We start from the raw sequence: 72,089 nt of genomic DNA, 5'->3' as shown, positions 1-72,089 counted from the left end.
CAACAATACAGCGCCTAACGCTCTCTCGGGTGTGTCAAAACCCCCAGAAACAACAACATATAAACATTTGAATCTTTTGTTCTACAAAGACTTAACATTAAAACAAAATAACAGACATATTTAATTTGCGTCACTACTGTGATATGCTGGCCAGTTCTCAAAGTTCGTGTCGACAATCTACACCAATACATAGCGTGCCTAGCCATAACTGTGGAAGCCAATCTCTATTCCCGAAGTAGACACATTGTCATTGTCGGAAATACTTTTACATGCTAAAATGGCAATGATAGACTCATGGCACTGTTCTGCCTCACTCCAAGCTTGTACCTAAGCCTTATAAATAAAATACTAAACGGTTTCTCCGAGAAATCGTATACACGTTGGTATTCAAACGTGATATTGCAGTACAGTATGTACTAATGGGTGACTGAAAAAATAGCGTTTTCAAATATAAATAATATAAATTAACAAGACATTTAGCACATTTGTACACTCACTGCGAATGGTAGTTACTGTACAAGATTACATAGTTGATAACAAGGAAACTTACTAATAGACTGCTCCTTACACTGGAATGGATCAAGTAAGATATAAATACAGATGCTGGCTGCACTGATAACAAGAAAATCATAGGAATAAAATAAAATACAACTATCAATGAGTATACATACATGTAGATTCATGACAGATGAGTATACATACATGTAGATTTATGACAGGTGAGTATACATACATGTAGATTTATGACAGATGAGTATACATACATGTAGATTTATGACAGGTGAGTATACATACATGTAGATTTATGACAGATGAGTATACATACATGTAGATTTATGACAGATGAGTATACATACATGTAGATTTATGACAGATGAGTATACATACATGTAGATTTATGACAGGTGAGTATACATACATGTAGATTTATGACAGATGAGTATACATACATGTAGATTCATGACAGGTGAGTATACATACATGTAGATTTATGACAGGTGAGTATACATACATGTAGATTTATGACAGATGAGTATACATACATGTAGATTTATGACAGATGAGTATACATACATGTAGATTTATGACAGGTGAGTATACATACATGTAGATTTATGACAGGTGAGTATACATACATGTAGATTTATGACAGGTGAGTATACATACATGTAGATTCATGACAGGTGAGTATACATACATGTAGATTCATGACAGGTGAGTATACATACATGTAGATTCATGACAGATGGACAAGTCATACAAACCCTTTTTGACCTGAGTTTAATTGTTGATTCAATGTTTATATGTGTTCTTTTTTGAAATTTGTGTCCTCATGCCTTTTGTGCAAGATTTGGATGTCTACACCTTGTTCGTCGCCTTGCCCACAAGTTACTAGTTTACAAATACATGTTCATAGTATCTACATCTACCTGAAATCAATGTTCGCCTATCCGATGGATTTTTCACCTATATCATTTAGGGAACGGGCAGAATTCATGGGGGGGGGGGGTGAGTGAGGAGAAATTATTTTGATCTTTGCACTCTCATGGATTAATAGACGAGTGAATTAACATTCCAAAGATGGATATCCATATACGTAGCTACAAGACCACGCCAAAAACAGCGAAATGGTGGTACATATTGCAAAAATAAAAGCAAGGATGGTTAGGCAGTGAGTAAACAAGAAAAAGTCAAAGTGAAAGCCCATAGCAAAAGTGACATGGTGATATGTGTGTTTGCAAAAATAGCAACATAAATGGTAGGCAAGAGGATACACTTTCAACAAGTTGGTTGACCAAACAACGAAGATTTCCCATACCAACAATACAATTGTGGTGTATATAAACATTATAAAGAAATTAGTCAGAACTTTTGGAAACCATTTGAGTGTTGTTGAGTCCATCCAGCTCGCATTTGCATTTAAAACCCCCACATAAAGTATAGAGATTATTGCATACAAATATACATTCTCGTGGCAGTCACCTGCTTCATTATCAAATAGGCGAAGGATCGTATTGCAGCGAAGCCGAACGAAAGTTTTCAAATATACTAAGTAAACCCAGGGTTTAATTTCGTACATATCATGAGCAAAATACTTTAAGCCCCCTCCAATTTCAATCACAATGTTCATGCTACCCATCTCATCCCACTAAAGTTCCAGCCCCCCTTCAATTTCTCCTCAGCCCCTCTGCCACAAATTATGATTGTTCCCTCAGTAAGAATAATTGTGTGTATGTGTGGGGTGGATGTACCACCTTAAGGTTGAAAATTACTATAGTATTATTATATAAGTTGACAAATATTCTTTACATCTACAGCTGAGAATTTGCTTGATGCCGAAGTACGCGTTGGTGACAGTGAAATTATAGCTGAAAATACAATATGTGGTGTCAAGATTGATGGGTCCAAAGTTATGCAGGAAACTATAGAGATTGTCTGTGCTTGTGGCCAACCAATCAGCGGGCGATATGTCAGTGTCCAACTTGCAGGTGTTGACAGAACCCTAACCTTATGTGAAGTTGAGGTTCTTACTCTTAGCGAAGCTCCTGTGACTAAACTTCGTAAGTATACAATCACTGGAGTGGTTGCTATTGTTATTGTGTGTTTTGTAACTTGTTTGTTAATTAACCAATCTTTTAATTTCCTACCTGAAAATAAAATGTTAAACTCGATCGCGAAAATAATCCAATTCTGAAGTGAAAGTTTACATTTTGTGGATTATCTTATTTCTGGGAAAAGAACATATTTGAGTAGAGGTACGGTGTGCACGAGTATTTTCTTCACTGGAGTAAATTTAGAATACACATCCACAAACAGAAATTAGACATTAGTTTTAGAACTGATTATATTAAATACTTCTGTAAATTTACTAATACCTCATGGTTAGTTTAGTTTAACATTAAAGCTCCAACTGGAAAGGTTTTTAAATTGTTTTGTAATGTACAGGAACTTATGCATAGTGTTTTTACACCTTGTACAACACCTGTGATAACGTAGTTTTGTAACTGTATACACGGCATATCATAACAAATTGATTTTTGGGTGCAGAGCCCTCAACGGCGATCACGATTTCAAACTCTTTCTGTACAGTTGATGGAGAGTATCGATTACTCGTTAACATGTACACTGTCAGGCTAATTATTGGTAGTTTAACAATATTCAGTGAATACATTATGGCTTTCTCATCGAAAAATGATATTTCAGTTACACCAGTGCAGTTTTAACATGGAGACAGATTAAAAACCAAGCTTTTGCTCAAGATTTAAACTTACCATTACACTACCTACGGATGATACTGAGCACTAATTAACAGACACAATGTCTTTTGTTATAATTCACCAATTTTTAGTGAATATGTCTTTGGTCATTTGATTTAAAAATATCCTAGTTGCAGTTAGTGCAGGTTTAAATCTCACCAGTTAAATACAACAATTCTTTAAGTGGTAGATGAGCGTTAGTCAGGCCACATTTGCTGTTTAGTTGTTAAACAAATATATATATATATATATATATATATATATATATATATATATATATATATATATATATATATATATATATATATATATATAACATCAACTGTATGTGCTTATCTCATATATTCTTCTACTTCCAATGTTCTCTCAAGAGATTAATATTCAGCATTTATAATCTTTCACAGCCTGTATTCTACCAGATAATGTCGTCCAAATAATTACACCTCAGACTGTGGTATCACAGAGTTCCACGAAGAAGAGTTTCAGTGCTGATTTAGCTGTAGATGGAAATAAGGATAGTGATTTTGGTTCAAAGTCATGCACCATGACCAAGAAAGAACATCACCCATGGTTTTTAATTGACCTAGGAGAATCTCACGATGTCTATCAAGTAACCATAATTAATAGAGCCGATGCCGGTGGTGAGTATCACGATATATTCCCTCTATTAAATTTATGGAAAATTTCTCAGCCTTCTTTCAACGACAAATATATATTTTATATATATATATATATATATATATATATATATATATATATATATATATATATATATATATATATATATATATATATATATATATATCACCCTATGTATTTACTTTTTGTTTCATTCTGTCATTCGCTCTCTCTCTCTCTCTCTCTCTCTCTCTCTCGTAAACTTGTTATTGTATTGTGGGGGCTGATGGACATATATAAAGTGATCTATTATAACTAGTATCACAGAAAAATGCAGAGAATGAAAGTTAGAGATGTGAAAGTACATCACTTGTGAACAGTTAGGACTAAGCACAAAATCATCTCAAAATGTCCTTTTTGGTCAAAATAGCTTCCTTTTAAAGAAAGGCACAAATAAGGTAAATGTGCGTATAAATGTGTAGGATATTGTAATTGTGTGTTGACGTAATCACATGTATCGCACTAAAGGTTGGTTTTACTATCAATACATAGCTAATAAAGATTTCGAAATGAATGTATAATTTACTACTCTTTGCAGTTAAACGACTGGAGAACGCTGTTGTGCGAATAGGTGATAGTCTTGATTTTGGCTCCAACCCTATGTGTGGTGATGTCCTAGGCATTGTTGACATTGAAAGTGTACCGATTGACGTTGTGTGTGACTGTGAAACCCCAATGGCCGGTCGTTACATCAGTGTTCAAATACCCATCGACGATGACCAAATTCTAACTATCTGTGAGATTGAGGCGTTTGCTGCACCAAAGTAATGCCGCCCACGCGACCAATGATATTGACCCAAAACAAAATCGTAATATGAGACTTTTTTGGTGTTGGTGTATTCACATTTGTTCAGTTATTTGCATGATTATACAGAAAAGTAGTAAGATTGAAAGGACATATTATTCTGCAATATGAACAAGAAAATGTTGCTATGCTTAATACAGAAAGGGTAGAATGTCGTAAAAAATATACAAATAATTCCATACACTACATACGTGTTTAGAAATCAATGCTTTAGTGAACCAACGGTTGTAGCATTAATTTGGTTAGACCACGAAATTGATCATTTTGATGTCCGGAAAAATTGTACAATGCAACAATGCATAAATATTGTAATTACAACTTTAATATGTAACACCTAGACAACCAATTGCTTGAAACAATAGTGACATAACAGATGTTTGTTCTGATTACTATTTAATCACATGTATTACTGGGTGATGGGAAATATATAGATCTACTATTTAATAAAATGTATTACTAGGTGGTGGAAAATTTATTGATCTTATTAAACATTAATCTCAGCATGATAAAATTAAAATTGCTGTTTGACTGTTTCTTCAACGTCGTTCGAAAGATGGCTTATTCAGTACAGAATTGACATGCTATCGACAGTTTAGTTTCTTTGGTCACTCACATTACCATCTGTCAAAGTCATTTATCTCTACGATTTGTAACGAATGTGCAGTTTGGTTGTCGATCAGCATTAGATATATACAACCAGTGATGGTTTGAAATTATATCACTCTTAATGAGAAGGTCGTTTATTGGTTTGATCGCCACTCATGAATAATTAATACCCATATCCTACATACGCAAAACAGACACAAAGAAGCCAGTATTAATTTCGTTGTGTCAGCAGAATAATTAGAATCTGGATTATTTGAATGGTTTAAGACATAATATCTACAAAGAAAAGTAACACTCACTTAGCAGATGCCAGACGAATTTCCCTCGTACAGTGCCGATATTTTGGTTATTATGCCCTCACATGGTCAATCATACAAAAATCAACTCGAACTACCTGATTTTAGTAAACGATGACCGGTTTCAATATCTAACTCCAATATTTTACTACACTCTGTAGTAAAACAGTGCTCAGAAGTGCTTTGTAATCAGCTCATCTTCAATGATCTTGTAACCAATACCACTATGTGTGGTCTCTCTCATTTATATAAATGTTGTCTAGGCCCTGCATTCGTTGACTAACGTCTACAAAGCAATAAGTCATTTCTGGTCATCTCAATCGCAACATATGTTCATAATGGTTCGGAATAAGACTGAGACACACTATTGTAAGTGATGGTGGCTAGGGGATAGATAACGTCCTATTTCTGCTCCTGTTGACTTGGTAACATTAATAAGTATCACATTAAGTTGTGGTTGTCCTGTGTATATTGACAGCACCACTACGAATGAAGACTGTTGACTTGATAACACTAATAAAGTATCATATTGAGTTGTGGTTGTCCGGTGTGTATTGACAGCACCAGTACGAATGAAGACTGTTGACTTGATAACACTAATAAGTATCACATTAAGTTGTGGTTGTCCTGTGTGTATTGACAGCATCAGTAGGAATGAAGACTATTGCCTTGGTAACGCTAATAAGTATCACATTAAGTTGTGGTTGTCCTGTGTGCATTGACAGCACCAGTACGAGTGAAGACTATTGACTTGGTAACACTAATAAGTATCACATTAAGTTGTGGTTGTCCGGTGTGTATTGACAGCACCAGTACGAATGAAGACTGTTGCCTTGGTAACACTAATAAGTATCATATTAAGTTGTGGTTGTCCTGTGTGTATTGACAGCACCAGTACGAATGGAGACTGTTGACTTGGTAGCACTAATAAGTATCACATTAAGTTGTGGTTGTCCTGTGTGTATTGACAGCACCACTACGAATGAAGACTATTGACTTGGTAACACTAATAAGTATCATATTGAGTTGTGGTTGTCCGGTGTGTATTGACAGCACCAGTACGAATGAAGACTGTTGACTTGGTAACACTAATAAGTATCACATTAAGTTGTGGTTGTCCGGTGTGTATTGACAGCACCACTACGAATGAAGACTATTGACTTGGTAACACTAATAAGTATCATATTAAGTTGTGGTTGTTCTGTGTGTATTGACAGCACCAGTACGAATGAAGACTGTTGACTTGGTAACACTAATAAGTATCACATTAAGTTGTGGTTGTCCGGTGTGTATTGACAGCACCAGTACGAATGAAGACTGTTGACTTGGTAACACTAATAAGTATCACATTAAGTTACATGTTTGTCCTGTGTGTATTGACAGCACCACTACGAATGAAGACTATTGACTTGGTAACACTAATAAGTATCATATTGAGTTGTGGTTGTCCTGTGTGTATTGACAGCACCAGTACGAATGAAGACTGTTGACTTGGTAACACTAATAAGTATCATATTAAGTTGTGGTTGTTCTGTGTGTATTGACAGCACCAGTACGAATGAAGACTGTTGACTTGGTAACACTAATAAGTATCACATTAAGTTGTGGTTGTCCTGTGTGTATTGACAGCACCAGTACGATTGAAGACTGTTGACTTGGTAACACTAATAAGTATCACATTAAGTTGTGGTTGTCCTGTGTGTATTGACAGCACCAGTACGATTGAAGACTGTTGACTTGGTAACACTAATAAGTATCACATTAAGTTGTGGTTGTCCGGTGTGTATTGACAGCACCACTACGAATGAAGACTATTGACTTGGTAACACTAATAAGTATCATATTAAGTTGTGGTTGTCCTGTGTATATTGACAACATCAGTACGAATGAAGACTGTTGACTTGGTAACACTAATAAGTATCATATTAAGTTGTGGTTGTCCTGTGTGTATTGACAACATCAGTACGAATGAAGACTGTTGACTTGGTAACACTAATAAGTATCATATTAAGTTGTGGTTGTCCTGTGTATATTGACAGCACCAGTACGAATGAAGACTGTTGACTTGGTAACACTAATAAGTATCATATTAAGTTGTGGTTGTCCTGTGTGTATTGACAACATCAGTACGAATGAAGACTGTTGACTTGGTAACACTAATAAGTATCATATTAAGTTGTGGTTGTCCTGTGTGTATTGACAGCACCAGTACGAATGAAGACTGTTGACATGGTAACACTAATAAGTATCACATTAAGTTGTGGTTGTCCGGTGTGTATTGACAGCACCAGTACGAATGAAGACTGTTGACGTGGTAACACTAATAAGTATCATATTAAGTTGTGGTTGTCCGGTGTGTATTGACAGCACCAGTACGAATGAAGACTGTTGACGTGGTAACACTAATAAGTATCATATTAAGTTGTGGTTGTCCGGTGTGTATTGACAGCACCAGTACGAATGAAGACTGTTGACTTGGTAACACTAATAAGTATCATATTAAGTTGTGGTTGTCCTGTGTGTATTGACAACATCAGTACGAATGAAGACTGTTGACTTGGTAACACTAATAAGTATCATATTGAGTTGTGGTTGTCCTGTGTATATTGACAACATCAGTACGAATGAAGACTGTTGACTTGGTAACACTAATAAGTATCATATTAAGTTGTGGTTGTCCGGTGTGTATTGACAGCACCAGTACGAATGAAGACTGTTGACGTGGTAACACTAATAAGTATCATATTAAGTTGTGGTTGTTCTGTGTGTATTGACAGCACCAGTACGAATGAATACTGTTAACGTGGTAACACTAATAAGTATCATATTAAGTTGTGGTTGTTCTGTGTGTATTGACAGCACCAGTACGAATGAAGACTGTTGACTTGGTAACACTAATAAGTATCATATTAAGTTGTGGTTGTCCTGTGTATATTGACAACATCAGTACGAATGAAGACTGTTGACTTGGTAACACTAATAAGTATCATATTAAGTTGTGGTTGTCCTGTGTGTATTGACAACACCACTACGAATGAAGACTATTGACTTGGTAACACTAATAAGTATCATATTAAGTTGTGGTTGTCCTGTGTATATTGACAACATCAGTACGAATGAAGACTGTTGACTTGGTAACACTAATAAGTATCATATTAAGTTGTGGTTGTCCTGTGTGTATTGACAACATCAGTACGAATGAAGACTGTTGACTTGGTAACACTAATAAGTATCATATTAAGTTGTGGTTGTCCTGTGTATATTGACAGCACCAGTACGAATGAAGACTGTTGACTTGGTAACACTAATAAGTATCATATTAAGTTGTGGTTGTCCTGTGTGTATTGACAACATCAGTACGAATGAAGACTGTTGACTTGGTAACACTAATAAGTATCATATTAAGTTGTGGTTGTCCTGTGTGTATTGACAGCACCAGTACGAATGAAGACTGTTGACATGGTAACACTAATAAGTATCACATTAAGTTGTGGTTGTCCGGTGTGTATTGACAGCACCAGTACGAATGAAGACTGTTGACGTGGTAACACTAATAAGTATCATATTAAGTTGTGGTTGTCCGGTGTGTATTGACAGCACCAGTACGAATGAAGACTGTTGACGTGGTAACACTAATAAGTATCATATTAAGTTGTGGTTGTCCGGTGTGTATTGACAGCACCAGTACGAATGAAGACTGTTGACTTGGTAACACTAATAAGTATCATATTAAGTTGTGGTTGTCCTGTGTGTATTGACAACATCAGTACGAATGAAGACTGTTGACTTGGTAACACTAATAAGTATCATATTGAGTTGTGGTTGTCCTGTGTATATTGACAACATCAGTACGAATGAAGACTGTTGACTTGGTAACACTAATAAGTATCATATTAAGTTGTGGTTGTCCGGTGTGTATTGACAGCACCAGTACGAATGAAGACTGTTGACGTGGTAACACTAATAAGTATCATATTAAGTTGTGGTTGTTCTGTGTGTATTGACAGCACCAGTACGAATGAATACTGTTGACGTGGTAACACTAATAAGTATCATATTAAGTTGTGGTTGTTCTGTGTGTATTGACAGCACCAGTACGAATGAAGACTGTTGACTTGGTAACACTAATAAGTATCACATTAAGTTGTGGTTGTCCGGTGTGTATTGACAGCACCAGTACGAATGAAGACTATTGACTTGGTAACACTAATAAGTATCACATTGAGTTACATGGTTGTCCTGTGTGTATTGACAACATCAGTACGAATGAATACTGTTTATTTGTTTCGAAACATCTTCTTTGAATATTATCATACGTGGAGGGCAGAGAGTATGCATATGTTTTTGTTATGGCTGGTATAGTGTTGACATCAGCAATGTAAATAAGATCGTTTGGTTGAGTTGGTTATATGTTTGAAGTGTTCTTTGGTCAGGAGGTCAACCTTTCCATTGCGTGGTTTACATACTATGGTTTAGGCGGGAACACTTTCGCCTGTTTTCCAGGCTTCCGGTGTAGCTCCCGCAACGCTAGTACAGCGGAACACTCTGTTTTGATATACAGCGTAGGAAAATAAAATGTGCTGCTTGTATGTCAAACATTTCGATCATGTGGGCCTATGTTTTAGGAAAACAATCCTTGAAGGGGGGGGGGTGTCATTTCAGAAAATATCACTTGAAAGGGGAGGTTACTTTGGAAAACATCACTACACGTGTTCGTAATTTGCATCACAAGTACATCAACAGGATCAACTTATTTGTCATTTTCCTTCAGTTAAATGACACTTGAATAACTTATTTTGTTAAATTTTATACTGCGGGAGGGGATATTCACCTTCTGTACCCTCCCCTATCTGTAATGACATGCAAGGCCATCATTTCTCAACTTACCATATGGTCTTTAGTATATAGCTTTCAATGAATGGTCAGCTATACACCACAACAAATATAACAACTTTCATTCTGTGAACCATTACCTGCACATGATTGGGAGACTAATGTAAATACCAAACAATCAAAAGTATTTTTTGTTTTGTATTCTGTTCTAACGTTATCTCGACGTATTGGCATGGTGTCAACATATTCTCTTAACGGTTTATCCTACAAAACGAATGAGCCATGAGGTCATGATATATGCTGGTCATGAAGTCATGATATATGCTGGTCACGAGGTCATGCATGATAAATGTTGGTCTCGAAGTCATGATATATGCCGGTCATGAAGTCATGATATATACCGGTCATGAAGTCATGATAGATGCTGGTCACGAGGTCATGCATGATAGATGTTGGTCTCGAAGTCATGATATATGCTGGTCTCCTATGAAGTCATGATAGATGCTGGTCACGAGGTCATGCCGGCACAAGTCAGTGTATTGCAAACTATTCAAAATAGAAACCGTTCATTTGCAATGCTGATTTACGTAGACTAATGAGCCTTTCGTCCTTTTCCAGATAAATATCTCTTTACAGTAAGAATGAACACCAGTGGACCGACTCAACAGAACATACACATTTGTATTAACGTTAGGGATTTGGTGCATTAGACTCCCTAGCATATAAATGATTTGCATCACCTTCAACGGGTAGCTACACGAGTCTCCTCTTGTCTGGTTTATTATTATCTATTAGGATATACCGCGTGTGCTGAAAGTTACAAGATTTCAATAGTGTCGTGAAATATGACAGACCTGCTAGAAAGCAAAACCAAAACGTGAGCAATATAGTTTTGAATTAAAATTTAGGAGCGACAAGCATTTATCTGGCATAGATAGCTATAGCGAAGGTGGGGCCAGAACAAAAGAATGAGCCTGTATATTCCACATGGTTCCACCAACAGTCCAAAAGGTTGGATAACGCAAAGGAATATCTGTGAAATATAAACTCGCAAACAGCATCGCAATATGAGATTCTGTGATTGCATGTACATTACTTTGATCCGAATGTCAAATTTAAATTTAACTGGAAATGTATTATGACATGGCAAATGCCCGACAAATTGACTGACTGACTGACTGACTGACTGACTGACTGACTGACTGACTGACTGACTGACTGACTGACTGACTGACTGACTGACTGACTGACTGACTGACTGACTGACTGACTGACTGACTGACTGACTGACTGACAATGGCAATATTGTCCATCAGCTATGCCAATTAGATCCAGACAATTCTCCCACGAATATTAAATGAGCAATTTGCATAATTAAGGGTTTTCGGTAATTAGGCTATATCTTAAGAATGGACCCTTCAAATTCAATATAATATGGTACATACACTAATGATAACAAAGTGCATGTGTCATGTAAAGTTTGATGATATCGCTTGTAGTTTTAATGAATCAGTTGCATAATTAACGATTTTCAGTAATCAGGTATCTTAAGAATGCATGCTTCAAATTGAATATAATTTGGTACATACTTCAAAGAAAACAAAGCACACGTTATGAAAAACTTGTTGATGTAGTTTTCAGTTTTAATTATAATAATTTGCTTAATTAATGATTTTCAGTAATTAGGCAATATATGAAGACTGCAAGCTTCAAGTTCTATTTAGTACATATATTCATAATATCAGGTGCACATGTCTAATAAACCTTAGTGATGTAACTCTTAGTTTTGATGAGTAATTTGCATAATTGATGATTTTCAGTAATTAGGCTATATCTTAAGAATGCATACTTCAAAATCAATATAATTTGGTACATACTTCAAACATCTAATCGCATACGTTCTGTTGCATCCCAACAATTATTGTATGTAGGAACGAAAATCTAATGACTGTCTTATTACTGAAGGCATTCAGTTTAAATCTGGTATCATCAATATATTTTTGAAATATTTCAATAGAGAATGATTTTTTGGAAACAGAATCGGAGGATTGTCACATTTAAAGAAATCGGCCGTGGTTTACACCTTGTAATTAGTAAAGGCTTCCTAAGCTAGTATAAATTTTGTTGAAATACCATCACGTGGAGAGTTGTGTAGGAATATTAAAGTACACTTAGATGAGTTGATATTTTCTACATCACTCCTCACTTACAATGAAGACCACTATTTTACATTTAACTTTCAGGGTGACTGTGAAAACAAGAAATGAATCCAAACAGGTGATTAATTCACAACATCCTTGGGGCAAGCAGTGACCTAGCTTTGTACAAAACTAAATCGTAAAACTAATGTAAACACGCGTTAACACAACGGGTGAAACGTGTCCTAAGCTTATATTTAGATACTGCTAGCATAGATACTGGTACCCAAGTTGCTTATAATGTTCAGCGTGGAAAACAGGACATAGTGGAAAAGCAGATATATTCGGGAGGTGAGTACGAACTCGTGTACCATTTTGTTTGCATGCTTAACGCTTTTTCTTTCTCTCTGTGAGCGGGACTTCTTTCGATCATTACACTCGTTAGAAAATGGGTTTATTAGTAATGGCAGATATGACGGCAGATTTAGAACACCGAGGAAATGCTCTAGCGACTCATTTGGGTTTAATGAACGAATACAAATGTCATTGTCATTACATCTTTCGTCTCTGATTCTGAAGGCAGGGTTTTCTTGATCAATATTAATGTCCGTAATAAAACATTTATTTGTGTCGATTATATACGAACGCACTAAACAAAATTTAAGGGGAGAAACAAATTTCTCAATTGGTTCATCATCACCAGTTTTTTTTTCAATTGATTTGACTAAATATAGTTGTCAATTCTAAGGATAAAACGTACAGCAGTGTCAATTTTGTGAAAAACCCTACTACCGCTCTGAAAGCAATTTCTTAGATGTAAACTCGTGTGACACTCTAAAGCAAAGATAGTCGTGACGTCATGTTCCGACAGAAAACGCCAATGTTCAAAGTTAGATTATGTTGGTATTTTACTTTTACAGTAGAATTTCAGTACGCCGCTGAATTATCAGCAATCTACGTTTTACGGTGACACTGCTAAGGAACATATTTATCTGCATGCCAAGTATCTAAATGTATTATTGATCTTTTAAAATATTGCATTTTAGTAAATCAAAGTGTTTATTCCTTCAAGGAGTCTGGAAATGGCAGAAGTGCTTAAATTCAGACGTTTTATTATTTAAAAAATAATTTGTCATTTTTATGGCTAAATAGGAAAGAAAAAGGTCATATATTCTATTTCGATTCATACATGACATTCTCTTCTAACCAGCTTGTACAACTGGAAGATAAAAGAAAAGTAAACGCTGCATATCGCTGCATAATGGCGTTTCCCACATGTCTGTTGTAAAGGATTATATCCTTTTAGGAAACGAAGTGAAACCTTTATGCGTTATCAGTCACACCATCTCCTATGGCAATAATTATGCCCAGACTATAACATGATCTAGCGAACTATCGATGGTTATATAGATATGAAGTAATCTGTGAAAGATAATTCAGTGATAATGCTATTAATTCCCATCCAAATTGTATTTCTATAATGCTGCAATTGACCATTATAACAGCGTAGGGTGGTCTGGACCCCCACTCTTTGTACATTTGTACCTGTTGACCTCATAATATTGCTTAGTCTCCATAAATTACTTAATTGGCAGTAGTCATGTGACAAGTGCTGTAAACAAAGGAAAATGAGCGTCAGAGAATGTGATAGGATATCATCTATGGTTAGCACTGCTAAAAAACGTTATGTATTAGAAATGTATCCACTAAGATGTGTTATTTGTCCTTCATTTGTAATGGGTTAATCCCTCCATATGGTTCATGGAAAATATCAATGGCTCTTAAATTTAGACGCTTCTTATGACTGGTGTATGTTCATATCAACTATTAAAGAAATTGTGAAAACCCACTGTAATATTTACAATTGATAGACTTCTACTGTCTGTACATTACCATTCATAATTGTTCTCTGTAATGACCCTCTGTTAACCATTCCAATGGCTATATCGAACTCTGAGAACTGTTGTTGTTCTATTAAGTCATTTGACATTGATGTAGTATATTACCACCTATACAAATATTTGTATGAACATATTAAATAAGGCCTATAGGCCTAGTGTTTCTATTTTAAGCAACGGTATCTTGTTTACCTCACAATAGCAGGCATCGTACAAAATAGGTGCACACGATAGCATCTGTCCAATTTTAAGAAATCGCTATCGAGCAATATCATTTCGCCATTAGACATCGACAATTATTAACAAGAGTGGTTTTGTACTCACGGACTGATCTTAATAGCGATAATTGCGACAATTAAAGAAATAAAATATCTGAGAAATTAGACACCCATCGTGTATCATTTTTTAAGCATTTATAGTATCGTCAATGTGCATCAAGTCATGTGAAATTTGAAACAGGAATAAAGATGTTGGCTAGTTTCCACAAATCATAATTAAAGGAAATAACTCATTCAAATGAAAAACTACATCACCAAGCGATATTCGAACACGTACAGTATGTAGGAAGGTGGTGAACAACTCGTACAGTGTGTAGGAAGGTGGTGAACAACTCCTAAATCCAGGAACATAAACAATAAAAATAGACAATATACAAAGGCAATAGATGTAAATAAAGAAATAGAGCAGTATTCCTACAACAGATTGTAATCAGACAATAATATGAAAACGATAAAAACAAACAATCGAGCCAATTACAACATTACAACAACTAAAGTAACATACCGCGTTCCTGAGTTTTGACTTGTCCTTTTATTGGCGCAATAGTCGAAAGTCGAGTTTCACGACATGGACAACAGTGTTGTATTAGATAATAACATAGTGACACTGCGATGCATGCAATATCGTTGAAAAGAATGTTGAAGTTGGAAGATTTTAATGGCGTTCGTCTTCAACGGTCCCTGACATTATTTGCCGCCTTCAGAATGAACCCCTTTCTAATCCTTACTATAAAACAAGGTAAAAATAGTGCAGTTTCAATTTTGATTGCAAAATAGTCTCGTGATCGCATGAATTTATTTAGGCGAAGAATACAATTTCTCGGCCCCAGATTCTCAGAACAGATATACATTTATAGCTGACGCTCTACTTGATAGTGATACCGCAACATTTTCAACGCAACGGTCATGAATCTATGATGTCCTCAAGTAACAATGTGCGTCGGGAAATTACTAATCACTAATGAATGTATCCTTCCAAGGGACTGGTGTCAGTTACCAGTGCTCAGATGTTATCGATCTGAAATGTGGTCACTAAACAGCCACAAAGAGAGAATGATAGACAGGTGAACATAGTACTCCAGCCAATCAGATGAGAGGGAACTAACCGTAATCGTGGTAAACCCCCCCCCCCACGTCTGACTGGCTAGAGTAATATGTGCACCTGTATATCATTCTCTCTTTGTTCGTTGTGTAGTGACCACATTTCAGGTCGATCACATCTGAGCGCTGGTGACTGATACCAGTCCCTTGTGGGTAGGAGGCTACTAGTAACTGGGAAAAAAGTTGACTAGATTTTCCTCCCCGAAAGTTGAAATGAATAACAAATTTGATGATTATCACAGGGACTGGTGCGAGTCTACCTAAGTACAGAACATAATCAGATATGCAAATTAGATATGCAAATTCCTCATTGCTATTCAGATGATGATCATCAAACAGATTGGAGATTCAGTCACAACAATAATTTAGAAATATATTCAAACATCAAACAAAAACACATTTACATCCTCTATATTCATAGGGAGTGGAGATATACACAACTGAAAACGTAGATATATAGTGACTGATTTGTTTACCAGCAATATTCGTACTGTTACCTTTGGTCTAAAACGGGTTGGGGTCAGCGCAGCCTACTAGTGTTTAATTTTAGAATAACAATACAGATGTGTGGGTTATGCTGGCTGTACTACATGGACTGTGTATTATAGGTTTAGGAGAACACACCATGAAGTTATATTTGAAAACATTTCCAATGCTTTAAAAAATCCTGAATGAGTTTATGATCGTCCCAGCTACAATTTAATTTTGCCTTATTGGACCACAAGCTTTTGAAGTGATTCCAAACAATTAGTATATGTTCATGAAGAAAGATGTAAAAAGTCTAATATCATTTACATTTGGATTGTTTGACCATAGACAGTGGTTCGATTAGCTGATAGTTCTATTTTGCCTCAAAGTTGGTTCTATATATTAAACAGGATTAGGTGAAGTTTTTTCCACTAGCACGTTGTCGATTAGCACTAATCACAGACAAGAAAGCCTTTTTCTGTGCACTAATAAACCCTAGTACCACTCCTTATACGTACTATTTGTCAAGTTCATTTATATTACCCAGACTATCGACGGAGACATTAACTATAATTGTCAATAGATAAATGAGGTCGATTTATACACGTTTCGCCTATGGATATGTCAAAATTTGCATAGGCTGTAGACACTCACATCTTCATCTTCCAAAGATATGAAGCAATCTTCATGCAGACACACAACAATGTTGTGCAAAATTATTGCTCCTTTCATTCTTATAATTTTTGGTAGGACATGGATTAAATCTGTGTTATAACGAAATGCAAATTTAACCAAGGAGAAAATTCAAATACGTCGATTTTATATGTCGCGCCTATTAATGCAGACGTCAGGATTTACGTAACGATATATTTTCGACTAATACATCACCCCTGCACGCTTGTGAAAACGCACTATTGCTATTGGGACAATAAGCAAACTCGCTTATAACCACAACATCGTGTACAAAAAGAGGCCTAGAGCGCAGGCTAACAAGTCTACCAGTATGTATTAACACAGTAAGCGTTTGAAAAGGAAATACGAATATCTGGAAAACACTCCAACACTGACGTTCAAAACCCTTTACAACACTATACTACAAGGCCAAAGAAAACAAGACTGGTGAAAACGGTAGCGCAAACTTGCCTCCGATGAACATGAATGCCTCGTTACGCCAGATCGTTTAGACAGTGTGCTGCCAGGAATACCTCACACTGTAAAACTGGGTCGGCACGAAATCACTGATTGCCACATCAACAGCACGGAACCAAATAAACAACACAAACCCTCGAATATCACGACAAACCAACAACCTACCTCACAGAGGTGTACGAGGAAATATTTCCCAGATGGAAGAAATAAGTTTTTAACCGAAACAGAAGGGAAAGGGAGGTTTGCAAGAGATTAGTTAACGAGCACAAGAAATACGCTGTTCACTGTACGCCGTCTTCGTCTAGACTCCCCAGACGGGATGGGCGTTTGCCTATAGTTACCAGACTCACGTGATCAAATCTCCGCCTCCCAGCAAATGACTGATATACAAAAAATAATCGGATACACACACCTGAAAATCAGGGATCTTTTACATTTCTCAGCGAGATACTGACAGTATTGGACAGGCCTCTAGTGATGACTGAGGGCGCTAAAATGTTCCAGTATTCCGACGTAACAATATCGTGATAGTCTACCTCATGAACGCATTTGTGTCATTAGTTCTGTGGCACGGAGAATGTAATTCAAAACGGTCAAAATCGCCATTACTTTGTTAATTCATTTTTTGATTAAAATCGCCATTATTTTGTTAATTCTTTTAAAAAATTCAGACCAACCTGAAAATGAAGGTGACGTAAAAGAGTTTTGTCACTTCTAGTCAAAACCTTATGTCAACTGTAATTTTAAACAAATAATATATTGAACTTAGATTTTTTTTCTACCATTACTTATATCATTAGGGTGCATGTTTGTCTCCAAAATTGTTGGCTTATCTGATTTCGTTATCTGTATGGCTGTCCCCTTATTTACGACGGCAAGCACCAAAACAGTCATTATTATCACAGTCTGTATTATTATCAATAATTTAAAGCACTGAAGAGTAATTCTTCGTAAACCTACTGTTAAAAGTACCAAGTTGTTTATGATAAATACCTGCTTCAACATTGCAACACGTATTTCAGCATGTACACATTGCATCTTTTCTAGCACAGTGTTACGCCCTTTATTATTAGTAAGTGAATCGGACAAAAGAGTCGCCCTGGATCCCCAAGCGCGAAGAGCATGGTTACATATGAAAGCGCCCTCAACCGACTGTATTGTATAATAGTATAATAGTTCGTCACAACATGAAACATGTTCTGTACATGTCAAGGATAATGAATTCTAAATTTAATCGTCAGAAAGCATAACGAACCATAAATATAACAAATATAACAGATTCAGTAGGAATAGGGAAACAGAATAAAGAGAAAACTCTCGTAACATTAAATTCCACAAGTAATGAAAATATCAAATACTTATCAACACATCTTGCATATAAAACACAGATACAGACACACACATACACAGACACACAGACAGACACACACACAGACAGACAAACACAGACAGACACAGACACACACACTCTCTCCCTCCCTCCCTCCCTCCTCCCCTCTCTCTCTCTCTCTCTCTCTCTCTGTCTCTCTCTGCCTCTCTCTCTCTCTCTATCTCTCTCTCTCTCTCTCTCTCTCTCTCTCTCTCTCTCTCTCATATCACACTATCTTATTTACATCGCTGTATATTTTGATTGCGCAAAAACATCAGTCTCTTTACGAATGATTGCACCTCTTGGAATGTGGTTATACAGTATGTGTTGTTTAAGCTGACTTAAGAACTATGATATGATGAGAAGGCCTTATGCTATATACAGTAACCTATCATCCAAATGAAGACATTTCCCTGTTCAAGAGATGATATGAGTGATATTCATATATATCTGTACATCTACAGAAAATTATCAAATTGAAAGCTATACCGAATGATGTGATATTTATTTATGGAATGTGGGTGGACATACGTAAATACATGACAAAATACAAAAACACCAAAGGATATTTAAAAAAGAAAACAGAATTAAACTGAATGCCGCCTGTACATGTATGGATCAAAAACGCATGACTTCTGATTGTTGTGCCATGCCCGTCCATAGAAGTATGGAAGACAATACATAGCCTTTATATATAGTCCCATTCTTCTCTCATATCATCAGTTTGGTGAAAACTCGAGGAGCTTATTTTATCCCACGTTTATGACACAGAAATTGATGTAAATCATTGCTTTGCTGAACTATTTTTGATAATTTTGATTCACTGGTAATACCACCATCGACTTTGAACACCCAGTCCCCTCTCTTGTAGGAGATAGTTCAGTATTATTTTTTAATTTGGAAAATTCTGCATGATACCAAACTATTCAATGGTTTAAAAGCTGTTCACTAGGTCTTTAACTCTTCATCTATCACGGGACTGAAGTTTCAGAATTTGGAATTTATAAGAGTCTCGGTGGCATTGGGATTGTAGAAAATACTATATATGTTTTTAATACTATTTTGTATGTTTTTATAATAAAGTTTGCCAATTTTTTGCTGTTCTGAAAATACTCCATCTATCCGCAGGGGTTTATATTTGACCTATTGTCTACGCTGCTGGCGACATACATGGTGCTCCTATTAAGTATGACTATGAGCAAAGTGTCAGTGTTTTGCAGAAAGACTAACTTGTCAGTAACTTCTATTTCGTAAACTTTCTGAGCTTTTCGAGAGAAATGTTGTCCCATTGAATTACAAGCTCAGCATTTTGCCATTCTTATTGTATTACGTGATATTTCATCTGTCAACGCCAGAAACTACGCTTGAGAGTTTCTGCGTACGCTAGATCGAGTTAGTTTATTGACTGTTTTGCATGAGCTTCTTTCGAATCCGACATGAAATCCGCTTTGACTTCAGTGAAAAATAAAATATTACCAGTCACACATCGTACAGACAGGAGTCATCTAGGAGAAAGAATTACTCAGCCGAGTGGACATTTCCTTGTTGATAATCGTCTTAATGTTGTGAATAAATATTACATTTGTTGTGACGCGAGGCACATCAACTTTATTGAGGTCTTCAAAGAAATTTATCTAAATTAATTGACGTGCAAACTACCCATTGCCGAACTCAATCTTGCTATCACTACTGCAATTGGGATCTAGTCACGTGCAAGTTATCACCACACATCATTCCTCACCTCCCCTTGCCTTTCACATGTTTTCTGTATTTGAATCTGTATATGCCTTGCAGGCATCAATATATTCAACTTTAATTATGCTATCCTTAAACTTGTTCTAGTCTATTATTGTTCATGGGGAGAATGAGTTTTTGAAGATGCCTTTATTACAGTTTGGTATCTGGTAGCACCGAGAATTGTTTAAAGCATATTTTTTCCATATGTTTTACCTATCTATAGATAATTTATTCGTATCGCCGTCGTTCACAGGGTACAAGTATTACATAAGTCGGCCGCATGAGGGCATGCTATAGTACTTTAGTACATCCATTTCGCTATCAGTACGAAACATGATTGTAATGTGCATAAACATGGAATAACAATAATGGAATTTAAGTTTTTCAAAACAATAACTGATAGTCTTCATTTTTTTCTGTTTCAGGGCTTTATTTATCTATTGCATTCTTTGTGTCCAATTTATTTCGTTAAAACTGGCTGCATGTTTAGTATACCCAAATTTTAAAATAAATAAACAATATCGCCTGGTCTTATTTTCTGCTATCTTACATGATACTTGAAAATGGCATTGTAAAGGTGTCTGAAATAAATGTGTGATGTATGAAGACTAAACAATATAAAGAGTCTGCCATATTGTAATCATTATTATTACTATTCACATTACCAACAGTCTTAGATTGTTTGTAAAAGACGTGCATTTTCAGTTTTATTTTAGGTCTTGTTTGTCTTTGAAAAAATAATACCAAGCTGAGAACCGAATGAGACTACTACTAGTGCTCCACGCCCTGTTGGCGACTGGGACAGTTGTGATAGGTAAGAATATGATCACCTACCTACCTACCTACCTACCTACCTACCTACCTACTTAGCCACACAGTTACTCACCCTACCCTACCTTGCCTTACCTTACATGCCTGCCTGCACCTGCGCGCGCACACACGCACACACACACATACATACATACATACATACATACATACATACATACATTTTTGAAAGTACTTTTTGATTTGTATTTTTTGATGTGTATATTTTAACTATCTCTCATACTCCCATTGAAAGGGGTCGCAGAGTAAATAAATTATTATTATTATTATAATTATTATTATTATACATACATACATACATACATACATACATACATACATACATACATACTGTCTAACAATTCTACCTAATAGTACATATCATCTGGCTCTTGTCCGTATTGTAAACCTATACATATATATATATATATTTAAAGAAAACGATATTAAGGTAGACACATAATATAACATCATTAAAGATAAGTAAATGAATTATGTGGCAAGGCCATAAGAAATTGTGCACATTAATTTTTATACTGGGAAGGGGCGTTTAAGTACCTCTATCTCCATGAAATGTCCAACAGCCAATATATTTTACCCACATTGGCCTATGATCATTCTCTACACAGAAGGTGCATTCCACATTACCGCAAAGACCATTGGGAACGAAAATGGCCTATGACACCACATTCATAGATTCATAGAATCGTGACAAATAAGAGATTATTTCTCGAATCACGGCAAATGATTTCAGTCATTCACGGGTTACATGAAATACTCCGGTCTTGAATTACGGGAATAAATTTTGCCTTTGCACGTCGAGACGCCCCCCCCACACACACACACCTCTTATCATTGCAGTCTGGGTTGGAACCCTCGGGATACGGCTGGTTTTGATTAAAACACATATATGTAAGAAGAATGGCGGTAGCTTTGACCCTACTGAACAATGCAAGCTTTCCTGGGGGTGCTCAGGTGCTCCTACTGGAGGCCGTATTTGACAGAATTGGATTTAGTTAATAAACTAATTCAAATAGCAAAAATATTTGGAACGCTATACATGATTTACACCCTAAACCTTCACAATAGAATCATGTTAAGCTTTGCATTGATTGATGTTAATGATATCAAATGTCATACCGAAATAGCTGAGTCATTTAACAGACACTTTGTTAATATTGCAAACTCTCTTACAAACAACTCAATTACCGAAACGTTTCATTCTGATAAACTTAACAACATTGTATCAGTTTTAAAATTCCCCTTTTTTCTCAGACAGAAGGTGCTTAAGTTGTTTACTAGACTTTGATACTTCTAAAGCTACTGGGTGGGATGGAATTTTGGAAACTTATTGCTCCTTATTTTGCTATTCATACATTTAGAATTGTTAATCTTTGTATTGTCAATAAATATTTTCATCTCCCTCGAAAAATGAAAAGTACTCTCCCTCCATAGGGCTAACTCAACTGAATTATATTCTAACTTTAGACCCATTTATATACTACCTTGTCTCTCTAAACTTGAATTCTATGTCCATCAAAGCCTCTACTGTTATCTCACTCTATTTGATTTACTCTCTCCCTTTCAATCTGGATTCCGTTCTGGCTATTCCTGTCAGACTTCTCTAACATATTTCGTAGACCTTTGCTATAAAGCTATTAATAGTAATGAATAGAGTGACATAGTTTTTCTAGAATTGTCTCTGGTTAGTCACAAACTACTCATTGACAAACTTATTAAATCTGTTATTTCAATGCTTCGGCTATTGAGTGGTTCATATCATGTCTCCGAGATAGAAAACAATTTGTTAATTTTAAAAAGTGTCAATCTTCAATGCTATCTATGAACTCCGGTGTACCACATGGTTCTATCTTAGGACCTCTTTTATTATTTTTATTTATATTAATATCCTTCACTTATACATTAATAAAATCATATCAATACTTATGCTGACTCTTCCTTGTTTTACTCATCTTCTTCATTTTCAGAAATTAATCAAACAATCAATAATGACATTGACAAACTCAATCATTGGTGCAACCAAAATCACATGATTCTTAACACTGAAAGCCATGTTAATTCCACCCAAAAACATTCTACTACTCATTACTGTAACACCTGGTTTCCTCTTTTAGATAATATTCTCACTTCACTTTCCAATGTAGAAAACTCTTTAGGTCTCTTTACAGATTTACCTCTATCCTGGACCAACCATTGTGACTATATTTGCAAACGAAATTCAACCAATATTGCTTTACTGCGCTAGATTTCTAGATAGACATACTAGAAGATTATCTTATCACACCCATACTCAGTCTAACTTTGATACATGTTATAACATCCGTTCCCATACCAGAAAAAGTGATATTGATAAATTTTACAAACTACAAAAACAAGCCATCATGCGTATTTTAAACCATCAGTACAAGGGAAATGAACTGAAATTGCAAAATATTATATTAGTAGCATTGATCTTTTTTAAAAGTACACATTTTACCTTTAGCTAAAAGATTCCTTTTTAATAAATATTTACTGATCTTTGAAAGTGTCCATAATAACATGATGCGTCCGTACCTTTCCGTTCTTCTTAGCAAAAGAATTTTTGACTTTCAAACTCACACTCGTTCATGTTCTAATGACCTTTTCTTTCTACCTACTCCGAACTGTCAACGCTTCACTCCCTATATTCTATGAGGTCAACAAATTGTGGAATGAACTTCCGACTTTTATTAGAAAGAAGTGAATATCATTGTTTCTATTTAGTGTTTGTAGATGTGTTTATATATTTTGTTCTGTTTTCTTGTGCTGTTTGTCCTTTTCCATGTGTGGCCTATTGTTTCGTTTTTTGTGTGTGCTTTACTTGTAATTGTTTAAAAAAAGATTAAGCTGGTCGTAACAGGGTTACCCTTTTATCGATGTGTATTAAAGCATTTTGATAATCAAGTCGTTATTACTATTTATTATTATCATCATTATTATTATAAACTTTATATAATTATGTTTTTACATTATCATTTATTCCGAAATACATGTAAGTACTTGTGAAACGTGGGAATAGAAGTTATATATAGAATTGAAAATCACAAATGTTATATTTCGTATATCTTTTTAGGACTTCCGAATCCAGTAGCGTACTGGCCTTTGAACAGTCAGGATAACCTGCAGGATACATCTGGTAACAGTAACCATGGAACGGCTACCGGTTCTTCCCTTGTAGCAGATGCTGAAGGTACTTTGAAAGGTGCTTACTCGTTTGCTGGGAATGCCAACTCGTACATCGAATTCCCCAACGACGGCTCCTATGATACGCGTTATTCCATAACTCTCTTGGCATACGTGTATCCAACAGGCTCATATGGTCCTATTTTTAATTTCAAGCGAGATGGTTGGGGAGCCCATATGTGGCAGACCACGGCACAACAACACTTTGCTAGATTCGTACGTCGAGACATGGTATTCACCACAAATTTAGCAGCCAATGTTCTGAACCAAAATGAATGGAACTTCGTGGGTGCAACTTACAACTATGACACTGGAATAGCCAAGTTATGGAAAGAGAACGAAGAGGTGTACACTCTTAACATCGGCAAAGTGGAGATTGCAACACAATATGAAGCTCGTATGGGGGCACGCATTGGCGACGCCAGATACTTTAAAGGCATGATCACTTGTATGTCTGTTTACGACAGGGAGCTGACTGCAGATGAGATGTTGGAAGCAATGGCAAAATGTCCCATGAAAACAGGTATTAACATTATCATCGAATTCAAATTAATTTGTTTATTAATTACATTTGTAAAACCTGTTATCCTTATTCACGTGTGGCATAGCGTCTATATATACACATCTACTGAGCCATCATGTTTCTCATTACCGTTACTAATCACTACTATACATGCAAGCATCTCTTTGTTTTGACACGTTATGTCTTTACCAAGACACAGAGATTGTGATAAATATGACGCCACAACCTGAGGAGTCTCTCAAATGGTCAAATAAATGTCAAGGACTGTAGCTCTTATTTAAGAGATTTTAGAGTTGGGTCAGTTCTCAAGTTCTAATATATCACCCAAATCACACGTTAGTTGATAGCAGCGATCCATACAAGTACAGTGTACTAAAGACAGAAATAAGTCTGGTAGGACTTTTTCTTTAAGATGATAGCAGTAATCAATACTAGTGTACTAAAGGCAGAAATAAGTATCACTGGACTTTTACTCTAAGTTGACAGCAGTGATCAATACAAGTGTACCAAAGGCAGAAATAAGTCTGACTGGACTTTTCCTTTAAGTTGATAGCAATAATCAATACAAGTGTACTAAAGACAGAAATAAGCCTGATAGGGTTTTTTTCTCTAAGATGATAGTAGTAATCAATACAAGTGTACTAAAGGCAGAAATAAGTATCACTGGACTTTTACTCTAAGTTGACAGCAGTAATCAATACAAGTGTACTAAAGGCAGAATAAGTCTGACTGGACTTTTACTTTAAGTTGATAGCAGTAATCAATACAAGTGTACTAAAGGCAGAATAAGTCTGACTGGACTTTTTCTCTAAGTTGATAGCAGTAATCAATACAAGTGTACTAAAGGTAGGAATAAGCCTTAGTGGAGTTTCCCTGTAACAAATCTACTAACACATCTGTCGGTTTCATTCAGATGATCAAATCCTACCAGAGGTAGACTGTGACAACGGCGATCTTAAAGAAAAGATGGTGAGCTTTGATGGTACAATAGCTGACTACGTCAAATATTCAGGTGATGACATCCCTAGTCTGAAAAAGTTCAGTGCATGTTGGTGGGCACAGACCCAAGCTACTGCGAACAACTACCGAACCTACTTCAGTTATCTGACTAGTAATGTAAACACCGGTTCCATATACGCACGTCGAATCAGCAATCTTATTCTGAACGTAAATAATGGTGATGGAACGGCATCTGGTGTATCAATTCAGTATGGTCTGTGGCACCACTTGTGTGTGACATGGTCTAATATCATTGGCCGCTATGAAGTCTACAAAGATGGTGGACTTGCCTTCTCAAAAACACTCCTTAGAAGTGGGCAGACTGTTTTAGGTGGTGGTACACTGGTTCTTGGACAGCGATTAAGCAGCAACAGTGGTACTTTTTATGCTGCCACATACTCCTATCAGGGGAACCTGGCGACTTTCAGCATGTGGAATAGTGTAGTTGGAGCTGACGATGTTCAGGTCAGTTCGCACTTACTGTATCACAAAAAATTCATTCACAGAGTAATAATCCAAGAAGTTTCATAGCGTTTCATTCTCGACTTCAATGATCAAAAGACCAAGTATTAGTATGCATAGGGTATTGAAAATATGCATTACTTCCAAAATCTAATCAGTTCTTGTGATTAGCATATTGAAGATGTGTAGCAAGTTTCATCATAATCTATGTGGTAATTTAATTTTTGAGATATCGTGTCCACAGACAGACAAACAGACACACAAATATATGCACATACAGACACATGGACAGACAGACAGACAGACAGACAGACAGACAGACAGACAGACAGACAGACAAAATCATAACATAACCTCCCCTTATAGGATGTAAAAGGTAAGACATATTTTGATCCATCCTGTACTCATATACTCATGTATATAAATCTATACTCATATACACATATACACTTACAAACTATTCTTACATGTGATTTCCTATTAAATTTGTTTTAAGGCAATGGCAGCCTCAGCTTGTTCTGTGGAAAACTGTGGTAATATTCTTGCTTGGACTAGTTTTACGACAGATAACGTAAAAGGAGATGTGGCAGAAACAACTTTACAGTGCAGTAAGTAGTTAACACAAAACTCATCAAAATGCTGTAGTTATCTCTGCAATTGTTAATACACTAACGTTTGACTCTGATGATTATGTCATTATAAATAAAGGCTCAATGAACAAGCTTTGTAGTACGTGTGCACCTAGTTATGGCTGATGTATCTACCAACTATATGGCATTTCTAGTGCACATCTACTGAATTTCTAGTACTTTAGATGTAGACTTATTAATGGAAATTGTATGCAAATAATGTATCAATATTAGCTGGATGTTTACCAACATCTAATTAGTTACTGCAATAAACAGAAGGAAGATATCTGGCAAGTTTCATGAGAATTCATGAAGTAGGTTTTTGAGATATTATGTCATAGGCGGACAGAGACGAACAGACAGACAGACAGACAGACAGACAGACAGACAGACAGACAGACATACATACATACATACATACATACATACATACATACAGACAGACAGACAGACAGACAGACAGACAGACAGACAGACAGACAGACAGACAGACAGACAGACAGACAGACAGACAGACAAAATATAACATAACATTCCATTACGGACGGTAAGAATTGATAAAACAACGTCGGCATAAAACACATTTACACAGAGGCATTTCTGGCATTTCTGGTCGTTTGTTTTGTCACGAGAAGGGTAATAGTTTCCGGTATATATGTGGGTATTAACGTTAATTAATTCACCTAGCATGACGTTTATACATATATTACATTTATCGATCGTGAAATAGCCCTGTTCAAACTGATATTAATCTAGGCTTTTCGAAACTGATTAATGGATTAACTAAAACTTGCCCAAATAATGCTAATAAACCAATCTTTTTTACACACTATGACGCCATGAGGGGTGGACATATCCCCATCTCAAGCTCTAACCCTGCCTTTTACCGATGGTATTAATCTGTTTTTGAATATGTGAACCCAAATTAGTTGTTATTTATACGATGCTACTGACATCGACAAACAGTCCAGTCTATGACTTACGGTGACATACCTGACAAGTAAATATGATAATCATGTTTTAGAAACGTGACAGGGGTCAGTCTATTGTTGTTGTTTTTTTTGTTGGGGGGGGGGGGGCTGAGATTTTTGTCTTTTTGGAAATTCCACCGACCTCCACAACCCCCCCCCCCCCCTGTCGGAGAAACTGACCCGTCCATAATAGCGTTATGACAAGCACAGGGAAGATTACTTTCAAATGTTATCCCGTTGCGATTAAAATCTCTTAACTCTATTTTATTCATTCAGAATCTAGAATCGAGGATTGTAAAACTGGGGAATTTGATGGTAAAGCACTTGATATGGAAAGCACAGACGGATTGCAATATGCCCAAAGCTTCCAACTAATACCTGACCTAAGAGAATTCACCATGTGTTCATGGGTGAGAAGCACAGACACATCAGCGTCAAAGTACCTGGTGTCGTATCGCTCATCGAACATTAATACTGGTAGCTTCTATGTTAAAAATCCCAATAGTGTACAGATGGCCGTCAACAACCAAGCTGGTGTCGCCAGTGGGATAGCTGTCAATTACGGTATATGGCATCATCTATGTATGACGTGGGATTCAGACGACACTGGGAGATACCACTATTACAAAGATGGCAATATGAGATACACTTATTACAACTTGAGAAGTGGTCAGACCATCCTTGGTGGAGGAACTTTGATTATCGGCCAATGGCAGGCATCGGTCGGTGGCGGTCTGAACAAGGTCTACGCCTTCAATCACGAAGTTACCGAATTCAATATATGGAGTGAACTTTTAGATGACGACAGGATCTCCGTGAGTTACCCCTTTTGATAAATCCAAATACGTCTGTATAAATGGGTACTATAGGTTTAACCAATACACACAACATCATTTACTAAGCTGAGAACCTTCGACTGCAAACTGTCAGTCTTGTTCCCTCTAAGATAGATGGCACTGTATATGATCACGAGTCCACCACAATCGTTGAATTTCCACCAGTGTGTCCATATAAATTACCCAAATGTTCCAGTTTTACTTCTGTGAATCCCACCCTCACCTTACATCACAACTGACAATTGATTCGCTATATGGCTTTCAGCAGCGATTTTATTGATATGGTCTGCTATTACGATGCCTAACTCTAACCAATGTGACAGCAATGGATTGCATCACTGGTGACAGCTGTGGGGTGCTAAAATAATAAAATAGTTAGACAATACAGTGAGTTAAAGTAAAATGTGACCCTCCCCCAATCCTATTTTGTAAAATATGGCCCTCCTGAGAACCAATATGTCAAGAAGTGACCCCCATCACCCTGTAATTGCTTAAAGCTCCCTTATTGTCCATTTATTCTTATGTATAGTATCTACAGATGTTTATCTATTGAAACGAAACTTGCCATAGACCAGATTTTTATACATATACACATTATCATTTTAAACGTTAATATGGTTGCAATGGAAAACTCAAAATATCAGTACTGAAATAGACAGCAATAATAACTTGATATAACTGTCTTATCTTTTACATTGTAGACGATGTCATCAGCACCCTGTGATTCTTTCTGTGGTGACGTCGTGTCTTGGCCGTACTTCCGGGCCAATGATGTCAGTGAGGGTGTGGAAACGAATGACTTTGATATGCGATGTGGTAGGTTATCATGGTTCATCAAACATAGTGCATTTTCTTAAAAGTATAACATATTGATCATGAATGTGCTACTGGATTATACAGCATTAACCGTACTTCTAGCAATACACATACCTGACAGTGTATCCTCCGTATATACCAGAATCAGTACATGATTGTGTGTGTGAGAGAGAGAAAAGAGAGACAGACAAAGACAGATAGACAGACTGATCGACAGACAGACAGACAGACAGACAGACAGACACACACACACACACACACACGCGCGCAGACAGACAGACAGACAGACAGACAGACAGACAGACAGACAGACAGCTAGACAAACAGACGGGCAGGCAGAGGGACAGAGAATCAAACTTCATGTTAACGACAGCTGTAGGTTAATGATGTAATGTCTAATTAAAAAGTTTCTTTATCTGTGATTTACCATTATATTTCTTATATATATTTAATGTGATGGCATGGCTTTGAAGTTTTACAATTTCGTGCAAATATCAAAATATGTGTATGCAAATGTATACGAGTGAAAATTTTCCTTTGCTTCCGTGCAGCTCCTGTGACGCCGGTTTGCTCTGGTGGTACATACAAAGATAAAGTAATGAAATTTGACAGTACTACTCTGTATACATACGCTATCATTGACAAGGATTTCCGTGATTTCTCTGAGTTTACTGCGTGTTGGTGGATGAGGACCCAGGACAAAACTTCTACCTACCATTCCATATTGAGCTACTTTGCTCTTGGCGACAGTGTTGGCAGTATTCTCCTGGAAAATCCCTTCAACCTACGAATCGCCGTAAGAAGTACCTGGGGTGCTTATTCAAAAATTGCAGTTAATTACGGAATGTGGCACCACGTATGCATCACGTGGACATCCAATGGTGGTGATTACCAAATATTTAGAAATGGTGGTCTTGCATACACACAAAAGCTTACAGCCACAGCCAATAAAATTCTTAGAGGAGGTGGGAAGTTGGTTCTCGGCCAGAGGCAAACGAAGCTAGGAGAAGGCTTTAGCAAAACGTATTCTTACATTGGAGATATATCAGACTTCAATATGTGGAACAGTGTGTTGACTGATGAAATTCCGGTGAGTTAAAGTGGCAATATAGATGGGAACTTATATTTATTTTGAATTTTCAATTAAGAAACAAAACTACTGCCTCTGTTGAAAATAGTACAAAACAACATCATAGTATTTGTATGTCTTCTTATAGTAAGTGCAGGAAGTGATTTGTGATAAACTTGGTAAAACACAAGCTATCATTACGCCATAACTAGTCTGCGTTTCATGAAAGTACATGTTGTTTGGTAGATGAGAATATAATAATTACAAATATGCTTCTAACTCATTATTTTCTGCATGTGGTCAGCAGGGTTTTGTTGAGAACAGGGGTTGTGACAATGGTTGTGGTAACGTAATTTCTTGGGCTGACTTTACGAGTGATAATATTATAGATGTTGAAATTGAAGACGCTGATGCTGTGTGTGGTATGTAAATATGTCTATGCAGTACATTCTTTTTTAATCGTGAAATTTTAAGATATTTACTTATAACAATAAGGATATGTACAAGAAAATGTACCTGACGTGTAATTTATTTAAACAGTGCTGGTTGATCGTTTGGCTTATTTTATAATATTATTGAAATGAACCAGAGCCAAGGTCAAAGGTCAATGTCTCAAAAGAAAGTGTAACTTGAATGTACTGTTTAGCTATGTATGAACGTTTTAGGTTATGTGGTAAATGATTGTTCACTTCAAATATGGCTGCCATTGAGTAAAAAGTGATTATGAGCACCAAAACTAATGCATATGTTCATCTGGTTCTGCATTATCTATAGACATAGTCTAAAAGACATTAGCCACACATAATTGCTGAAACATGTAAGCACATGTAATAGCTTAATTTTGATGGTCTACCCAGTAGGTCAAACTAAAGGTCAATGGTCATTCATGCAAGAAAGCTTGCATTTAATTACATGGGTTAGACACTTGAATAGAGTCTGAGTATTCAAGATTTTGAGTTATGCAGTAATATAGTGATTTTGTTACTACAAATATGGCTGCCATTCAGTACAAATTAAATGAGCACGAAACATAATGTTTGTGTATACTTCTTTTCTTCTATATTACTTTTTACGATTTAAAAGAAATTAGCAATATGTAAACACTACAATGTGTCTGTGCTAGGTAGAAATTGATTTGATTTTTAATTACATATATGGCCGTCATTTGCTCAAATTTACAAAAAAGAGTTATATGCCACCAATATATCAACCATATTAGAATAAGTTCTGAGCACCTATTGGTGGTATATATCATATTTAGACCAATCATCTCTTAGTCTAGCAATCACCATAAGACCTTTTATGCCAAATTTCATCTCATTTGAGCCAACTAGTTTTGGAGATAATGATGACACATGCACAGTAGACAGTCAGAAACATAACAACCCCTTCCTGTATATGTACAAAATTGTGAAGAACATATTTTGTATGTGAAGCCTCAATGAATGTCTGTGACCTTTACCTACATGATTACAGAATACATTAAATGCTTCATTTCATATTCATTTTATATACTCGATTGCAACAAGTATTACACCTTTTACGGCAAGGTATGAGCGGTTTTTACTAGTTTGAGGTCACAACTAATGACCAATTTCTTATTAACTTTTCACTCTTACAGAGGATAGAGTTGATGAGTGCGGTGAGGGTGACTTCGATGACTCGAAGTGGACACTTGCAACAACCACCTCAGTATTTAGCTATGCTGTAGTGAGGCAACCGATTCCTACTATGACGGCGATGACAGTTTGTATGTGGGTAAAAACCAGTGAAACCTCAGCAAGTAAATACTTGTATACCTACAAAACATCCAATATCAACACAGGTAGTTTCTATCTAAAGAACCCAAACAATCTCCAGATGTACATTGATAATGTTGCTGGCGTAGCGAGTGGGACGGCTATCAATTATGGTAATTGGTTCCATATTTGTCAAACATGGACATCAGACAATGGCAACTACGAATACTACAAAGATGCAAGACTTAGATACACATATTTCAACTTGAGAAAAGATACTGCGATCAACGGAGGTGGTACACTAATTATTGGACAGTGGCAAGGAGCCAATCAGGGCGGCTCTTTCGCAACAGCCTATAGTTTCAATGGTGAGATTACCAAATTAAATGTTTGGAGTGAAGTACTGGATGTAGAGAAGATTGAGGTAAAGCCGACTTTTAATGACAATATGTCCTGATTACAGAAACCAGCATAGCATCATTTGTATTCCTATAGCATAAAAAAACAGTTTTTTAAGTTCGATAGTTAATATATGAAGTCGAGCATTTCGTCACAGGTTAATTGTATATATCTAGTAGGCTGCCAAACTTGTGTATACCTTTAGTTTGGTAAAACAGTCATTGCAGTCTTTGATCCCTTGCTGTTCATTTATATTTGATAATTTAATAATTAAACAGGAATGTAGTTGTTGGATATTTGGTTTGTTGAATGTTTAATCCACAGGTAGCTTTACAACAAATTATTTATTCAGAATCTTTTGATGAATATCTGTGAAATAATTATATGACTATGAAGTCATTTGTTAACTGGAAGAATAAGTACTTTACAACAAATTATTTATTCAGAATCTTTTGATGAATATCTGTGAAATAATTATATGACTGTGAAGTCATTTGTTAACTGGAAGAATAAGTACTATTATGTATGTGCAATATTTTTAACGAATATTTTTTAAACCTAGGCTATCTTTGGAGAGCCATGTGGTTACGAATGTGGTAATGTTGTATGGTGGTCCTATTTCCGATCTGATGATCTAGCAGCCATTGAAGTTAATGATCATGGTTTACAGTGTGGTATGTTTGTAATTCCCTTTGTCACTTACTTGAACATACACTTCAAAAACCCTTAGATTTTGGAGCTTTATGATCAGTATGAATTGACTATATATTAGCCAATAACTATAGAATTGGATATATACAGTGACACCACTAATTATTTTTTTTTATAAAAGGGGTGTCCAAGTTTACACATGAGGCATTCAGACACCAAGATATTGGCAACACTGGATTGAAGGGAGAAAGTAACCATAAATCACATCGATTGGTTGCCAAAACTTACATTAAATCAAATACTGATTGGAAGACTGTCATGGACTAGGATTCATTTTTTCCTTTTGCTGACATTAATTGACGGAGGTATGTTTGTTGTCAATTGCATAACATGTATGGTTGCGTTCCAGTTGCATGAAAGGCGTGATTGCACTGTACTGGTAAACTAGAAAAATATTGAGAAATGTTTCTCTTTTTTTCAGAGGAAGAAGAAATAGTTTGTACTGGAGGTCCCCTTTCTGATAAGACTCTGCCATTTGATAGTACCACCGAATACACATATGCCTCTGTACCGACAGACTTTGTAGATATGTGGGGCTTTACAGCATGTTGGTGGATGAGAACCAACGATGTATCAGGACAACCTCGTGCTCTGTTCAGTTACTTTGCTCCTGGGGACAGCTACGGAAGTATAATTGTTCAAAATTCACTTAATCTACGAGCAATGATCAAGAACGGTTGGGCCTCTGTTTCTGGAATATCAGTAACATATGGAGTGTGGCATCATATCTGCGTAACTTGGACATCGGATGGTGGGAACCACAATATCTTCAAAGATGGCAGCAGAAGTTTTACTCAGTCAAACCTGAAAACTAATCAACTGCTCAGGGGCGCTGGCACAATGATCCTTGGCCAGAGACAAACCAGTTCTGGAACCTTCAATAGGGCATATTCCTATATTGGTGAAATGTCTGATTTCAATTTCTGGAGTAAAGAAATCCTAGCATCCGATATAGAGGTAAAGTACAATCTTTTATTATAACGGACATTAACATTTGAATATTTATAGTAAGTCCATAAATCTATCTCATTTCTATTTTGCCAAATGGTAATCAATTCACTACAATCAGAGCAAAAGGTAATGTCCATGAACACACGGTTTGATGCTGTAGTCAAATCATGTACATTATCGTACAAATAAAACAATACTCGTCCAACAACAAATGTTGTCTCTCAACCTCTATCCTCTGGTCTTCTTCAAAGTCACGATATTCGGGTATTTATGACTTAAAAATATTGTACATGACAAGATATAAAAGTATGCTATCATAACATCCTTTAAAATGATGTATATAAGATATAATTTAAATATGATGTTGAAAGGTTATTTTCGGACCTCAGGGTTACACAGTCTACGATATCTCTTATGTTTTTTTGTTCATTTCGCTGTATTATTGTCTTAGAATAAATCCCGTGTGCTTTTTTACGGAGAAGAAGTATTATTGTCCATTTCATAATTATACAAGGGGGTTGCTATTAGGAAGACTGTAGCCAAGTTAATGAAGTGGAAATTCATCTTACTTTTAATTTTACATCTAGCAATTTGCTAAAAACAGAGGATGTGATAATGGATGTGGTGACTTGGTTTCATGGTCTGTGTTTACAACTTCCGACCTGACAGATATAGACCCACAAGATGCAAATGCAGAGTGCAGTAAGTTGCTTTGTTTGTTCGTTCGTGTGTTTGTTTGTTCGTTCGTTCGTGTGTTTGTTTGTTTGTTTGTTTGTCTGTCTGCTTGTTAATCGATTGGAGAGTATAATCGACAATAAGTTTAAAAGGTATTGAATTAAAATTTTGATAACTAAATAATCTGTGACTATAACCATACTGTAGTGTCTTCAGCTGTATACTGTAGTTTAAAAACATTGACACTTAAAATACTACACGTGCCGGATTTTCATTCGCTAACTTGAGACATTAAACTGTTTATATATTCTTCCATGAGGGAAATTATCGGAAATTTGCGCAGGATTACATCGAAAATGACGTTCAGAGTTACCAGTCAGGCTGATATATATAATGACCACAGCTATCTTCACCTCTATTGCAAGTACTAGTGCAACATTCAATGTAGAGATCAACAACCTCGAAAATATGAAAGTAATACATATATATACTTTGTATTACATTTGTCCAAAACCTATGTATAGATTGTAATATGTTTGTATTTATCTTTCATAGAAGAGAGAGTTGAGTGCGAGGATGACAAAAAGGGAGATTTCGATGATAAAGTGCTGGTACTGGATAACTCAGACGATTTAAGCTATGTTCAGTCATTCCAGTCAATTCCAGATATGACGGAATTTACTATGTGTTGGTGGCTAAGAAGCACAGACACATCAGTATCAAAGTACCTGCTTACGTATCGCTCATCAAATGTTAATACTGGTAGCTTCTTCGTGAAAAATCCCAACAATATACAAATGTACGTCAACAACCAAGCTGGTGTCGCCAGTGGCATAGCTGTCAATTACGGCCTATGGCACCATCTATGTATGACGTGGGATTCAGACGACACTGGAAGATACCACTATTACAAAGATGGCAATATGAGATATACTTACTACAATTTGAGAAGCACCCAAACTATTCTAGGGGGAGGTACATTACTTATTGGACAATGGCAGGCATCGGTTGGTGGTGGTCTAAACAAAGTGTATGGATTTAACCACGAAGTAACTAAATTTAACATATGGGATTCCATTTTGGATGCAGACATAATTGAGGTGAGCAATCTTTTACTTTCCGTAGCTAAACAACAAGCCCAATCTTGTATGTATGTATGTATGTATGTATGTATGTATGTATGTATGTATGTATGTTGTTACGTACAGAAAAGACGATACAATCGGCAACTTAAACTTAGAACGGGTTTATTCCAAACCTAAATTATAACTAAAGATTACAATGCTGAGTGGTATGGCCGTACAGGTGAACCTAATACACCCACAGTTTATTTGAGATTAACGTAATAATATAAACAGCATATGAGGAAATTCCTACACAAGTAACCAGGTTTTTGAAATTAATACTGTTTAAAGATGGTAAAAGAAAATAAAGTCCTAGTACACAAAGTCTTACTTGAAGTAAAGAAAGCTAAATGCAGCACAGCTCTGACAACTTACTCCAATTTGCACACACCCAGAAACCTTCAGGTGTACTGGTTAACAATGGCTGCCGAGTTTGTAGAACAGCAAACTGATTTATAATTCACAAAGTTCGCAGAATACCAAGTGTATTTCAAGTCTGCACAGAAAGTTCGACATGTAGTTTCCAAACGAAGAAGGTACCAAGTCCAGTCTCTATAACATCGGCAATATCAAAGAGAGTTCCAAAGACTAACTGTATTGAGTAAAACAGTCACTTCGTTAGCCAAGTACAGATTTCTCAAAACTCACTAGCTGTGCTGCAACAGAAAAGTCCATGTGTTCTATCCGACTGCCAGGCTATTACTGTCCAGGCCATGCCAACCCAATACACAAAATATTCATGTCCCTGTAAGTGTATCTATTGACATGCAAATTAAATTAATTACAATTTCAAAGCAATAAGTAATTAGGCAACCTCAATGGAAAATTCCGTGACTTAAGACATTGACCGGTCGCAGAGGGGTCACAGAGAAAATTGCATCATCATAACAATGTATGTATGTATGTATGTATGTATGTATGTATGTATGTATGTATGTATGTATGTATGTATGTATGCATGTATGCATGTATGCATGTATGTATGTATGTATGTATGAGGTATTGAACTTTACCATTTCTTGACATTACAGTATGGTTCATGGCATCCAATGGAATGATCTTAGTTTATCTCTACATTTTAGCTATGACAATAAACTTTCATATTATTGGTTTCATGTCCGGTCTGTGTGTGTGGGGGGGGGGGAGGGGGGGTGTCTGTGTCTGTGTATATATGTATGTGTATGTATGTATGTATGTATGTATGTATGTGTGTGTGTGTGTGTGTGTGTGCGCGCGCGCGTGCGTGCGTCAATGAATTGATTGTGGACGGAAAGCGTGGGAAATTGATAATTAATTCGAATTATCTTTATTGAGCAGGATATGGCTGAATCACCCTGTGAGATTTTCTGTGGTAATGCAGTGTCATGGCCATATTTCAGACCAAGTGACATATCGACAGCTGTTACAGTTAAGGATGCAGATATTCCATGTGGTATGTATTCACTTTTCAAGACACCCGTTTTCAAGAGATGCAGTGTACAATTTAAACAAGTAAACTAGAAACAGTGTCTAGCTCGAAAAAATCTTACTAATAGTATTACATTGGGTCAACAAAGGGTCTGATAACAGTGCTACTTTTCATTGTCTGACGACAAAAATGGTTAAAGCAACACCATGCCAGCTGCAACTGCATTTTTCTTATTGAATATATTTTGTTAGATATAACATATGTTAGTCGTGAAATCGTATATTGTGAACTTATTGATTAAACTTATTGGTTAAACGTATTTTTCGTATCTGTGTACACGATAAATCAAATCAAACTGATTTCTGTACGACGTATGGATTATATCGACCATTATATGGTATTCTAATTATTGGTACTTCGCACAATTTCAGTGAATATATTGTGATTATCTGATCGAAAAATGATAGTCAAACAGTTACAATAGTACAGTTTTAATATCATGGTGGTAAATTTAAAAATCTGCAACTTGCCACTACACTATGTACATATAATATTGACCAATAACTAACAGATGCAATCTGTTTATAAATAATTGGCCAATTATTAATGAATATATCTTTGTTATTTGATGAAACAATATCTCAGTTGCAGCTAGTGCAGATGAAGTAGCAACTGTACATTTGTTTGCATTTAATACAATGATTTGTGCTGATAATGAGACTGTTGTTTGTGGTGTAAAAATAGTCAGAAACGTAAATGTTGTTACCCTATAAGTGATGCAGTTGATATGATATGATTATAATAAGTGAAACAAAGAAAATGTAGCAATGAATTTTATCAATCAAGATGATAAAATATGGCAATACTCATAAAATTTTAATTCAGCCAGCCGAAGTACTCTTTCATTTCCATAAAGTTAAGTGTAAGTTCACAAAGTTCTCCATCTCATATAACTTTGAACACACTGATGGTATTTTGTTGTAAATGTTATGCTGTTGAGTGTTGTGACAATATCGGTTTCACGGCGGAAATCAACATAGCAAGTTACACTGTATTACATGTCACATAGTAGTGAGCATCATTTACCACTTCAACACTATAATTACATTAGAATGAATGAATATCTTAGGTAGTTTATAGTATTCGAATTACGATTATATCCTTATTATTAATTACTAACATATAAAGTTTAAAATATCAATGCTCGATCATGAATGCGTGTGTATATGTATGATGTATTCTGACTACGAGATTACTAAACTGTGTCAATTAACATCATGTGATCAAACAAACGTGTGTGCTCTATGTTGGTAATACAGCTGTTCCTGCAATAAAACGAAATGTGCCATATGCATCACCGGTAAATGTAATAAAAGCCATAAATGTTATACTAATCATGAATGTAATAAAAATCACTTTTATATTTATGGTTTAAGGTTATTATGTTTAGTGTTACATTTATGGTTGATTTTTATTATATTTTATTGTTAATATTACATTTATGGGTGATACAGCTATCAATCGTAATCATGGCACAGGCTTTAAGTTTTATGTTAGGTCGAATAGTTGTTGTCTCATATAGGTGTAATGATTGATAGCTTCTCTGTTTGTGTTGGTCATATGCAGCCCCTGCAGAGCCGGTTTGTTCTGGTGGTACATTCGAAGATAAACTGTGGAAGTTTGATAGTACCACTGAATATACCCTTGCTACAATCGACAAAGATATCAGGGATATTTGGGCATTTACCACATGTTGGTGGATGAGCACAAATGACGTAAGCAGTGCACGCCATACAATCATGAGCTACTTTGCCGCTGGTGATTCAGTTAGTAGTTTCCTGTTAGAAAATCCGTACAATCTCCGAGCTGTCATAAAAAACCAATGGGGAACAAATTCGGGGATCGCAGTGAACTATGGTATGTGGCATCATGTGTGTCTGACGTGGACTGCCGACGGTGGTACATACCAAATTTACAGAGACGGTGGCCTTGCGTACACACAATCTAGTTATTCAGCCAATAAAATACTACGCGGTGGTGGTGAACTGATTATTGGTCAAAAACAAGGCAGCCTTGGAGGGGGATTTAACAGAGCGTATTCTTACTATGGTGATTTATCCGACTTCAACATGTGGAGCAGAGTTCTTACTTCAGACGAAATTCAGGTAACGAGTCACCATATTTCATTCTCTCCTCTGTTTCCTGTAGAACCCTATGCCTATAGGTATGGTTATTTTTAAGAATAATGAAGAGCAGATATCGGTGGGGGTAGTTGAGGTGATGCTAATGATGATGATGATGATGATGATGATGATGATGATTTAAGAGAAATATAAAATGCATATGGAATCTAGAGTGCACATTATCCGCCGTTCTTGACTCTAAAAGTTCTCTAACCGTTTGTTTAGTAAAACATATTTACGACTTATATATCATTCATGATAATAAATGTGTCTTTCGATTTGACTCTACTGAACAATGTGGCTTTTAACCGGGCACTCCAGTTTCCTCGTGTACTAATATACTGAGCCCACAGGATGGTTCACATTTGCAGTTGTTAGTCACCAGTTTGGGCACCTTAATCGATAGGAACTTTGATTTAACAATGGTAATTTAATATATTTCTACAACTTTTGTACTAAAGGTATTCATTGACAACCGAGGCTGTGAAAATGGATGTGGAGACATTGTATCCTGGTCCGACTACACAACTGATGACTTGACAGATGTAGAAGTAGAAGATGCCGAAGCCGTATGTGGTATGCTACCAGGAGCATCTTATGGGTCATGAGGCTAGGCTGGAAATTTGCATCCAAAATATTTTCAAGGATCGAAAAATTACAAACTGTTAATGTGACATTCCTCATTTAGCCAGTTCATGTTAATATTCAAAATTGTACACGTGCATGTAATGATAGCATTGAGAGTGTATATGCTGGTGTACTGACACTTATTATCTTGTATAAAACCCCATTTCTACCTTAATTGTTTTGTTTCATGAAATATGTATCACAATGATAGTATATACTAGAATGTAACTCTTTACTATATACTTACTGCAATCATTCCATTTGATGCGTAAATAGGTTTATTATTAAGTCTTAGTAATTTTAATTGTTATAATGGCCTGTTTAATTGCCATTGCAGAACCCCGTACCACAACTTGTGGAGAGGGTGACTATGATGACAGTAAATGGACACTAGCCAGCTCCTCTACTCAATACAGCTATGCCACTGTAAGACATGAAATTCCGGAAATGTCAGCCATGACTGTTTGTATGTGGGTAAAGACAACTGACGCAAATGCGGGTAGATATATATATACATACAGAACGTCTAACATCAATACTGGAAGCATATATTTGAAGAACCCCAACAATATTCAGTTGTACATTGACAATGCAGCAGGTACAGCTAGTGGTACTGCCATTAGTTATGGTTTATGGTTTCATATCTGCCAGACGTGGACATCTGCCAATGGCAAATATCAATACTTCAAAGATGCTAAATTACGAAAAACAGCAGTTAATCTGAGAGCAAATTACGTCATCACAGAGGGAGGTACTTTCATCATTGGACAGTGGCAAGGGTCTCAGGGTGGCACCTTTGCAACAGCGTATAGTTTTAATGCAGAAATAACCAAATTCAACATGTGGAATAAAGAACTTGAAGATAGTGCAATCGAGGTAAGTTTATCGTGTGTTCAGATGTATATAAGAATGCCCTATCAGTATAAAACGAGTTATCCCTATGCATTCAGAAACGAAGTCTTTCTTCAAGATGGAATAATATAATTTAAATAATGTCTTACAGGCTTGTGGGTTCTAAAAATGATGATGATGATGACTATTATGATGGTGAAAATGATGATGATGATCTTTATTTACAGGCAATGTTTGCTGAGCCATGTGGGTATATCTGTGGTAATGTGATTTCATGGTCTTACTTTAGAGACGATGATATAGCTGCCATTGACGTTGCAGATCACGATTTACAGTGTGGTAAGTTTGTTAACATCAGTGGTTCAGAGCGTTGTTCAGCTTCAATCACAAAGTTTGTCAACAACATTAGTTCTGAGCATTTTTTCAGCCTCAATCGCAAAGATTGTCACTATAAGTAGCTCACAGCGTTGTAAAGCTTAAATCACAAAGTTTTTTAACATCAATACTTCAGAGCGTTATCACAAAGTTATTTTTAATATCAGTAGTTCTGATCTGAGCGTTTTTCAGCTTAAATCACAAAAGTATGTTAACAGCAGTAATACAGAGTGTTTTAAAGCTTAAATCACAAAAGTATGTTAACAGCAGTAATACAGAGTGTTTTAAAGCCTAAATCACAAAGTCTGTTAACAGCAGTAATACAGAGCGTTTTAAAGCTTAAATCACAAAGTCTGTTAACAGCAGTAATACAGAGCGTTTTAAAGCCTAAATCACAAAGTCTGTTAACAGCAGTAATACAGAGTGTTTTAAAGCTTAAATCACAAGTATGTTAACAGCAGTAATACAGAGTGTTTTAAAGCCTAAATCACAAAGTCTGTTAACAGCAGTAATACAGAGCGTTTTAAAGCTTAAATCACAAAAGTATGTTAACAGCAGTGATACAGAGCGTTTTAAAGCTTAAATCACAAAGTTATTTTTGATATCAGCAGTTCAGAGCGTTTTTCAGCTTAAATCACAAAAGTATGTTAACAGCAGTAATACAGAGCGTTTTAAAGCTTAAATCACAAAGTCTGTTAACAGCAGTAATACAGAGTGTTTTAAAGCTTAAATCACAAAGTCTGTTAACAGCAGTAATACAGAGTGTTTTAAAGCTTAAATCACAAGTCAGTTAACAGCAGTAATACAGAGCGTTTTAAAGCTTAAATCACAAGTATGTTAACAGCAGTAATACAGAGCGTTTTAAAGCTTAAATCACAAAAGTATGTTAACAGCAGTAATACAGAGTGTTTTAAAGCCTAAATCACAAGTCAGTTAACAGCAGTAATACAGAGCGTTTTAAAGCTTAAATCACAAAAGTCAGTTAACAGCAGTAATACAGAGCGTTTTAAAGCTTAAATCACAAAAGTATGTTAACAGCAGTAATACAGAGCGTTTTAAAGCTTAAATCACAAAGTTATTTTTGATATCAGTAGTTCAGAGCGTTTTAAAGCTTAAATCACAGAAGTATAGAAGGTTGTGTAAGCCATTACACTGAATAACTTGAAAGGAGCAATATAGACCGCTATAATAAAATTTTAGTAAGCCTAAAACAATCCCCTACAAATGCTGCAGTTCATCTTTTTATACTAATTTATGATGACAGTTGATATATTAGAGACTATACATTAATACAGTAACTGTTATGTAATCTTAAAATATTGAGGGAATATTTACTATATGACTTTACGTTGGTTCAATGATAAAAGTAAAAACGTGGTAGGTAGTGCATAAAACAAACCCTTGCCACAGTACCAAGTATAACTTCACATTGATTTCACACCAGTCTGGGTAATAGATTTTAATCTCATCAATACGCAGTCATGTTTCGTCATGTCATAAATATTATTGTAATTCCTAACTTCTACATATTTACCTATTTTTTCTGTACAACAGAAGAGGCAGAAATCGTGTGTGAAAACGGAGCATTCACAAACAAAACAATGGTCTTTGATAGTACCACAGAATATACATACGTCACTGCACCGACTGACTTCCAAGACATATGGTCTTTCACCGCCTGTTGGTGGATGAGAACAAACGATATCTCTGCGTCAAGGGCTGTATTCTCTTATTTTACCACTGGTGATTCCGTTGGAAGTATTCTGGTATACAATCCAACTAATCTCAGGGCCGGCATCAAAAACACGTGGGCGACCCCATCAGGCGTTTCAGTGACGTATGGAATCTGGCATCACGTTTGTGTCACGTGGACAACTGATGATGGCTACCATGAGTTTTACAAAGACGGCAGTAAGGTTTTTTCTCAGTCAAATCTGGTGTCCGGCCAATTACTGAAAGGAGGTGGTAAACTTATTCTTGGTCAACGACAAACCACAAGCAGCACCTTCAATAGAGTCTACTCATATATTGGCGAACTTTCAGATTTCAACATGTGGAGTGACATTATACTGAACTCTGATATAGAGGTAATAACTTTGTCCTTGTCTGTTTAATAGGGAACCCAATTTTTAAAGTTTCAAGGGAATTTTTTTACTCATAATCAACAGCTCTTTTGAAGCAAATCCTAACTTTCAATGGAATAGAACGGGTGTGTATTCATTTGGAACTACATGTATTACGATAGTGTTCATAAATAATCATTCTTGATAGATTGATAGATTGATATATTGATTGATTGCTAAACATTCATTCTAGTACAGTTACTTAGAAATATGTGGTACCTTTAGAGGACACGATCATTGCTTGTACAGGTGAACTAAGCTCGGCCGACGGTACATGTAGATAATATATTGATACACGTGTATGTTAGACAACAGTCAGAAAATGTCAGATAGATGGTGAATAGAATAGACACGATATTGACATCACTGGTGCTGGCCCTAATATATATATATATATATATATATATATATATATATATATATATATATATATATATATATATATATATATATATATATATATATATATATATATATATATATATATATATATAACATTAAACCCATATCGCGTGAAATGGAATTGTTGAACATTGAAATTGGAACATCATAGAACTATACCGTTAGTCGTCTGATGATCGCAATAAGCGTGAAACTCTGAGTAACGACTCATTACACCCTTATTCTTTTGAATTAGGTATATATATACGTATATACGTTTCACAATACAAGTGCATGTCGATATATATATAGTACAATTTATCTAAATTCTGTGTGTACTATATGAATTTGTTGTGTATCATTCTATTTTAGTACACAGATATGTTTTTGGATAGTGAAGCCATATATATCTTGCTTAAGCCTTGTGTAATTTCTCGGTACCTGGAAAAGCATTTTACCTCATGCTAGAAAGTCAAAAGAGAACAAGACGGTCGACTTATTCTCACACGCGCTTATAGTGATGCATGTGGAGTGGAATTACTGTGTCGACCAAGACATCGAATGGTTGTTATTTTATGACAAACCTAGGTGGTACAATTCTACTGCAAGTACGGAGAAACACGTAGGATTATACTTATTGCTAAGGGTTGTTTTACTCGTAACTTTTGCTCACCTATACTCCCTCTGTCTATATATTTATAGGGCTTTGCTAAAAATCGTGGTTGTGAGAATGGATGTGGAGATCTAATATCATGGGCAGACTTCACCTCTTCTGATTTGACAGATGTAAATATTGAAGATGCAAACTCTGTCTGCAGTAAGCAATTGCAATATCTATTCTTTGCATATATAATTTTAATGGCAACTGTATGTACGGTGTTCAACCTCCAGAAAAGGTTGCTAAGTATCAGCTCTCTTGACAGGACTTGTTTCCTTACGGTTGGACAATACTCTATATGTTAACTTATGACCATGTAGTCTACAACACTGGAGTTAGACATACCAATTTAAAGTAATAAAATGTACATTAACAGTACCGTTGACATTAGTACTAGACAATGGTATACGAATAAACCTGTCAACGATTGAAGGTGATACACTTGAAGACACTTTACATGTATATATTATATTTTTATTTCTTTATCTGTATGTATTTCTTTAGCTGTATATATGTATGTATGTATGTATGTATGTATGTATGTATGTATGTATGTATGTATGTATGTGTGTGTGTGTGTGTGTGTGTGTGCGTGCGTGCGTGCGTGCGTGCGTGCGTGCATGCATGCATGCATATATGTATGTATGTATGTATGTATGTATGCATGCATGTATGCATGTATGCATGTATAAAATGTATGTCTCAAATTAGTCAATGTTTGTGAAACTAAATACAACATGCACATATCACACGATAATAGACAAAAATGGCAGATAGGATATTGATGACATTTTAACCCAAGTGATTTTAAGATGGTCCATGCGATTTTCTTTGTACGTTCATTGTTATAAAACAAAAGTTTAAGTAGAATATTACATTTAACATGTTATCGTATTTTACGTTGTGTCTTATAGAGCCTAGAGTTAATGAATGCGAAGAAGGTGAATTCAAAGATAAAGTTTTAGTAATGGATAACGCTGACGATTTCAGTATAGTCCAAACCTTCCAAACTATTCCTGATATGAGGGAATTCACGATGTGTTGGTGGCTAAAAAGTACTGACTCGACAGCATCGAGATATTTAGTAACATACCGCTCATCGAACGTTAATACCGGTAGTATTTACGTTTATAATCCGAATAACTTACAGTTGTGGGTCAACAATGGCGCCGGTGCCGCTAGTAGTATTAAAGTGAACTATGGTCTGTGGCAACACGTGTGTGTCACATGGGATGAATTCAACGATGGCAGATATTATTACTACAAGGATGGTAAAATGAGATACACGTACTACAACTTGCGAAAGGGACAAACTATCCTCGGTGGTGGAACCCTCATCATCGGCCAATGGCAGGCTTCCGTTGGGGGTGGTCTGAACAAAGTGTACGGGTTTAATCATGAAGTTACTAAATTTAACATATGGAGTGAGGCTCTCAAAGCAGAAGAAATAGCAGTAAGTTAATTGATGACAAAGCACACCACCTGTATTCATTTTATTTGTGATGAGATGCAATAACTCTCTGAAACTGGTTTGAATATTGTCGAATAATTATTGTATTACCATTTCGTTGATATTTAGATATATAACAACAAACATGTGATTGAGTTTAATAATAAACACTTTAGTTCTTTCTATTAAAAGAAGTCACACAGATTTCTATTTTGTTTATTCAAGTCCGATGTATGTCGTTTGTTAAATGAGAAATGAGTACATCAAGATGGCCGACAGAATGTTGTACACATGTGAAACTATTTCAGCAATGTGGTATAAGTTACTATATAATTCATTACAATTAACACACAGGCTATATCCATTGATGTTTGTGGCGATACATGTGGAGATATTGTCTCCTGGCCCTATTTTAGATCTAGTGATGTCTCAGCAGCTGTTGTTGTAAAGGATTCAGACATTCCTTGCAGTAAGTAAAATATCCATACTTTTCAAAAATCATCATACCAACATCAAATTTAAAATATTGACTAAATATAGAAAAAATAAAACATTACACTTGATACTATATATATATATATATATATATATATATATATATATATATATATATATATATATATATATATATATATATATATATATATATATATATATATATATATATATATATATATATATATATATATATATATATATATATATATATATATATACACCCGACTATCCTTCTGGTGAAACGGTCCGTAGTGAAAATCCATAATGTAATATCAGACTAATTTCATTTTTATGTATGATAGCTCTCCAAGGTGATTGACCACTCTATTTGGCGAAAGAGAAATGAAACTCTATGTATATATATTATTTTGTTGTGACAAAGTATGAACACGAAGTAACCCACTGTTCCATATCTTCGAGCACCAATTCAATCCAAATATTAATATAGTCCACGTCAAGTTAAGGTACATTTGCGACAAGATAATCACTTTCGTTAATGTATGCTTAAAATTAATAGTCTTAAACACTAAAATAAGTATTATTTAGACCGTATTCGTTTATTTTCTTCACATCATATTCGATACGAGTGTAGATATTTCTTGGTAATATCTGTCTTTGTGGAAACTGGATGTAAACACCTTTTTTTTCACCCTGGAAGATTTAAGTAACAATAGTACAATTAAGGCGCTAAGCCATTTTGCAGCAAATGTAACTGTTTAGATCTCAAAATCTTCTGTCTGTCTGTCTGTCTGTCTGTCTGTCTGTCTGTCTGTATAGACATGACTGCTTGAGACAACAATCACGATAGAATCGAATATGATCCACCGATTATTTATCAAAAAACCTAATTGGGTTCGTAGGAACTGAAATTACGAGAACTGACTTAATATTTAAGGGATCTATAAGGGGCCAGACATAAATCTAATAGTGAGATATTTGATTCGTCCACAGGTCCTGTACTACCATTGTGTTATGGAGGAGAATACGATGGTAAGAAATGGAAGCTTGACAGTACAACCGAATACACTTTTGCTAAGACATCAAGAACCATTCCAGACATGTGGGAGTTCACTATTTGCACATGGATCAAGACTGCTGATACACGTTCAGCAACTGCACTTGTAACCTATCTCGCAAAGGGTTACAACTATGCAATTTTGATCCACAACGTGAATAACTTGTTAATGTATGTCAACAATGGTGCTGCTACAGCCAGCGGTTTGAAGGTTAACTATGAGCGATGGACACATCTTTGTTTCACATGGGACTCGGACGGTGGCAGTTATCAGTACTTCCAAGATGGCAGCCTTGTCAAAGCAATGACAAATTTACAAAAGGATAAGGTTATCCTGGGTGGCGGCGATCTGATCGTTGGTGGAAGATTGAACACACTTGGTGGTACCCCTCTAGGTAGAGCATATTACTACAAGGGGGAGATGACCAACTTCAATATGTGGAGTTCAGTGGTTGACGACGCCAAAATTGAGGTACTTGTAGAACTGTATTGAAATTTACATGAATATAATGATACTACGTATACGGGATGATAACATATAATAAGGCTAGTTATCAAATTAATATTGTTCTCTAAACATTAATGACGGTAGATGTACTGCAGACATGTTATAATGAAAATGTCATTTCCACACACTGTGATTTATAACAACCTTACAGTCGTCCTTGTCCATACCTCAAATCATTTTATATAATACATAATCATTATCAATAATAAGTCTTAGCATGACTCTCTATATTAATATCGGTCATAGATGATTACAATACTTACTGTAGATGATAGTGTGTTTTCATATATTATTAAAGGCAACCGTACATTATTTTTTATACACAGCGCATGTCACTGGAAGGCTGCACCAATGATTGTGGAGATATAGTATCATGGGCCTCATTTACGTCAGACGAAGTGACCTCTATTGTCGTTGAGGATTCGGAAGTTGAGTGTCGTAAGTGTTATACAGTTTATCACATGATATATCTATACTGAGCACAAATGTTAACTCCCTACCCCACTTTACTTCCCTGAATGTATACATTTAGTGGTTTAGTGTGAATGTGGACTTTTTACATGCTTTTTAAGGCAATGCACCACCACTAGGAGTTGATTTGCATATTGTGATGGTATATTGACATTTTAAATAGTGATAAAAACATTGGTTTAGGATGCAAATAAGGTGAGCATATAGAATGGCATGGAATACGAATATTTAGTGAAGTTTCACTTCAAAGAATTTCTGATTTTAAGTTATGCATGCTTCCAGGGTGCGTTTGCGTCAAGACGGACCCCAGCCATTACGCGTAAGAGGTACGGGTTAACGTTATTAGGGATTTTCGGAGTTATTGTGTTCTGCAGACCATTAACGTGGACAGTAATCAAAGATGACATCGTTCAAGTCTAATTATTCCGGACATCGTGGACGTATGGTAACTGTGCCAAACTTGATATGTATGTATCTGAACAAATAGGATATATGCATTTGCACCGTCAATACACTAGTATAATATAATTGTTGAATTCAACACCAACTTTACACCAACTGTTTGGACCTGTTTTAATAAGTGTTAAATAAATCATATAAATGCAGAATAATTGATATTTCTAACTTCCTAAAATGTTTGTGTATTTCGGTATTTTTTTATTTTCAGGCTACGAGCCCTCATGTAATGGTGGCCCATACGAAAACCAAACTCTTACACTTGATAGTACGAGTCAATGGAGTTACGTTATGATCACCAAACAAATTCCCGACCTCCAAGAGTTCACCATGTGTTGGTGGATGAGAACGACGGATACCATTGGTTATCACCGCTCCCTTGTCAGTTACTTCGCCCCTGGTGATGGTTACTATGGTAGTGTCTGGGTAGAGTATCCTATTAACCTTAGAATGTGGATTAAGGGTCAAGCAGGCACCTACTCCGGAATGAAAGTAAACTATGGATTGTGGCATCACGTGTGTGTCACGTGGAATTCAAATGGAGGCACTTACAAGGTATTGTTTCAATTATCTCTTTTATTTGTGTATCACACATTTTCCATAGTGCTGTTGATCAACTGTGAGTATTACTTTTCATGTAGCTGAAACAAATGTTGAAGTTGTTATGTATTGATAAGCTAGGTTGGCATAATAATAATAATGGCAATCCATTACTTCTTATAACCTTTACGATCAATTTCACCATTATTTAAAATTTTGGGTTCCTAATCTCTTTATATTAGTTGTACAAGGACGGTGAGACGAGATTTACGGGAATTAATCTGAAAAGCTTTCAGACTATTAAGGGAAACGGGGTATTGGTCCTCGGTCAGGAGCAGACCAAATATGGAGGTGGATTCCTAAAACACAATGCATATTATGGAGAACTTGCTAATTTCAATATGTGGAGTGATGCTTTAGAACCCGGTGAAATAAAGGTTTGTAATTCATTTGTTTTGTACTCTTTCTTGTCAAAACGTATTTGAACACCATTTTACATGTGATAATGCTGATATATTGTTGTTTATTTGTTTATTTTTGTTTGTTGTTGTTGTTGGTTTTTTTGCATTGGATTTATTTCAACCTATATTCAGCTATTGTGAATGGTGTCACCAACAATTGCTCTGTATTGCATGACTGGTCGACTGGATAAGTTATTTGCTAGCAGTGTTCATCAAATTAAAGAGTGCCTGTCACTGCCTAAATTGTTATTCCACCAAAAACAAATATGTTTACAGTATCCTTGAATAGACGTATTTGAACACCCTTGACAGTACTGAATATGATGTACACTTCTATAGTTATATATAATCCAGACCGGGTCATCGAATTCGTATTATAGAGCCATGCGGATTATGTGGATTAATTTTCTTTATCTAGACAAAGTTTTATGTAGATCTGCTAGAGGCCTCTTTTCACACCTAAATTTCAGTCGTAATCCGAAGTGGGCCTTTGAATATTATGAATTCGCCTACCTAAGATTTGCCTCAATGCAGACTATGCAGCGTGCTAAAATGCTCCCTCCCAATTTCTTATTTCGCATATGTGTACTTTACATTGACTCTTAAAATTATCATTATCACATAGCAATCTATGACTAAAATTAGAATTTCACTATCAGGTATATATTTGTTCTTTTTCATGGTAAATAGGACATGGCCGTGGCACCATGTGAAAGAAAATGTGGAGATATTATGATGTGGTCTTACATCACTGCATCCGACGTTGTTAATGCCGAAGTAGCAGAAAATGAAATTGAATGTAGTAAGTATTTACTAAGTTAGACCGGCTTCAACTTTAAACATATCACAATACATAATAACTACCTTTTAACAATAGCTAATTTGCTATCCCAGTGCACACATGCTATGGAATGTGGAATTAGTTACTTGGTAAGGTTTATACAGGGTAGTATAAGCAAGACAAACATGTAATGAGATCCTGACCTGACCCACGACTGTTGAAATATCATCATTGTTAAATCAAGAAATAGGTAGGCTATTTACAAGGAATATAACCTTTTCATTGATTAATGTAGTTTTAGAAGAGCCCAAACTTACCAAAATACCATTCCATTTACTTCTTGAAATTTGATGAAAGTCCTGTTCAGATTTCATTCATACAAATTCATTTGTTCGATTGATAAAGACAGGAATTTCCGTTTAACAGGAAAACTTCGTTGGCCATGGGTTACATTTGTTGATTTCATTGCAAAATATTATGTCGTCTGATTTTGTTTTGTTTTCAAAAGATGCAATCCTTAATCCGATTCAGGAACTACCAATCAATTGTCATGTTTCACCTTGTGTAACACACGAGGTCCGAAACAGACGCAAACATAGCAATACAACAAAATGCAGACATGAACCCCTTCAAGTGTAGATAAAATTCTCCTATTTTTCATGCAGGTCCTGAAATACCTGTTTGTTATGGTGGAGAGTATGAAGACAAGACTTTGGTATTTGACAGCACTGCTGAGTATACGTATGTCAATGTTGATAGAACTTTCCAAGATTTTGACGAACTAACGGTGTGTTTCTGGATGAGAACCAATGATAAGACGACCTATCCCCGTGCCTTGATGAGTTATCGAACACAGGGTGATAGTTATGGCAGTATTCTCATACAATACGTACACAACATGAGGATGTGGATTGGCAACCAGGCTGGTGCTTTCTCTACTATGGAGTTGAATTATGGGTTATGGCACCACGTGTGCGTCACGTGGACAACAGCTGAAGGTCGCTACCAATATTTCAAAGATGGGAATATGAAGTATACCAATATCAATCTCTTCAAGAATAAGTTGATTCTTGGTGGTGGTACCATGATGATAGGACAGCATCAGACGGCAGCAGGCACATTTACCAGAACTGAGTCCTACCTAGGCGACCTCACAAATTTTAACGTATGGGATGATGTGCTCAGTACCGAGGCAATTGAGGTATTCCTTGTATTTTTGTTGTGTATATCTACTTTATTTTATTCAAAATCTTGTTCTCCTCCGGGGAACCAATTAACACAAAAACAAGCAAACAAACAAACAAACAACAACAGCAGCAGCAGCAACAACAACAACAACAACAACAACAACAACAACAACAACAACAATAAAGTAGACAAATTAATACTAGTATCAAATTGATATACAAAATGCCTGACAGACAAAATGTCAGAAGAAAAAATCACTTGTATATGACTTTACCAGGCCAACGAGAGGTATTACAGGACAATGCCAAATTTACACGCAACATGCTACAATACCATGCTTCCCTTTGAGGTAGTGAATTAACGAAGTTGATTATACCAGTGCATCATCATCTCTTGTATCCACATATACACACGCACTCACATTCAAACCACGTGTCAATGATCGGTTGTTTAGGAATAATATACCATCCCTTGAATACAAAAGGTCAACTGCGCAACTCTTTCAATTTTAACTTTATACGTTTAATTTGTTAAATTTCCATGTGTAATATGGAACCTTATTATTGCATTACGACGGTTGATATGTATGACGAGGTTAGTAGATGAAAGGTAATCTTGTATCAGTTATTTAAAACAGATATGCAGGTGTGTTTTTGAGTAATATTACTGTAGAGTGTGTAAGATCACAGACAAGAAAAAGAGAGGCTCGAATCAAGCAAGTTCTCAATGTCGGCGACGACAAGAATCAATAACAAGCACATATAAACCACTCTTGGTATTTCTAATTCATGAAGGCTATGGCAGCTGATGGTTGTCTGACAGGATGTGGTAATCTGGTGTCTTGGAATGGATTCACATCTGGTGACCTCGTAGACGTTGATGTAAAAGACTCAGATATAGAATGCCGTATGTATTCCTCAATTTTACAAGCTAAGTGATGATTTGGTCCGTCATATTGTTTTTTAATATCTCACAGGTCATGGTTAAATCGTCACATAGTTTATTACATGATGTGTCCGGGTATGACAATGTAAACTAAGCAATTGCTTGCATCAGTCTCATTATAAAATATCTAAATATATTTATGACAATGGTCATTGACACGAGAGACGAACCTTTCATGAAGATGAAATTAAAGCATATGCCTCTCTGGACCCCATCATACATACTATACTTCGCAACGAATGTTAGAAAATAACCATGGAATTTCACAACAGTTTAATGATCTGATCATACATTTGAATACAACTTTACCCTGTATTTGACATAAACAACATATTTCTAACACAGATTCTTAATATTTAATATATTACTGATACGTGCATATATTTGATACATGATTTTCATTATTTTATTATTCATCTTGTCCCTATCAGCTGCTAAAGATAAATGTTCCAAGGGTGCATTCCGTGGCAGAGCCTGGGACATTGACAATACAGTGGACTGGAGCTACGCATCAGTGTCCAAAGTATTGCCAGATCTTACCAAGTTAAGTATTTGTTGGTGGATGAAAGTTGATGTTACCGATACAAATGCCTGGTACACCACAATATTTAGTTACTTTGCATACAGAGATTGGTATGGTAGCCTGGTATTTATGGGACCTGACAACTTACGATTCTACCTCAAGAATAGATGGAGTCCATTTACATCAGTTAATGTCGAAGATGGCAGCTGGCATTATCTATGCTTTACGTGGACCTCCGATGATGGAACATATAAGATATATGACAAAGGACAAGTGGTGTACTCAGGGTCTGGATTAGCAACCGGTCAAACTATTAAAGGTGGTGGTTCTTTTATAATAGGACAGAAGCAAAGCATACAAGGAGGAGGCTTCTATAAAAGTTGGGCCTTCAATGGTCACATTATGAACTTTAACATATGGAGCACTGTGCTAACTGGAGATGATTTGAATGTAAGTATATATGCGTCTTCTCCATACGTTTTATGGGTAGACTGTTGTCGAAATTTACTTATGAGATAACTTAGTGCAACCCGTAAAGGAGTTGGTTTCTGTAACTTTATGGAATTACACCCAATATAGGGTATCAGCCTTGAAGGGTTAAGTTATGACGTTTGTTGAATTTATATGCTCTTTTGGTGCAAGTCAACCACACTGTTAATATAACTAATTGCAAAATAAATTTGAGTTAAAAACTACTGTCATTGTGTCAGCAGAGTACACGTCATTGTGGGAAGCATTCCTACACATTAGACATATATTTTCTATAGAGATATACTTGGCGAAAATTTGGCACTGCACTTTTGGCGTGTAGGGTCTATGATTCAATAGAATAGTTGCTTGTCTTTTTTGGACTTTTGAAAATAGATTTTAAAACAACGCAAATGTCCTGACATACAATCGCTCTATGTTCATATTAATGATAAAGTTGAATTTTCGTTTAGACACCTGAACATAAATGCAAGGGAGCTTGTGGAAATGTGATGTCCTGGCATGAGTTTACCTATTTCGATGTAACAAACGTTGGTCTTCAGAGAATGAGATGCAGTGAGTATAATAATATTTAATATATTAACACAATAATTTGTATATCAGATGACATCCCAGATGAAACATATCGGGATAAAAAAAGATATAAACAAAGAAGGAATAACATATACCATGACATAATACGCAGAAATTACTGCGTTGGCAAGGTTACTTGAAAAGAAATATCGATACCTGAAAGTAAACGAAATTACGCAAACCTGCAGTTTCATTTGTAACGAAATTTGCTGTTTTGGATATATAGGTTATATAGTACTTATTGTAAGTATTTTTGTTGAGACTAGACGAACGATGTTTATTATTGACATGTATAATTACAAAAAATAACCCCCAAAAAACAATTTATTATCAATTCCTATGTACCCCTTGCTACCCTATCTGAAGTTTTGGGAATTGAGTACAGAAATCGGCCCGTACGATCACAATGCAGAGAAATCTGCGGCATCGGCAAAACCGGTCACCATGTGATCGCCTAGAGAACAATATTGTGTGGTGCAACTATTTCAGCGCTTCCATCAAAACAAACGTCGAGACAAGCAAGCATATTGCAGCAAGCACATCATTGTGCTACGCCGCTATTTCATTATGGCGAGCAAAAACACATCGAAGCAAGCAAACACATGGCAGTGAGCCAAATTGTGACATCGTGGTGAGTGTTCCGCGTCTCAGAGCAAAGTGAGCAAAACATTGTGCTGCACCACTATTTAATTGCGGCGAGTAGAACACAACATGGCGAGCCAAATTGTGATTAGGGCGACCAAAAGACAGCGTGGTAAGCACAACATTGTATAGTGTCACTATTTGATTGGGGCGACCAAAAGACAGCGTGGTAAGCACAACATTGTATAGTGTCACTATTTGATTGGGGCGACCAAAAGACAGCGTGGTAAGCACAACATTGTATAGTGTCACTATTTGATTGTGGCGACCAAAAGACAGCGTGGTAAGCACAACATTGTATAGTGTCACTATTTGATTGGGGCGACCAAAAGACAGCGTGGTAAGCACAGCATTGTATAGTGTCACTATTTGATTGTGGCGAGCAAACGCAATTTGACATTTTCAAAAATGTTTGTATTTAGGGCCCAAAACAGATTCCATTAAAAGTAAAATCGTTTTTCGGATTAGAACTTAAATGGTTCAAAAAATCAGTAACCCCCCCCCCCCCTGCCATCACACACACAAAAAGAAAGAAAAGAAAAGTTTTTATAATCCTACATTGAACTGTTGACCTCGTCCCCAAGTATAAGTTTTTAAAGTTAACTACACAATGGAATTATATTCGATACTTTGCACTTGATCCAAAACTACTTCTTGTATTCAGTAAATTTCACTTTTCAAATAATGTTTTTCTTTGTTAATTCTGTTACAGAGGTCGGACCAGACGGAGAAATTGATCTTGAAGTAGGTGAAGACTTTACAACAGTAATACGTAAGTGATCATGACAAGTCATTTTCATTCATTCATTCATTCATTGAAATGAAATCAGCAGTCATAACAATGAAATCAGCAGTCCTGACAATGACATCAGCAGTCCTAACAATGAAATCAGCAGCCCTAACAATGAAATCAGCAGTCATAACAATGAAATCAGCAGTCCTAACAATGAAATCAGCAGTCCTAACAATGACAGACGACAATTGTAATATATCATACATTTCCATTAACATTATGCTACTTAGCTATAGGATACTTTTTAGTTTTTATATTCACCTGAGACAAAGCTTATAAACTCAACATGTGCCACTTTAATGAAGTGTATAAACATTTAATATTACTAGTATACGCAAAAACCAAAATTACCATAAGGCTTCGCATCTAAGTAAAGAAATTATACATTTTCTGTAAATTCGGTTGAATATTAAGGAAGTATATGTTAGCGATTGATGATATATCATAATTTCTGTTTCAATGAATCAGCACCAGGAACCGAGGAACCATTGATTACATTGGCACCAACTACAACAGCACCAGAAGTCAGTACTGAAGGTAAGAGTATTTCGATTGATTACAGACAAGCTTAAGGTAATTTGCTCTTTGCGATCGCTTACTCCTGGGGGTTCACCAAATGCAAAGTTCTCAAGGATGGCCAATTCAATAATCTTAAACACACACACATTTTTCTTCACTTTTAGAACCAACTGTACCACAACCAACCACTGAACCAAGTCTAACAACTCTAGAACCAGAAACGACCACTGAGGGTAAGAATATTTCGTAATCTTTTGACAATGTGGAGTTTACTTTGACGATTAGGACATCCATAATTCCTATCATAACATAATTGACATTTTTCATTAGTGGAGGAGACAATTAACAATCACTTGTGAGGTAGGCATAATAATTGGCATTGCTCATGCGTCGCAACCTTCTGGCTATCATTATTCATATTACTATTACTATTACTACTTATAACTGTTATCCCACGTCAGGAAATTAGTCTCGCGACAACACAGCAAACCCCTAAAGATATACACAGAGAAATACAAAAAAAACAAGTTAAACTGAATTTACAAAGACATTGAAAGCTCAGTAAACGAAACGCCCACTTTGGTAACTTCTTACATTCTCTGGATAAGTATTCTGATGAGCATACATGACAGTTATCTCATGTTTGTGGACGTCTTTTACAGTTTGTAGAGCAACTATTTCTGACTAATTGTAAATGTCAGACAATTTTGTCGATTTTACATTAAATTGCAGCCAATGACATTTTATCATTTCGATGATAATTAGTACTTTAAGCTTTAGTTAGTAAAATAAATTAGTTAGTATTCGAAAGATGCCTTCAGAAAACAAAACTTTCGCCTTTCACATTTTGGCAGATAACATTTCTTATTTAAGTTTTATTCTACAATAATCGGTATTTTCTTGAAAGATACCTTGAAATTCTTTTGCAGTTAAGTTACGTTTTATTTGTCATTGCGACAAACTTTCTGACCATTGCTTGTATAAAAACTTAGCCAATGATGTTTAATATTCTTTTATTCTATGAATGATGTTCGTTCTTTCTTCACGATAGTTAGATATTATGTCGCACCTAAACTAACTTTATTGCTACTGCGGCATATTTTCTCGGTCACCATTAGTTCATGTCAAAATTGAGCCCAGGCATTTATTCTATGATGATCGATCAGTAGTAATTTGTAGTTGTCCTGAAATTCTGTCTTCTGCCTGTACTCCCACTATCAAATCTATTGTTCGGTGACAATGTCTGTTTCGGACATCCTTGTTGCTATGAACAGTATCTTCGTTTTCCTCAGTCAAAAGTACGATTGGCAAGAAAGTTTCCCAACTTTGTAAAACAATTGCATGCTTGCCATTGCAATCACTGATGCGAAAACACGCTTTAGAAGCTGTCGCTAACCGTTGGAACACCCAAACTGGGTCTGGAGCACCGATTACATCGCAGAAAAGTACGCGCAGTCAATTATCCATGAATGGACACATCTTTACATACTAGTACATTACTGCATGTACAAAAAGTGAATAACATTACGAACATTTGTGAAAAAGATTTATTATTTATCCTAGTGCTATTGTAAGTCAGGAGACTCAATTGAAACTTATCTAAAGTATACTTGTGCTTGTTATTTTATAGCATGTGTTGTTCCTGACAATCTTCCATCTGTGTCAGTCAACAAGCCAGCAACTGCAAGCTCTAAGGGAAGTGGTGGCCCAGCATACAAAGCTGTTGATGGTAATAAGAACAGCAATTTGAAAGACGGGAAATCATGTGCGAAGACAGTTGAGGAAGATAGCCCATGGTGGAAGGTAGACCTCGAAGAATCCTTGAACATTTACGTTGTCACCATAACCAACAGGCAGGATTGCTGTCGTAAGTATACATACAATGTATAAGAAGCATCTTCTTCTTCCATGACTGGCCATTTTCAATTGTATGTGCAACAGAAAATGAGAATGATAATCAGCAAGTGTGACTTAAAGTAATTAAAGAGCTTATAGATATTAAGTAATTGCTTATATTTTGCTGTTCAAATCAGATGCCACTTGAGACTTGAAAGCATCAAGTGACCCTGCAGTTACAATGTTTAATGGTAAATTGTTCAAAACTGTGATGGTTCTAGGGAAAACGATTTTTTCTGTTGCCTGCTGTGAATGGTGTACTGGATAGCTTTACTGTGCATCTGTTTGGTATGTCTTGATGGATGCTGGCCTTTATTTATAGCAATCTTTCAGGCTGAGATTTTAATGAGCATTGATACGCTCTTTCCTGAATTGTTCTAGTGACGTCCAATCAAGTTTATAACATTGGAGTGGTTTATATATCTGTTGGTTACACATCTGACACCCCCTCCCTGTAGTTTTGCCCCCCCCCCCCCTCCAGTAGTTTTAATGGATGGGCTATATCAGATTGTTTATATGGGTCCAAGACACTGTTGGTATATTAAATCACTGGCCCATAAAACCCGTGGGATGTGACCTCCGTGCTCAGGACCTCCGACCTCAAGCCGTATGGCCTTAACATTAAAAGATCGCATGTGTTGCTATATTGCACTCCGTACCTACAAGTAAGGCAACACATACCTATGACCAAGGCCCACTAGCACGAAAACGGAGGAGTGGTTTGAGGTCAGAGGTCGTGAGAATGAAGGAGCCTGAGCATCGAGCATATATAGAGGTTGCCTGGCGCGGTGTACCCTTCTCCATTGGTCTAACAGTAACACCTGTTTTATAGTTTTTTTTCTTTAATGGTAGTGGATCCTATGTTGAAGTCTCTGCGTATGAAGCCAAGGGTTTGATTGCCTTATTGAAATCGAGTTGATATCTTGTGCGTACTGAAGAGTTCAGACCTAAATGGATATCATTTAAGTCTGAACTCTACTGTACGCACCAAGACATCAACTCGATTTCAATAAGAACTCCATTGCTATCTTATATGTTATAACATTAACAACTATTTTCACGAGATGAAGTAGGAAAGATTGCATCCAGATTAGTGTTTTACCTCATGTACCAGAGTGATGTAACTTGTACATCAAATTCCTGTGACTGACTCATGTACCAGAGTGATGTAACTTGTACATCAAATTCCTGTGACTGACTCATGTACCAGAGTGATGTAACTTGTACATCAAATTCCTGTGACTGACTCATGTACCAGAGTGATGTAACTTGTACATCAAATTCCTGTGACTGACTCATGTACCAGAGTGATGTAACTTGTACATCAAATTCCTGTGACTGACCCATGTACCAGAGTGATGTAACTTGTACATCAAATTCCTGTGACTGACTCATGTACCAGAGTGATGTAACTTGTACATCAAATTCCTGTGACTGACTCATGTACCAGAGTGATGTAACTTGTACATCAAATTCCTGTGACTGACTCATGTAACAGAGTGATGTAACTTGTACATCAAATTCCTGTGACTGACTCATGTACCAGAGTGATGTAACTTGTACATCAAATTCCTGTGACTGACTCATGTATCAGAGTGATGTAACTTGTACATCAAATTCCTGTGACTGACTCATGTACCAGAGTGATGTAACTTGTACATCAAATTCCTGTGACTGACTCATGTACCAGAGTGATGTAACTTGTACATCAAATTCCTGTGACTGACTCATGTACCAGAGTGATGTAACTTGTACATCAAATTCCTGTGACTGACTCATGTACCAGAGTGATGTAACTTGTACATCAAATTCCTGTGACTGACTCATGTACCAGAGTGATGTAACTTGTACATCAAATTCCTGTGACTGACTCATGTACCAGAGTGATGTAACTTGTACATCAAATTCCTGTGACTGACTCATGTACCAGAGTGATGTAACTTGTACATCAAATTCCTGTGACTGACTCATGTACCAGAGTGATGTAACGTGTACATCAAATTCCTGTGACTGACTCATGTACCAGAGTGATGTAACTTGTACATCAAATTCCTGTGACTGACTCATGTATCAGAGTGATGTAACTTGTACATCAAATTCCTGTGACTGACTCATGTACCAGAGTGATGTAACTTGTACATCAAATTCCTGTGACTGACTCATGTACCAGAGTGATGTAACTTGTACATCAAATTCCTGTGACTGACTCATGTACCAGAGTGATGTAACTTGTACATCAAATTCCTGTGACTGACTCATGTACCAGAGTGATGTAACTTGTACATCAAATTCCTGTGACTGACTCATGTACCAGAGTGATGTAACTTGTACATCAAATTCCAGTGACTGACTCATGTAACAGAGTGATGTAACTTATACATCAAATTCCTATGACTGACTCATGTACCAGAGTGATGTAACTTGTACATCAAATTCCTGTGACTGACTCATGTAACAGAGTGATGTAACTTGTACATCAAATTCCTGTGACTGACTCGTGTATCAGAGTGATGTAACTTGTACATCAAATTCCTGTGACTGACTCGTGTACCAGAGTGATGTAACTTGTACATCAAATTCCTGTGACTGCAGATTCATGTACCAGATTGATTTAACTTGTACATCAAATTCCTGTGACTGACTCATGTATCAGAGTGATGTAACTTGTACATCAAATTCCTGTGACTGACTCATGTACCAGAGTGATGTAACTTGTACATCAAATTCCTGTGACTGACTCATGTAACAGAGTGATGTAACTTGTACATCAAATTCCTGTGACTGACTCGGTCGAAGGTCTTGGAAAAGGCCATGACTGGACATCTGTTTGACGGCAAACGAGTATAAGTTAGGTCACAAGGGAGCTTCCATTGACTCACTCTGTGACGTCCCTGGTTGACTCCCTAGCGCTGTCATAAAGTGTCCATCCTTCTTACTACAAATGAGGACGCTCTACTAATGGTTCACCGATATGCCAAATATTAACAGTGCCAAATATAAACAGATCCTTCATTATTCATGGCCTGGGAATGGGAAGGTTCACATTTGACTGAACAGAACTTGTCGGTATGAAGTATCAGAGACGTATATAGTAAGCATACATACATAGGTCATTTGTAACGCCCGGCTGTCTTCTTCTAAATACAGCTGAAAAACTTCTGAATGCTGAAGTACGGGTTGGCAATAGCAAGAATATTGCTGAAAATGCCGTCTGTGGTGCTAGAGTGTCAGAAGACGTTGTGCAACAAGAAACAATCGAAATTATATGTGACTGTGGCCAACCCATACCGGGACGTTACGTTAGTGTTCAGCTTCAAGGAATTACAGGAACCTTAACATTGTGCGAAGTATCTGTTGGAGGCTTACCAATACCCGCAGAAGCTACAACACGTGAGTTTTCTTATTAACGTTTCAACTTCAGAGAAGGCATGTATTTAACTACTTTCTGTTTGTTAACCTCTCAGTAACCTTGAATGGGAACAATTGCCTCATTTTATACTTGCTGCCTTACTTTATGTCCAGAGTGTCGTCAAGTAAAAAGTCACTCTACGTCACATGACTTCCCTAAAAATAAGAGTAATACAATTATTCAAAGTAGCCATGAACCGATGTTTATACACTGGGTTATCGGGAATTCTGAGATTTGATCCCAACATTACCTGTGCTGATGTCACAAAAGCATTTGTGCCTGTATCTATTTTTTCTGCCTTACACGTCGATTGGTAGAGTCAATAGACAGACTGATACATAGGGGATTGATGACATCAATATCCAATTGGCATCCCCATATGGACAGCATTTGGCGTGTGATGTGAAATTCATTGTTTAAATTTAAACTCTAACCACGTTATGTGCATTTTGATGGCCTTGCTAGTTGTATGGTGGTATGCCAACTTATCATTTGGTAATGGACCATCAAACTGTAAAATAAAACCTGTTCCAATAAGATGTGGCAAATATGCAAAATTCTTGATATATATACTTCTCCTTTCTTAGCCTGTCCTGTGCCAGCTAACCTCCCAAATGCAGCTGTTAACAAGGTAGCAAGTCAGAGCTCTCAGAAAGGTGGTGCGAAAGCTCTCAATGCTGTTGATGGTATCGCTAACAGTGACATGTCAACTGGAAAATCCTGTAGCCGAACACTTGTCGAAGACAATCCATGGTGGAAGGTGGACCTAGGAGAATCCCAAAATGTGTATAAAGTAATCATCACTAATAGACAAGACTGTTGTCGTGAGTAAACTCATGCTTAGCTGCTTGTTGTAGAGTTTTGAGTAATATGTCAAGTATTTCAGTGTACACTGTAAATCAATGCATAATGGATAACTAAGTTTAACTTTACATGTACAATTTGTGTACATTAAGTCTTACCATTAATTATAATAGATAAAATGCTTTTAATACCCTTACATTTGTAGCTAAATATAACTGACTAGACTTCAGAAGCTCCAAAATAGAGCAGCCAGGATATATCTTCAATGTGGGCCTAGGACCCACTCTTTTAATCTATTTCAAAGTATTTTCTAAATTGCCACCTAAGTCCTTCCTAAAGTTTCACCTCTCTAAATTGTTACTAACTATCATGCAACACACTTGTCACGATATATAACTACTACCCGACAAAGATCAAATCTCAATTCATATATGGCCTAATAAAAAATGTTGTTTGGTTCTGGTTACCCGACCCCACCTAGTTTTTCACGCTGACCCTAAACTTTTTTTACATATTCGAGAAAAAGAATAATAAAATTGTGAAAATCGGGAAGTCTCGCAAGAAACAGTGGGTGCTGTTATTCCACCAACCCATAGTTCTTAGGCAGTTATTCCACCAACCCATAGTTCTTAGGCAGTTATTCCACCAACCCATAGTTCTTAGGCAGTTATTCCACCAACCCATAGTTCTTAGGCAGTTATTCCACCAACCCATAGTTCTTAGGCAGTTATTCCACCAACCCATAGTTCTTAGGCAGTTATTCCACCAACCCATAGTTCTTAGGCAGTTATTCCACCAACCCATAGTTCTTAGGCAGTTATTCCACCAACCCATAGTTCTTAGGCAGTTATTCCACCAACCCATAGTTCTTAGGCAGTTATTCCACCAACCCATAGTTCTTAGGCAGTTATTCCACCAACCCATAGTTCTTAGGCAGTTATTCCACCAACCCATAGTTCTTAGGCAGTTATTCCACCAACCCATAGTTCTTAGGCAGTTATTCCACCAACCCATAGTTCTTAGGCAGTTATTCTACCAACCCATAGTTCTTAGGCAGTTATTCCACCAACCCATAGTTCTTAGGCAGTTATTCCACCAACCCATAGTTCTTAGGCAGTTATTCCACCAACCCATAGTTCTTAGGCAGTTATTCCACCAACCCATAGTTCTTAGGCAGTTATTCTACCAACCCATAGTTCTTAGGCAGTTATTCCACCAACCCATAGTTCTTAGGCAGTTATTCCACCAACCCATAGTTCTTAGGCAGTTATTCCACCAACCCATAGTTCTTAGGCAGTTATTCCACCAACCCATAGTTCTTTGGCAGTTATTCCACCAACCCATAGTTCTTAGGCAGTTATTCCACCAACCCATAGTTCTTAGGCAGTTATTCCACCAACCCATAGTTCTTAGGCAGTTTTTCTACCAACCCATAGTTCTTTGGCAGTTATTCCACCAACCCATAGTTCTTAGGCAGTTATTCCACCAACCCATAGTTCTTAGGCAGTTATTCTACCAACCCATAGTTCTTTGGCAGTTATTCCACCAAGTCATATTTCTTAGGCAGTTATTCCACCAACCCATAGTTCTTAGGCAGTTATTCCACCAACCCATAGTTCTTAGGCAGTTTTTCTACCAACCCATAGTTCTTAGGCAGTTTTTCTACCAACCCATAGTTCTTGAAAAGTAATTTATTATTCTCTTCTACTTTTATAAAATATATTTGCAGCTGAGAAACTTTTGAATGCTGAGGTACGTGTTGGTGACAGTGAAAATATTGCAGACAATGAAGTATGTGGATTAAAACTTGATGAAGATATAGTAAAACAAGAAACCATTGAAGTCATTTGTGGTTGTGGAACATCTCTACTTGGTCGTTATGTTAGTATCCAGTTAGTTGGAATGACACAGACACTGACGCTATGTGAGGTCAATGTAGCGGCCACACCATTGCCTAAACCAGAAGTGACGACTATAGGTATGACAAATATATTATATCATATTCTAATTAAGACCATTATGGTGTTAATAATTTCACATGACAAACATTATTGCTGTGTTGTTACTATTTTAATACAAAGCATCAGAAAAATGTTTAATTGTGCATTAGATATCCCAATGTTAAGAGCCTCATTATTAATACTCTGATTCGATCAATCACTGGCATATGATCAAAGGAAGATAGAGGAGCTAAGTGAACAGTTTCCAGATTCCCTTGATGCCTGTCTTAAAGGTATCCACTGATTCTGATGTTATCAAGTTAGGGTCTATCTTGCATCAGACAGACTCAGATATGGATTTGGGGAAAAACTAATTTCTGGATATGACTGTATTGAGTAAAAAGGGGTCAGTTTGTATCTCTTCAAAGAACAACTTCCATAACCCCACTAATTTCTGTATATGACTGCATTGAGTAATAAGGGGTCAGTTTGTATCTATTCAAACTGAAAACACACTATACTATTTGATTTTTGTTGTTTTAAGTTCTGACATCGTTAAGTCTGAGATGCTCAAACCGTGAGTCAAAATGTTCCAAATGACACAATTATTTGCCCTTCAAATGGAAATTCATCTGTGTACAGTCGAAAATTTCAGGTAAATTTTCTAGTTGTGTTTGGAACAAAAGTTCAAATTGAATACAATTATTTGCCCTGTTTTCGTCCTTTTGCATTGGCTAGTCAAAGAAACATAAGGGGAAGGTAGATTCGAATTTATGTTCATATTTTGAACTTATTGATCACTATTCATATTTTCACAGACTGTGTTGTCCCTGACGGTCTTTCCAATGCAGCTCTTGGGGGCACTGCTACACAAAGTTCTGCTGGAAAAACAGCCTATAGAGCAAATGATGGTGATAAAAATAGCAACATAAAAGGGAAATCTTGCTCCAAAACCAACACTGAGGAGAATCCGTGGTGGATGGTGGACCTTGGATCTAGCAGAGATGTTTATCAAGTTACAATAACGAATCGCCAGGACTGTTGTCGTAAGTAACTATATCAAGTAATGGTAATAGTATTTATTATATTATTGAAATTTGGTTTCCATGGATTCATAACTATCAGAATATCGGATAGGTTATAGGAAATGGATTTAAGTGTCAAAAGCTTATCTCAGACAATAACATTTGCTTGAGATTGTATTGAGTAATGACCAAGGTTTTTTTAAATATGAAAATAATATATACTTAGTACAATAGTATTTGTGCGGCACAGTACAAATTCCCCCATTTCTTTAATTTAAAACTGTTGGCTATTTTTCTAAAATACAAAAAATTATATTCTATTACTATTCAGCACTAATTGACTCGGTCATTTCTGTTGACAAAAGAGAGTTAGCAATGACTGACTTTTAATAAGCTTGCTTTGGTTAATAGAGTGACAATCTATGAACACATGTCTTGGTATGAGAGTGTTGACATAAAACTAGGCTGTTGACATAACATTATATGAACACATGTCTTGATATGAGAGTGTTGACATAAAACTAGGCTGTTGACATAACGTTACATGAACACATGTCTTGATATGAGAGTGTTGACATAAAACTAGGCTGTTGACATAACGTTATATGAACACATGTCTTGATATGAGAGTGTTGACATAAAACTAGGCTGTTGACATAACGTTATGTGAACACATGTCTTGATATGAGAGTGTTGACATAAAACTAGGCTGTTGACATAACATTATATGAACGCATGTCTTGATGTGAGAGTGTTGACATATAACTAGGCTGTTGACATAATGTTACATGAATACATGTCTTGATATGAGAGTGTTGACATAAAACTAGGCTGTTGACATAATGTTACATGAATACATGTCTTGATGTGAGAGTGTTGACATAAAACTAGGCTGTTGACATAATGTTACATGAATACATGTCTTGATATGAGAGTGTTGACATAAAACTAGGCTGTTGACATAATATTGACATAACGTTATATGAACACATGTCTTGATATGAGAGTGTTGACATATAACTAGGCTGTTGACAACGTTATATGAACACATGTCTTGATATGAGAGGGTTGACATAAAACTAGGCTGTTGACATAACGTTATATGAACACGTCTTGATATGAGAGTGTTGACATAAAACTAGGCTGTTGACATAACGTTATATGAACACATGTCTTGATATGAGAGTGTTGACATAAAACTAGGCTGTTGACATAACGTTATTATACGAACGCATGTCTTGATGTGAGAGTGTTGACATAAAACTAGGCTGTTGACATAACGTTATTATACGAACGCATGTCTTGATGTGAGAGTGTTGACATTTCATTGACATAACGTTACATGAACACGTCTTGATATGAGAGGGTTGACATAAAACTAGGCTGTTGACATAACGTTACATGAATACATGTCTTGATATGAGAGGGTTGACATAAAACTAGGCTGTTGACATAACGTTATATGAATACATGTCTTGATATGTGAGATTATTGGTACAAAACATCTGAAATATGTAATTTAGTTAATGTGTATTCATTTACCATGACAGCTGAAAAATTGCTTGGTGCCGAAATACGTGTTGGTGACAGTGAAAACATGGGAGATAATACCGTATGTGGTGTTCGGGTGGACGAATCAAATGTTGCCAAGGAAACCATTGAGATTATCTGTGCTTGTGGCGAACCAATCAGTGGCCGTTATGTCAGTGTCCAACTTTCAGGTGTAGATAGAACCCTAACATTATGTGAAGTTGAGGTGCTTACTCTTGGTACTGCTCCGACACCAACTCCTGAAGTCATTCCCGTAACTGTGTTTACAACTGATGCTCGTAAGTATACATAATCTACACTACTACATCAACAACTGTCTTTACAGTTGATTACTTCCAATAATTATAGACCTACAGATTCTGTTGTTGCTAAGTGTTTCTATAGATATGTTGGCCATGATTGTAGTGAGTGTACAACACTAGCCCACACATTGAGTGCAAATATTCCTACACGTCATGTGAGGCGATGGGTGGGTGGGGGTGTCAATGAAATTTTCCATCTGGACAACAAAAATTATCTGAACCGCTCTCTTTAAAACCCCAAAAAAACTGACCCCCCCCCCCCTCCCCCTCATGTTTTCTAAAACTTGATGGACCCCTTCTCCCATTCCTCTTCTGACTTTTTCAGACATGGCTCAAAAACATTTCGGCTAATATTTAATTCCATGGCAGAATAAGAGATTGTTTTTTTAAAAATCCTTAGCACATAAGTGAAGAAGAAAAAAATACCAGAGAAGGGTTTGCTTGTCATCAGTCGGTTCCAACTTCATTCCGGTCATTTATAATGTAACACAATACATTGTGTCATTGCTGTTGGCACTACGGTGCACATGAATTAATGTAACACAATACATTGTGTCATTGCTGTTGGCACTACGGTGCACATGAATTAATGTAACACAATACATTGTGTCATTGCTGTTGGCACTATGGTGCACATGAATTAATGTAACACAATACATTGTGTCATTGCTGTTGGCACTACGGTGCACATGAATTAATGTAACACAATGCATTGTGTCATTGTTGTTGGCACTATGGTGCACATGAATTAATGTAACACAATACATTGTGTCATTGCTGTTGGCATTACGGTGCACGTGAATTAATGTAACACAATACATTGTGACATTGCTGTTGGCATTACGGTGCACATGAATTAATGTAACACAATACATTGTGCCATTGCTGTTGGTGTTACGGTGCACATGAATGAATGTAACACAATACATTGTTTCATTGCCATTGACACTACGGTGCACATGAATTAATGTAACACAATACATTGTGTCATTGCTGTTGGCATTACGGTACACATGAATTATTGTAACACAATACATTGTGTCATTGCCATTGGCATAACAGTGCACTTGAATTAATGTAACACAATACATTGTGTCATTGCTGTTGGCATTGCGGTGTGCATGCATTAATGTAGCACCTTACATTTTGTCCTTGCCTTTGGTATGACGGTGCTCATGAATATCCATTAAGATTCCTCATTTACTATCTCTAACAGCCTGTATTCTACCAGATGATGTTGTGCAAATAATTACACCTCAGACTGTGGTGTCACAGAGTTCTACGAAGAAGAGATTCAGTGCTGATTTGGCTGTAGATGGAAATAAGGATAGCAACTTCAAAGCAGGGTCATGTACCATGACTCAAAAAGAACGTGAACCATGGATACTGATTGATCTTGGAGAATCTAGAGATATCTATCAGGTGACCATGGTCAATAGAGCCGATTGTTGTGGTAAGTATCAAGGGGATGGGTTGCTCTTTCCATTTTGAGGTGAAACAATGACGTAAACAATATGTATACATGACTATACATGTAAGTGTCCTAGCTGACATGACATGTGTGCCATATTTGGACATAATGTAACTGCCCCCAATAAACACTAACTTACTATGATTGATCATCAAAAACTTGATGTTAATGACTGTGAGTGGCTTCATTTTCATTTGAAATTTTATCTCACAACCTCATTGAGCTTGACATAAGAATAGATATGATTATGAAGCCACAGATAGCCTCTAGACTAAATAAAAGTTTATTGTACTATGATAATTGCTTCTGTTCCTTGCCAATAACTGTTTTTTACAACTGTGATATCACTTTACAGTTTGACGTTTGAAGTACTCCATTATATGAGTAGGTGATAGTCCTAACCTAACCCTTACCAATAACTGGTTTTTACAACTTTGATATCACTTTACAGTTGGACGATTGAAGTACTCCATTATACAAGTAGGTGATAGTCCTAACCCTAACCCTTACTAATAACTGGTTTTTACAACTTTGATATCACTTTTCAGTTGGACGTTTGAAGTACTCCATTATACGAGTAGGTGATAGTCCTGATATAGCCTCCAATCCTATGTGTTCTGGTATTCTTGGCGGTGGCAAAATAAGAATGGTACCGGTGGATGTGGTGTGTGGCTGTGAAACCCCAATGACTGGTCGTTACATCAGTGTTCAAATACATACCGACTATGACCAAGCCCTAACTATCTGTGAAATTGAAGTGTATGCTGCACCAAAGTAATACCACCCACTTGACCAATGATATTAACCTTAAACCAGGACATGAAATACAAATAAGATAGTTTATTCTATATTTTGGGTTAGGGTATTTGCACTTGAAGTTAGTTTGCATGTTTATATAATGATAAATTTTAAGTTTAAATAGTTACATGACTTGAGAACATATCATTTTAGAAGTATCAACATGCAACTGTTATACATGTAGTTGTTATCCAAACTTTTGTGTATGCCATATACATGTGTAGAAATGATGAGTGTCATCAAACTATGAAAACAACTTCATACACTATACACTCAATTCAAATGTATTAGAAAGAAATGCATAATTATTGTAAACCAACAGTTCAGTAGGTTGAAACCAGAAAAGACTGTACAATACACATAACAAGTTACATCTAAAGAACTGATATGTATCCTTTAGTTTGAATAGTTCAGTAGGTTGAAACCAGAAAAGACTGTACGATGCACATAACAAGTTATATCTAAAGAACTGATATGTATCCTTTAGTTTGAATAGTTCAGTAGGTTGAAACCAGAAAAGACTGTACGATGCACATAACAAGTTATATCTAAAGAACTGATATGTATCCTTTAGTTTGAATAGTTCAGTAGGTTGAAACCAGAAAAGACTGTACAATGCACATAACAAGTTATATCTAAAGAACTGATATGTATCCTTTAGTTTGAATAGTTCAGTAGGTTGAAACCAGAAAAGACTGTACGATGCACATAACAAGTTATATCTAAAGAACTGATATGTATCCTTTAGTTTGAATAGTTCAGTAGGTTGAAACCAGAAAAGACTGTACGATGCACATAACAAGTTATATCTAAAGAACTGATATGTATCCTTTAGTTTGAATAGTTCAGTAGGTTGAAACCAGAAAAGACTGTACGATGCACATAACAAGTTATATCTAAAGAACTGATATGTATCCTTTAGTTTGAATAGTTCAGTAGGTTGAAACCAGAAAAGACTGTACGATGCACATAACAAGTTATATCTAAAGAACTGATATGTATCCTTTAGTTTGAATATTTCAGTAGGTTGAAACCAGAAAAGACTGTACAATGCACATAACAAGTTATATCTAAAGAACTGATATGTATCCTTTAGTTTGAATAGTTCAGTAGGTTGAAACCAGAACAGACTGTACAATGCACATAACAAGTTATATCTAAAGAACTGATATGTATCCTTTAGTTTGAATAGTTCAGTAGGTTGAAACCAGAAAAGACTGTACGATGCACATAACAAGTTATATCTAAAGAACTGATATGTATCCTTTAGTTTGAATAGTTCAGTAGGTTGAAACCAGAACAGACTGTACAATGCACATAACAAGTTACATCTAAAGAACTGATATGTATCCTTTTATTAGTTTGAATATACTGACATGTAAGTTCACTTGACTATAATAGAAGGTGATGGGAAATGTATTGATATTAATAAACATTATCCTCAGCATCGCAAAACTCAATTTTTTGTATGAATGGTTGAATGATTGGCCAACATTTGTATAGCGCCCCCAACGGCAAACTATGGGTCTACTGTACGGGGCTGTTTTACATGTATGTACAGCGCCCCCAACGGCAAACACAACATTAACTATTGGTCTACACAGTGTGTTTTACATGTATGTGTACATAGGTCCTCGTTCTGTTGAATAAAACCCTTGGAATGCATAAATATTTTTATGTTTGGAACGTTCACAGATAATGAAGGTATATAATTCATGGTGATGTTGCCTATGAAGTTGACAATGATCAAGCTCATAATCCCCCTGTTAACACCTCGGAACAATACCCATTGCCAATCTGTTCTTACTTGCCTGTGCTTTGGGCAATAAAACCAAAACCCATTCCATTAAATAATGAAGAAAATTCAGGGTTCGTCATAAAAAGATTT

At 36.2% G+C, this 72,089-nt stretch overlaps 2 protein-coding genes across 2 annotated transcripts; both read left to right on the top strand.

The window, feature by feature from the left end:
• Window positions 1–26,593: 26,593 nt before the first annotated feature.
• LOC144453095 (neuronal pentraxin-2-like) lies at window positions 26,594–29,059 on the top strand. The gene is made up of 3 exons (XM_078144371.1): window positions 26,594–26,629; window positions 27,123–27,234; window positions 28,503–29,059. Exons 1-3 carry the CDS (start codon window positions 26,594–26,596, stop codon window positions 29,057–29,059), a joined length of 705 nt encoding a protein of 234 aa, XP_078000497.1.
• Window positions 29,060–36,090: 7,031 nt separating this feature from the next.
• LOC144453094 (uncharacterized) lies at window positions 36,091–71,608 on the top strand. The gene is made up of 30 exons (XM_078144370.1): window positions 36,091–36,522; window positions 37,864–37,978; window positions 39,581–40,119; window positions 40,599–40,713; window positions 41,102–41,640; window positions 41,844–41,955; window positions 43,546–44,078; window positions 45,198–45,312; window positions 46,068–46,606; window positions 46,958–47,072; window positions 48,053–48,588; window positions 48,951–49,062; window positions 49,763–50,106; window positions 50,334–50,528; window positions 51,243–51,354; window positions 51,999–52,534; window positions 53,316–53,427; window positions 53,898–54,439; window positions 54,931–55,033; window positions 56,406–56,465; window positions 56,955–57,023; window positions 57,170–57,238; window positions 58,636–58,872; window positions 62,049–62,291; window positions 62,898–63,134; window positions 64,844–65,092; window positions 65,873–66,100; window positions 67,630–67,908; window positions 69,149–69,385; window positions 69,952–71,608. The coding sequence occupies exons 1-30, from the start codon at window positions 36,091–36,093 to the stop codon at window positions 70,179–70,181; spliced, it is 7,884 nt and encodes a 2,627-aa protein (XP_078000496.1). The 3' UTR covers window positions 70,182–71,608.
• Window positions 71,609–72,089: the final 481 nt, after the last annotated feature.

Source organism: Glandiceps talaboti, chromosome 23, assembly GCF_964340395.1.
Source record: "Glandiceps talaboti chromosome 23, keGlaTala1.1, whole genome shotgun sequence".
Classification (NCBI taxonomy): domain Eukaryota; kingdom Metazoa; phylum Hemichordata; class Enteropneusta; family Spengelidae; genus Glandiceps; species Glandiceps talaboti.
This window is presented reverse-complemented; position numbering and strand designations above follow the sequence as displayed.

Excerpts from the sequence above, each read along its gene's own strand:
- LOC144453095 (XM_078144371.1), top strand. The coding sequence starts at position 26,594 with ATGTGGAATAGTGTAGTTGGAGCTGACGATGTTCAG. Across the intron at positions 26,630-27,122 it reads TTGGAGCTGACGATGTTCAG|GCAATGGCAGCCTCAGCTTG; the intron begins GTCAGTTCGCAC and ends ATTTGTTTTAAG. Across the intron at positions 27,235-28,502 it reads AGAAACAACTTTACAGTGCA|AATCTAGAATCGAGGATTGT; the intron begins GTAAGTAGTTAA and ends TTATTCATTCAG.
- LOC144453094 (XM_078144370.1), top strand. The coding sequence starts at position 36,091 with ATGACGGAATTTACTATGTGTTGGTGGCTAAGAAGCACAGACACATCA. Across the intron at positions 37,979-39,580 it reads GGATGCAGATATTCCATGTG|CCCCTGCAGAGCCGGTTTGT; the intron begins GTATGTATTCAC and ends GGTCATATGCAG. Across the intron at positions 58,873-62,048 it reads CAACAGGCAGGATTGCTGTC|CTGAAAAACTTCTGAATGCT; the intron begins GTAAGTATACAT and ends TTCTAAATACAG.